We start from the raw sequence: 72,089 nt of genomic DNA on the forward strand, positions 1-72,089 counted from the left end.
ATCATCATCGCCTCCATTGAGACCATCATCAACACCAACCGCTCCAGCACCAGAGTTGACTGTGATAATGCACTCATTGGAAGCCTTATTGGAAACATTAAAAGGGTCAACAATGGCTAAGACCAAAGAAGAACCTCAACCCTTAGCAACCAATTCAGCGGAACCAACGAATTTTGAGTATAAAAAATCAAAGGAAGATATTTTTAGGGAGCTTCAGAAAATTAAACTCCCGGAATTTTCAGGAGGTCGAGTTGGAGAACGTGCTGAGGCATGGTTAGAAGGAATGAACAGACGTTTTAAATTAAAAGAGTACTCTTCTTCTGCAAAAACAAAAAATGTTGTATTTCAATTAAATGAAAGTGCCTTGATTTGGTGGAGAAATCTGGAAAAACAACTACACCTCACAACGGATAATGTTCCTTGGGAATTGTTCGAGGAAAGATTATGTGCTAAGTATTTACCTCCATATTTTCAAGAATAACAAGTCGGAGCCTTTCATACATTAATTCAAGGTAATAAATCAGTGGAAGAAAATGAAATAAGGTTTATGGAGCTTGTGACATACGTTCACTACTTAGATTCTGATGAACATCAAGTTGAACGCTTCATATTTGGGTTAAACCCTCGTATCGCGGCCTTGGTTAGGATGTGGAAACCATCATCAATAGTCGAGGTAGTAGAATGTGGCCACTATGCAGAGGATCATCTAGGAACCAAAAAGGATACCGAGCCAGCAGAACCTCTACAATTAGGGTTTCCAGGAAAGACTCCCCGAAATTTCTTCAAAGGAAGTAGCTCTAGACCACCTTATGGTAATAGATTTACCCCAAGAAATATAGGAGCAAGAGCTCCCATGGCAGTTAATACTATAGCCGTTGAATCATCAAACACAAGTCCATGGAAATCTCGTGGAACTGCTAATAGAGGAAGAAATTCGAGAGGAATCGGTATGAGAGGGTGAAACTCTTTATCTAGTAACTCACAATATGATTCAAGAGGACTGACCCAGGTTAATTGTTGGGGATGTGGAGGACCACATTTTCAACGTGATTGTCTAGAAGCTTCATCAAGTATATTACAAAGGGCAGAAAAAGGACCAATATCAAATACCCAAGGCAATCATAGAATCCACGCGGTAGTCAACAACAATCAAGCAGCAAACCAGTCCACTGTAGTGGAATCTTCAGGTATTATTAATGGTAGAAAATTCAAAATCTTATTTGATAGTGGTGCCACAGATAGTTTCATTTCGTCATATGTATTAAATAAATGTGGGTTGGCAGCTCGCAGGCAAAATGATTTCAGACAGGTAGAAATGGCCTTAGGAGAACTCCAATCCGTAGACTTAAGTGTGGATCAATGCAAAATTGATCCAAGAGTCTGTTCGACTAAATTGAAAGTTTATGTCACAACCCTAGGAAATTATGATCTTGTCATAGGTATATGGATTGGTTAGAAGTTCATCAAGCTTGGGTAGACTGTTATGGGAAAAGAATTCTCGGTATAAATGATGAAGGAGAGGTGATCCAAATTCAAGGTATCAAGAGAAAAGTATCTTTACGCTACATATCAGCAATGAAAATGAAGCGTTGCTTATGGAAAGGTTGTCAAGCATATGTAATTCAAGAAGTAAGTAAAGAAAAAGGACCATCCTTAGAACAATATCCAGTGTTAGCCGAATTTCCAAATGTATTTCCAAAGGAACTACCAGGAATACCTCCTGAACGAGAGCCAAACCCCACCATAGAATTGAAACCTGGTACTCAACCAATCTCTAAAACACCTTATAGAATGACAGCTCCGAAACTTCAAGAATTACAAATTCAATTGAAGGAACTATTCGATATAGGACATATTCGACCCAGTATATCACCTTGGGGTGCTCCTGTTATTTTTGTCAAGAAGAAAGATGGATCCTTAAGATTATGCATAGATTAGCGAGACTTGAATTGAGCAACAGTAAAGAATTGATATCCTATGCCTCGAATTGATGATCTCTTCGATCAAATGAAAGGAGTTGTTGTCTTTTGAAAAATTGATCTTCGATCAGGCTATCATCATCTAAGGATTTCCGAAAGCGATATTTCTAAGACTGCATTCCGAACACTCTTTGGGCATTATGGATTTACTATGGTACCATTTGGATTAATTAATGCACCAGCAATATTCATGAATCTTATGAACAGTGTTTTTCGCAAATATCTTGATCAATTTGTACAAGTATTTTTAGATGATATACTCATCTACTCCAAGAATGAGAAAGAGCATGAAGACCATTTACGGATAGTATTATCCTGCCTCAGAAAACACCAGTTGTATGGAAAGTTATCCAAGTGTTCGTTCTTTCAGGAAAAGATTCATTACTTAGGTCATATCATATCAGGTGAAGGGATCTCAGTAGACCCTGAGAAGGTAAAAGCAATCATGGAATGGCCAATACCGAAAAACTCACATGAAGTACGAAGCTTTATGGGTTTATTCGGTTACTACCGAAGATGTGTGGAAGGATTCTCCAAAATTGCAAAACTGATTACAACTCTTCAACGTAAAGGTGTTAAATATGAATGGACTGAGGCATGTAATAAAGTATTCTCTGAACTCAAAAGACTACTAACCAGTGCACTAATCTTAAGAGACCCGGATATGGACAAATATTTTACAGTATGTACTGATGCATCCAAACATGGGTTAGGTGCAGTATTAATGCAAAATAGAGTAATAGCGTATGTCTCAAGAAATTTAAAGCCTCATGAAGAACTCTACTTTACTCACGATTTAGAGTTAGCTGTTGTAGTACTAGATTTAAAGATGTGGAGACATCATCTAATGGGGCAAAGTTTTACAATTAAAAGCGACCATCAAAGTCTACAATATTTGTTCACCCAAAAAGACTTGAATGCTAGACAAAGACGATGGAGTGAATTCCTAAGTGAATATGACTTTGGAATATCATATATTAAAGGAAAAGAAAATGTATTGGTAGATGCTTTAAGCAGAAGACCCTGGATATTCTCCCTCATATCTATCAAAGTAGACTTAAGGCAACGAGTACTAAAACATCTCATAAAATATAGTTGGTATTTAAAAGTAAGATCTAGTCTTGAAAGTAAAAAGCCAAAAGAATCTAAATTTGAAGGATATGAACTAGAAGATGATGGAATCTTACGATTTCATGGAAGGATGTATATTCCTAATAATGGGGATCTTCGAGACACCATCCTTAAAGAAGCCCACAGAGCGGTATATTGTGCACATCCTGGAGTAAAGAAAATGTATACTGATACCAAGAAACTCTTCTTTTGGCCGAGCATGAAACGTGATATCATTCAATTCGTTGCAAGATGTTTGGAATGTCAACAAGTAAAAGTTGATCATTGTCATCCAACAGGTCTTTTACAATCTCACGACATTCCTATGACCAAATGGGTGATCATTTCTATGGATTTTATCACTGGGCTACCTCTTACTTCTCAAAGACACAATGCTATTCTAGTGGTAGTGGATAAATTAATGAAAAGTGCCCATTTCATTCCCGTAAGAGATACTTACGAAGTTGCTGACGTAGATCGAGTATTCATAAATGAAATTATCAGATTTCATGGAGTACCTAAGAAGATTATATCAGATAGAGATTCACGATTCACTTCAAGATTTTGGACTTACATGCAATCAGCCTTAGGAACTCAACTAAATTTTAGCACAGTTTATCATCCTGAAACTGATGGGCAAACAGAAGGGGTAAATCAAGTACTTGAAGATATGTTGATATGTTATGAATCAGCAATTGCACTGAGAAAAGTATTTATCCTTAGTCGAATTTGCATACAATAACAGTTACCACAACTCAATCAGAATGTCTCCATTTGAAGCATTATACGACAGACCTTGCAGAACACCGTTAAGTTGGGACAAGTTAGAAGATCGAGTGATAGTAGGGCCAGAATTAATCTAAGAAATGGAGGAGTAAGTAAAACAAATTAGACAGCGGATAAAAGAAGCACAGGATAGACAAAAGAGTTATGTTGATGCTCACAGAGCTGATAGGAAGTATGAGGTAGGGGATCAGGTTTTCATCCGCATCAAACCGAATAAAAGCACTATTCGATTCAGAAAAGGTACAAAGTTGTCACCCCAATTTATTGGACCATTTAAAGTCATGGAAAGAGTTGGCTTGTCGCCTATCGTCTTGCACTGCCACCTCACTTGCATAAAGTTCATAATATATTTCATGTATCTGTATTAAGGCATTACATAGCTAACCAATCTCATAACCTTCAATGGAAGGAATTGCAGGTATCGAACGAAGGAATCATATCAGTCGAACCATTACGTATACTGGAACGTAGGGTTCGACAGCTCAGGAATCGTCTAGTAGACCAAGTTAAGGTCCCGTGGGACAAGTATAGTCCTAGATCGGCTACTTGGGAAGATACGGAAATCATATGTCGAAATACCCCAACATGTGTCAATTTTGAAAAAAAAAAAAAAACTTTCAACCATGTTTTGTATATATTTACTTTACCTTAAATTAGAAACTCATAACCATTTTGGAATGATCACATATAAACGTGAATTCTTATGATATGCTATATGTTTAATTCCACTAGTACGTGGATACCAAGACGGAATATGTTATTGATCTTACTAAATTATAGTTATCAAAGTAAAGTTTAAATATTTGAGTAATTCTGCTTCTGATGGGAATTAAGATATTATAATTTTGTTTCATTTATGCATATTGACATGATTGATAAGAAAGAAATAAAAGAATGATTACATTTTAAATATGAAAGCTAATAACATGAGTAGAATATGGCCAAGTATGTTATATTGTAGTTAACATGTATGAATTATACATAAACTAATTGTTTTGAATATGTTGATGCATATTTTATAAATGTATGGACAAGCGTTTATGTTGCAGATAATATCGTTACCAAGATGACCACGTCATGACAAAAACTTCAGAACAATTAAGGCTCAAAGAGATTCCATGATAGGGTGTTAACCCTGGTCCCACTAGGAGGGGTGGAGGTATTGCCCACCATTTATCCTCCGAAACCTGGAGTCATGGGAGGACTATGTGAATCACGCTCCCCTAGATGTGTGATGATGACTGCCAGATGTCTATTGGGCAATCAGGTTGATATAATCGACGTTGATACCCTTAAAAGCCTATGAATGGTTAGTCAATATAGCTGATGCCATGGCATACTCTAGTAGAGGACGGATAGGATGGAATCGGAAGAGATTAGGAAGGATAGGGTGATTATAGAATAGCTGGAAAACCAACTGAAGCAGAACATGGATATTATAGTTGTAAAATTTTAAGAATATTAAAGAAAACAAATTCAATTTTGTAATTATAAAGACCAATATACTCATAATAATCATTAATATATTTTAGAAACCCTAACTTCTGGATGAACTTTTTGGAAGGAGGAATGTATGTAATGACCCACCTATAGTAAATTAAAATTTATGAAATTAAATAAAATTAATTAAATTATAAATTATAAATTAAATTAAATCATTAAAATAAATAAATAAACTTTATTAAATCAAATTGAGATATTCAAATAAAATAAAATCAGATTTTGTTTATAAAATCAACACGTATCATAATTTGGACATGGAGATGGAGGAAGTCGATGAACGGAGACTTATAAGAAGGAAGGGACGGTTGGTCGAAAAGGGGGGGTTGAAAGGAGGAGGAAAATTTGTAACACAGAGTTTTCAACAGAAAAGACTAAGCCTTGTTTGTTCTTAAGTTTTTGGGCACGAGGGAACAGATTGCAGCAATTGAGAAGCAATCTGGACTGAGTACCTAGGTTGTACTTAGCTTGGCTGGGTGGTTATGGTCTTTTGGTAACAGGAGCGAAAGTTGGAGCAAATCTGAAGCCTCTTCATCTGCAGGAAACCAAATAGGTACTCCTCATCAAATCAATCAATTTGATATATAAAATTTTGTTAAATTTTATCTATTTACAGGCTTTACATTAGCTGTTTAATTATTTACAGGCATTACACCCGATCACTGATTCTATCTCTCTTAGCAAACTCCGCTCTAGAGAATAGAATGATTGATCATCTGGTGTACTCTCCAAGTGACCCTCAAGCCTCCTCTTATACTTTTCATGTTGACATATCAACGGTCGAGATTAAGTCCGTAATCAACGGCCAAGATTAGATCTGGCTTGATCCATGTCTTTTGGACCACTTTAACACAGATTCATATTAATACACATTAATATTTTATTTTCCCTAAGTTTAGACTTAGGGACTCCATTAAAAATATTAATTATTTTAATATCTCCTGATCTGTTTAGAATCTGTCCAAACCCTTTTTGGGTATTGAATATCTCATGTGCCCCAACCTCTCCACCAAATTTCGTGGCTAGAGCACATCTGATGCTACCCCAAATCAATAGTAAATTTGTACTATCTCTCTCTGCTGAACTATTGAAGAATATAAGAAGAATTGATCAAGGGTTTTCCCACATTGGGGTTTGTCCCTAGCTGGTGCCACATCTTGTGTCCTCTTGTCTTGGCTTGTCTTCTACTATTTATGTTTATGTTCTATCTGCATTTTACTATCACGTTGATGTGATTGCTAAACTGGATATTGATATTGGGCTAATAAAGAAATTGAAGTAAATTGCTCTTAAGCATAGAACATACCAAAAATTAACATATAATTCTTCTGATCCAGGTGGATATTGGTGGCCACCTGCCAAGTCCACCTGGACCCCCACCATTGTCTTTCTCAGCATTTTCAGTTTCCTTAATTGTAGCACAACTTACTATTTTTAGCAGTTTTTCGGGTCCTGAACTTCCGGAGCCGTTTTGAGGCCCTAAACGACGTTTTTTGGGGAATCCGGAGGCAACATGGGTCCATGGAATGGATCGATGTTATCCGTTCCAACAATGATAGTGCTCGGATAGATCTTTCTAATGAGCTATTGTACGCGTCAAACGGAGATCATATGCCAAAGTTACGACCCCGGGAAGTTGATGTACCAACTTACCCCCAAACGGGGCCCACAGTTTGGCGTTTCATCTCCTAGGGTTAGGTTTTGGAATGTTAAGGGTTTTCCATTGTTTCTCAACAATAAATAGACCTTCGAGCCTCATTGTAACACAGTGCAGAGGCATGTATCCATCACATCTCTTCTCAGAGATAAGCTACCATCGCCCTAGCTGGTTTATTTCCATTTCTGGTTGTAAGCATATTTCAGTATTTTCCATTAATGAAATGAAGTATTATTTTGCTGCATCTTTGTGTATATGGTTATCTCTGTAATTTGTTGCGTTCCTGTTTAAATCCGGATCAGTGGTATCAGAGCGGTCTGCTTTTTCTCTGTTTTTCTTTGCATGTCCCCAACAAGGTCGGGATATAAGGAGTTAGGGCTTGAACTGGTTGAACCTTTGCAAGACCAGCCTCGCAAATCCCGACGGCCTCCCATGGCGGACGAGAAGAAAGACGAGGGGGCAGGAGATCCCATCAAAATCTTGCTCGAAGAAGCCCTCGAGCGACAACGGAACGCGATGATGGACAGCTTTGCCCAGATCCTTCAGCGGCTACCCAGAAGCAACGCATCGGCTTCCAGCAGCTACTCTGGAAACGCCACACCCTTTAAGGTACAAGTTAATTTTGAAATCCCCATATTCGAGGGTCAGATAGACGCAGATGCCGTAGATAAATGGTTAAATCTGCTAGAGGGTTATTTTTCTGTTCATGAATTTTCGAGTCGGGAAAAGATTGTTTTTGCTCTCCTCAAAGCAGCCCCCCACGTCAAGGACTGGTGGGAAACCTACTGCGAGCAGAAGGATGAAAGTACTGGCTCACTATTTTCAGCCGCACCCACCTGGGATTCGTTCCGGGATGCCATCAAGGAGCAGTACTACCCTGTCGGGAGCTATGAGGATGAATACATAAAGTGGACCACGCTGCGGCAGGGAAGGGACCAAGACGTGCCGGAGTTCACCAATCTTTTCCATACCCTTCGCACAAAGTTGGGTATCAAGGATTCGGAGCAACATTTGATACTCAAATACCGTGGCTGCCTGCACAAGTACATCCAGGAAGAAATACAATTCCTAAACATCCCCTCGTTCGGCGCAGCATACCGGTATGCCGTCAAGGTCGAGCAGAAGTTTAAACAAAAGAAGCGAGACTTTGGATCTGCGAATCCAAAGCAGGGGAAAGGTGCCCCTAAACCACAGAACAAAGGACAAAGCCAAGGCGGGACAGCCCAAGACAACCAGCCGAAGCTGCAAGCAAAGAACAGCGCCGCGAAGCCGAGAAAGGACACTGGAAAATGGTGCGAGTTCCATAAGAGCTCCACTCACAACACAAGTGAGTGTCGGGCCAAGCAGTCACTGGTGGCTGAGCTAAAGGTTTCAGAATCAGATGCATGTTCCGACTCTGAGTCAGAACCCGATAAGGGGTATGAAAAAGGGAAGCAGATCATTGATGCGGACCCCAGCGCCACTGTTGCTACCGCAAAGATCCAGAAAAATGAACCCGAAGATCCAGAGGAGGAGGAGCGTCTCTTCCACTCCCAGATGTGGGTAAAGGGCTCCCCGATACAGTTCATTGTTGATAGCGGGAGTCAAAAGAACCTCATTTCGGCAGAAGTCGTGAAGCGGTTGGGCTTACCGACCACAGCACATCCACAACCATACACCATTGGGTGGCTTCACCAAGGACGAGATCTTCGCGTGAGCCAGCAGTGTCGCCTTCCATACAACATCAAGCCCTTCACGGATGAGGTATTGTGTGACATTGCTCCCCTTGAAGTTTGTGATGTATTACTAGGACAACCATACTTGTGGAAGCGACATGCTGTGTATGAATCAAGGCCCCGTGCTGTTATTATTACATTGGGAAATAAGTTGTTCAGGATACCAGAGGTAGCACCACCTGCCGCCCTCTCTTTGATTACTGCAAAACAATGTAGTAAGATCATTTCCAAAACCAGGAAATTTGTTTTCCTGATGATACGCCCTCAAGGAAAGAAGAAGACAGTGGCCGCGGCCTCCAAACGGGGCCCCTCTGCACGACAACTACAGATGGACAAGATTGTGGAGGAGTACGAGGACATATTCACCTCCCCGGCAGGGGTTCCTCTGCACTGTCAAGTCAAGCACTCCATCGATCTGACCCCAGGTGCGCCGCTACCCAATGGACCAATTTATCGGCGCTCCGTTCTGGAGAACGATGAAATCAAGAGGCAGATTCAGGAGCTCCTGCAGAAAGGTCACATCCGTCCGAGTTCATCGCCCTGTGGGAGCCCGATCGTGTTGGTACAGAAGAAGGATGGGACGTGGAGACTCTGTATTGACTATCGGGCGCTGAACAAGATCACTGTCCGTAATAGGTACCCGATCCCGCGGATTGATGACCTCCTAGACCAACTAAAGGGAGCGAAATATTTCAGCAAGATCGATCTGAAGTCGGGATATCACCAGGTACCAATCGAACCCTCCGATGTGTGGAAGACTGCCTTCAAATCCAAGGAGGGCCTCTTCGAATGGTTGGTCATGCCTTTCGGATTGACGAATGCTCCTGCAACCTTTATGAGGCTAATGGATGACATCTTGCGGCCATTCACCAACTCCTTTGTAGTAGTATACTTGGATGACATTCTGATCTTCAGCCAGAGTTGGGAAGAGCACCTCCACCACATCCGACAGGTTCTCCAAACACTGCGGCAACACAAGCTATGTGCCAATTTGGAGAAATGCACTTTTGGCATGACCCAGGTTCAGTATCTGGGATACATCATTGATGAACAGGGGGTGCATGTCGATCCAGCCAAGATCCAAGTCATTCGGGATTGGCCCTCTCCAACCACTCTAACAGAGCTCCGCAGCTTTCTAGGTCTTGCCAACTTCTACCGCAGGTTTGTGTTGGGGTTTTCTCATATTTCTTGGCCCTTGAGTCAAGTCACCAAGGGCGGGGCGAAAGCGAAATTCTTTTGGTCTGAATCTCAACAGAAGGCATTCAGGGAGTTGAAGGATCGCCTCTGCACGGCACCAGTGCTCGCGTTACCAGATTTACAACAACCATTTGAGGTCGAGACAGATGCCTCTGACTATGCTATTGGGGCAGTCCTTACTCAACATGGACATCCAGTGGCATATCACAGTGAAACACTTTCAGACACAGTCCGGAAGTACCCCACTTATGATAAAGAGATGTATTCCATTGTACAGGCCTGCCGACAATGGAAGCATTACATTTTGGGGAAGGAAACGGTCATCCACACAGACCACCGACCTCTGCAGTTCATACAGACCCAAGGGAAATTGCAGAATGATCGCCATCAGAAGTGGTCTACATACCTGCAACAGTTTCAGTTGAATATCAAGTATAAAAAGGGCAGCACCAATAATGTTGCAGATTGCCTCAGTCGACCACCGATCATGGCGCTGACCACCGTGCTCAACTCTTGTGGGCACGAGACTTCTGATTGGCCACTTCTCTACAAAAGCGACCCAGAATTCGGCCACACATACCAGACACTCTTGGAGGGTCGGCAGGTTGCAGATTTTCACCTCCAGGATGCCCTATTATGCCACCTCGGTCACCTTTGTGTTCCTTCAAGCGAGCGTGCCAAGATGATTTGGGAAGCACACTACAGTCGGGCTGCTGGGCATTTCGGGGTCGAGAAAACAGTGGCAGTACTGCAAAATTATTTCTATTGGCCGAATCTTCGACAGGATGTTGGGAAGTACATCCGATCATGTACTGCCTGTGCCATTGCCAAACCGACCATTAAGAAGCACGGCCTCTATACCCCGTTGCCTACCCCTAGTCGACCTTGGGAATCCATCTCCATGGATTACATGTCAGGCCTTCCTTCCACTAAGCATGGAAATGACTGTGTTTTTGTGGTCGTCGACAGGTTCTCGAAGATGGCCATTATGGTGGCCTGCAAGAAGAATATCACAGCAGAAGCCACTGCTAAACTCTTCTTTGAACGAGTGTGGGTGCACTTTGGGATCCCACAGTCTATCATCTCAGATCGGGACAGTCGGTTTCTCAGCACATTTTGGTCCAGTCTCTGGTCAATGTTGGACACCAAACTCACGAAGTCCACAGCCTTCCATCCTCAAACTGATGGCCAGACAGAGGTTGTCAATAGGATGATTGTGCACATTCTGCGCATGTATAACTCAAAGCATCCACGCACATGGGACGAGAGCCTCCCCTATGTTCAGCACAGCTACAACCGAGCTCTTCACAGCTCCACTGGCCATAGCCCTTTTCAGGTGGGTTTGGGATTCCAGCCACTATGCCCCATTGATGTGGCCATGCCACTTGCAGCTACTCACATGAATTCAGCTCATGTCCAGTCCGAAACAGATAAGGCCACCAGCTTCATTGAGCGCATCCAACATATTCGCCAGCAGGTCCATGACATTCTTGAGAAATCAAATGCCAAGTACAAGCAGCGACATGATCAACATCGGGTGCCACACAAGTTTCAGGTGGGCGACAAAGTCTGGTTGCATTTGCAAAAGGAACGCCTTACTGGAGCCTATCGGAAATTGAGACCACTCCGATATGGTCCTTACACCATTACTAAGGCTATGGGAGACAATGCATTTGAGCTCAGCATTCCCCCATTCCTTGGCCTGCACCCAGTGTTCAATGTGGACCGCCTTCGGCCATACTTTCCACCATTGCTAGACACATCCGACATTGCAGAACAGCTCAAACCCACAGAATTAAATCCAGATTGCATGGAACAAGCTGCAACTGATCGGATCATGGACACACAGATCAAGAACACTCGCCAACAGAATATCCAACTGTATCGAGTTGTCAAAGCAGGCCAACTCCTTCAGCAAGGCAAGTGGCTCACCAGGGAACAAGTTCAGCAGAAGTTTCCTCATCTCATGGAGGAGCTCAACGCAATGGGGACCATTGCTTCCTAAGGGGGGAGGAATGATCCAGGTGGATATTGGTGGCCACCTGCCAAGTCCACCTGGACCCCCACCATTGTCTTTCTCAGCATTTTCAGTTTCCTTAATTGTAGCACAACTTACTATTTTTAGCAGTTTTTCGGGTCCTGAACTTCCGGAGCCATTTTGAGGCCCTAAACGACGTTTTTTGGGGAATCCGAGGGCAACATAACCAATTTTTCCCGTTCCAACAATGATAGTGCTCGGATAGATCTTTCTAATGAGCTATTGTACGCGTCAAACGGAGATCATATGCCAAAGTTACGACCCCGGGAAGTTGATGTACCAACTTACCCCCAAACGGGGCCCACAGTTTGGCGTTTCATCTCCTAGGGTTAGGTTTTGGAATGTTAAGGGTTTTCCATTGTTTCTCAACAATAAATAGGCCTTCGACCCTCATTGTAACACAGTGCAGAGGCATGTAGCCATCACATCTCTTCTCAGAGATAAGCTACCATCGCCCTAGCTGGTTTATTTCCATTTCTGGTTGTAAGCATATTTCAGTATTTTCCATTAATGAAATGAAGTATTATTTCCGCTGCATCTTTGTGTATATGGTTATCTCTGTAATTTGTTGCGTTCCTGTTTAAATCCGGATCATCTTCCTAAACAAAATTGATAACTCTTTCACATAATATTAGACGAGGTAACCATTAGAACACAAAATTTAACCTAAATGTTTTTGAAAATCAAATTTGTGATTGAAATAGATACTTACACCCAAGAAAATTGTAGTGCTCATTCCCCAAACTAAAGATTAAAGAAATACAAGCAAATATTCTTGCTAAGAATTTGATAAATCTGCTAAAAAATACACAGATCTGCTGAAAAATGCTCAAATCTGCTTGATCTAGGCAAAAAAACCTCTCAAGATTACTGAAAATGGTTAGATTTTCTTCAGATTTAACTAGCAAACTCTCTCGTCTGCTGAAAAGTATTGATATCTACTTTAGATTTGGCTAAAAAAACTCTTATGGTTATTAAAAAATGCTTAGATGTGCTTTAGATCTAGCTGGAAAACTCTCAGGGCTACTAAAAAATGCTTAGATTTCCTTCAGGTTTAGCGTAAAAACTCACAGATCTTTTGAAAAAAATAATAAAGAAATTTACCGTGTATTACCCCCCTTTTTTTAATTTTCAGAAAGCTAGACTTCTTTTAAATAAGGAAAAATAACTTAACCTGTCTTTTAAAACTAGAAATAGGACCCTAGTATTTCTCTTTTTGAAAAAATGAACTTGGTTTAAAACCCTCAAACAAAATATACTTAGCTTTCCTTCTTTATAATCCCTTTGGTTTCTTGGTTTATATCAAACAATGATACCTTGTCTGTCACAGGTCTATGCAGTCCCTAGCTCTTCCCTTGCTTCAACTTCTCCTCACTTTGGCTCTAGTACCATGTAACCAAAAGAAACCGAACACAAGAAAACTTGGAAGCGAGAAATATTTTTTAGATTATGAAATGAAGAGAGCACGTGTCCTTTTACAATAGAGGAATGACAAAATCCCTCTGTGCATGGTGGGTTTTAAAATGTATTAAATATCAGCCTAGATCCATCCTAACCCCGGATCTACCAAGTGCTGAGATGGATCAAATCTTCTTTCACTCTAAGTCAATAGTAAGATATATTTAATTTTTTAAATATAGTTTTAAGTCTTTCTTCAAAAAAAATTAGTTCATTTTCTTACAAGTGTGTAGAAAAAGAATAGGATAAAGGGATGACTCAGCATTTCAAGTTCAGTTGGTTTCAAACATTTATCAAACCTCTCTCAAAACTTAATTTGACCAACGACAAATTTGCAACCACATGTTTAGAGTTATCTACTTATATTCAATTTCAAGTCTAACATTTACAGATAATAACAATTAATGACTACCACAATCATATAAATTAAACAGCTAATAAATATTAATAGATATCAATTCATGATAAACATCCAAAAAACTTATTTCATAATACATCTCATATTGCCAAAATTAAATTTTAAAAAATGCAACATAAAAATTAATTAAATAATAATAATAATGACGAATATGCATTGTTTCCACATACTATAATTCTTCCTAAAAATAATTGATAACTCTTTGACATAATATTAGACAAGGTAACCATTAGAACGCAAAATTTGGCCTAAATGTTTCTGAAAATCAAATTTGTGATTGAAATAGATATTTACACCCAAGAAAATTGTAGTGTTCATTCCCCAAACTAAAGACTAAAGAAATACAAGCAAATATTCTTGCTAAGAAATTGATAAATCTGCTAAAAAATACACAGATCTGCTGAAAAATGCTCAAAAATGCTTGATCTAGGCAAAACAAACTCTCAAGATTACTGAAAATGGTTAGGTTTTCTTCAGATTTCACTGGCAAACTCTTTCGTCTGCTGAAAGGTATTGTTATCTACTTTAGATTTGGCTAAAAAACTCTTATGGTTATTGAAAAATGCTTAGATCTGCTTTAGATCTAGCTGCAAAACTCTCAGGGCTACTAAAAAATGCTTAGTTCTCCTTCAGGTTTAGCTTAGAAACTCACAGATCTTTTGAAAAAAATAGTAAAAAAATTTACTGTGTATTACCCCTCTTTTTTTAATTTTTAGAAAGCTAGACTTCCTTTTCATTAAGGAAAAATAACTTAAACTGTCTTTTAAAACCAGAAAGGGGACCCTAGTATTTCTTTTTGGAAAAAATGAACTTGGTTTAAAACCCTCAAACAAAATATACTTAGCTTTCTTTCTTTGAAATCATTTTGGTTTCTTGGTTTATATCAAACAATGATGCCTTGTCTGTCACGTGTCTTTGCAGTCCCTAGGTCTTCCCTTGCTTCAACTTCTCCTTACTTTGGCTCTAGTACCATCTAACAAAAGAAACTGAACACAAGAAAACTTGGAAGCGAGAAATATTTTTGAGATTATGAAATGAAGAGAGCACATATCCTTTTACAATAGAGGAATGACAAAATCTCTTTGTGCATGGTGGGTTTTAAAATGTATTAAATACCAGCCTAGATCCATCTTAACTCCGGATCTACCAAGCGCCGAGATGGACCAAAACTCCTTTCACTGTCAATAGTAAGATGTATTTAATTTTTTAAATATAATTTTAAGTCTTTCTTCAAAAATCTTTAATTCATTTTCTTATAAGTGGGTAGAAAAAAAATGTAATAAAGGGGTGACTCAGCATTTGAAGTTCACTTGGTTTCAAACATTTATACAAACTTCTCTCAAAATTTAGTTTGCTCAACGACAAATTTGCAACCACATGTTTAGAGTTATCTACTTATATTCAATTTCAAGTCTAACATTTATAGATAATAATAATTAATGACTACCACAATCATATAAATTAAACAGCTAATAAATACTAATAGATATCAATTCATGATAAACATCCAAAAAACTTAATTCATAATACATCTCATATTGCCAAAATTAAATTTTCAAAAATGCAATATAAAAATTAATTAAATGATAATAATAATAATGGCGAATATGCATTGTTTCCACATACTATAACTCTTCCTAAAAATAATTGATAACTCTTTGACATAATATTAGACAAGGTAACCATTAGAACGCAAAATTTGGCATAAATGTTTCTGAAAATCAAATTTGTGATTGAAATAGATATTTACACCCAAGAAAATTGTAGTGTTCATTCCCCCAACTAAAGGTTAAAGATATACAAGCAAATATTCTTGCTAAGAAATTGATAAATCTGCTAAAAAATACACAGATCTGCTGAAAAATGCTCAAAAATGCTTGATCTAGGCAAAGCAAACTCTCAAGATTACTGAAAATGGTTAAATTTTCTTCAGATTTCACTGGCAAACTCTTTCGTCTGCTGAAAAGTATTGTTATCTGCTTTAGATTTGGCTAAAAAACTCTTATGGTTATTGAAAAATGCTTAGATCTGCTTTAGATCTAGCTGCAAAACTCTCAGGGCTACTAAAAAATGCTTAGTTCTCCTTCAAGTTTAGCTTAGAAACTCACAGATCTTTTGAAAAAAATAGTAAAAAAATTTACTGTGTATTACCCCAATTTTTTTAATTTTCAGAAAGTTAGACTTCCTTTTCAATAAGGAAAAATAACTTAAACTGTCTTTTAAAACTAGAAAGAGGACCCTAGTATTTCTCTTTTTGAAAAAATGAACTTGTTTTAAAACCCTCAAACAATATATACTTAGCTTTCTTTCTTTGAAATCCCTTTGGTTTCTTGGTTTATATCAAACAATGATACCTTGTCTGTCACGGGTCTTTGCAGTCCCTAGGTCTTCCCTTGCTTCAACTTCGCCTCACTTTGGCTCTAGTACCATGTAACAAAAGAAACTGAACACAGAAAACTTGGAAGCGAGAAATATATTTAGATTATGAAATGAAGAGAGCACATATCCTTTTACAATAGAGGAATGACAAAATCTCTCTGTGCATGGTGGGTTTTAAAATGTATTAAATATCAGCCTAGATCCATCCTAACTCTGGATCTACCAAGCGCCGAGATGGACCAAAACTCCTTTCACTCTAAGTCAATAGTAAGATGTATTTAATTTTTTAAATATAATTTTAAGTCTTTCTTCAAAAATCTTTAATTCATTTTCTTATACGTGGGTAGAAAAAAAATGTAATAAAGGGATGACTCAGCATTTGAAGTTCACTTGGTTTCAAACATTTATACAAACTTCTCTCAAAACTTACTTTGCTCAACGACAAATTTGCAACCACATGTTTAGAGTTATCTACTTATATTCAATTTCAAGTCCAACATTTATAGATAATAATAATTAATGACTACCACAATCATATAAATTAAACAGCTAATAAATACTAATAGATATCAATTCATGATAAACATCCAAAAAACTTAATTCATAATACATGATAAACATCCAAAAAACCTAATTCATAATACATCTCATGATGATAATGATGTATATGCTTTGTTTTCACATACTATAATTCCTTCTAAAAAAATTTGATAACTCTTTGACATAATATTAGACAAGGTAACCATTAGAACACAAAATTTGGCCTAAATGTTTCTGAAATTCAAATTTGTGATTGAAATAGATACTTACACCCAAGAAAATTGTAGTGTCCACTCCCCAAACTAAAGATTAAAGAAATACATGCAAATATTCTTGCTAAGAAATTGATAAATCTGCTAAAAAAAATATACAGATCTGCTGAAAATTGCTCAAATCTGCTTGATCTAGGTTAAAAAACCCTCAAGATTACTGAAAATGATTAGATTTTCTTCAGATTTAATTAGCAAACTCTCTCGTCTGCTGAAAAGTATTGATATCTACTGTAGATTTCGCTGAAAAAACCTCTTATGGTTATTGGAAAATGCTTAGATCTTCTTTAGATCGAGCTGGAAAACTGTCGGGGCTACTAAAAAATGCGTAGATCTCCTTTGGGTTTAGCTTAAAAACTCAAAGATCTTTTGAAAAAAATAGTAAAGAAATTTACTGTGTATTACCCCTTTTTTTTAACTTTCGGAAAGCTAGACTTCCTTTTAAATAAGGAAAAATAACTTAACCTGTCTTTCAAACTAGAAATAGGACCCTAGTATTTCTCTTTTTGAAAAAACGAACTTGGGTTAAAACCCTTAAACAAAATATACTTAGCGTTCTTTCTTTGAAATCCCTTTGGTTTCATTGTCAAACAATGATACCTTGTCTGTCACGGGTCTATGCAGTACCTAGGCCTTCCCTTGCTTCAACTTCTCCTCACTTTGGCTCTAGTACCATGTAACAAAAAGAAACCGAACACAAGAAAACTTGGAAGCGAGAAATATTTTTTAGATTATGAAATGAAGAGAGCATATATTCTTTTACAATAGAGGAATGACAAAATCCCTCTGTGCATGGTGGATTTTAAAATGTATTAAATACCAGCCTAGATCCATCTTAACTTCGGACCTATCATGCGTCAAGAGGGATCAAATCTCCGTTCACTCTAAAAGAGGTCTGCATATTAAGAGATTTCATCCCTCTTGGCGTTTGGTAGACCCAGAGTTAAGATAAAATTAGTCTAGTTTAATTATCAATTATAGTTAATTGTAAATATAATTATTAATTTTATGTTTTTATTTTATTTTATTTTATATTTTTTAATTTTATTTTATTTTGACTAGGTCAAAATGTTAAACATTAAAGAATAATTTAGACTAAGTCAATAATTGACTTTATTAATAAGAGCGAGTTTATAAGTGGACAAAGTCAACCTTTTTTCTTGAGTCTATTTCTTTTTGGCCGGACAAATTTCCACCCTAATACACATTTTTGGATATATAGACAATCTGGATCTTTCTAAATTGTACTATAACCCTCGAGGACAAAATTCCGAAGTTATCATCAGTTAGAGGGAACTATAATTTCTGACAAAATTCATACCAGATTTGGGGAGAATTTCAACCAAAAAAAAAAAGAGATCAAGTTTGTCCACTTATTCACTTGTTAATGTGTTTAAGTCCGTAGTCTAGATGACCATTATTAACTGGATAACTACCATAATTTAAATTTTCTACATGGAGGTTAGAACATGAGTCCCTTTGATCTTTACATTTAACTGTTCTTGCGATGTATATTGCATAGCTCTTTGTTATTGCTAACTCATATCTATCAAACTGTTATGTCTTCCTATTTAGGGAGCTTTTTCATAATGTTTGGAATTGTCTTCTACATTAATCACTTGCACAAAACTACAAAAATCTTACAGGCACTTAGAGTAAAAAGGTTTCAGGTAGTCCTCTGACTGGAACACATGGATTTTCTAAGGTTGGAATAGTGCATTCAAAAAAGCTTCGTACATGGTAACCTTTCCCATAGGGCATTTGCGGCTTCTCCTAAATGAATGTCCTCTGATCAATTTTTGTGTATGACAGGCAGTGATTGGTGTGCCTGATGGGGATGAACCTCTTATGTTAGACCTGAGCAGTATGGGTAAAGGTCAAGCATGGATAAATGGAGAACATATTGGACGTTATTGGACTTCCTTTTTGGCGCCTGTAGGAGACTGTTCAAGGTGTGATTATCGAGGAAGTTACAGTTTACACAAATGTGCAACAAAATGTGGACAACCTTCCCAAACGCTGTAAGAACATTCAAATATATTTCTTCTTGCTTTGTTGGTATAATTGCAAGTAGTATCTATCCAGTAATATTCCTAACCGAATATAATTATCAATGTCAATGTACTTCGTAACATTGATTATTGTATAGGGCTCAGAGCATTAGATTGCCTGCTCATAGTTTGTTGTAGATTATCTCCGTACTTGCATCTTCATCTCTGCTTCCAATATAAAGATTCATGAACTCCAGTCCAATAACTGTAGAATTTTGAAATGGGCTATATATATCTACGATGCGTGATGCGTATTTTGTCAGGTATCATGTTCCTCGATCGTGGCTGCGGCCTACTGGGAATTTGTTGGTGTTATTTGAAGAGACAGGAGGTGACTCGTCAAAAGTATCTCTACTTACTGGATCCATTGATAGTGTCTAGAATCAAAAGAGGCTGTGGAAAAGGTATGGCTTAAATTTGCATGCACATATGAACATTTAGGTCTAGATCTCTCTCTCTACATGTATGTTTGCATTTATGTATGCATGCAATATTTAGCAAATATTGAAAATTTATTTAATGCATATGTATCTCTTCTGATTACTTCATGAAAATTGCAGGCTTGTTTAGGACAGCGTGGGTGTTCGATTACCATCTCACCAAAGGAATTTGGAGGAGATGCATGTGTTGGTACAGTTAAAAGTTTAGCAGTTGAAGCAACATGCAGTTGAACATAGCGAAAGGCAAAAGCCTTGTAAAATTATTTTTGGTTTGACATGGAGATTGTGACTTTTCAGTTGCCATTCTATGTCATTATGCATATATTATTGTACTGAATTCTGTCGGTGGAATCACTGGCTGTATATTCATTTCAAATGCTCAGTGCAAATTTTATTGAATGATTTAATTATTCTCTCACGTAAATTGATCAAAATATTTTGTTTTCCTTTATTAGTTGCTAGGAAACTATGATACAATAAGATAAAACAAGAAAATTTCCATGAATCCAGTAAACTAGCTTCTCTTCATCAAAATCATGGTTTATGGTTTGGTTTCTAGCTCGTTTTTCTGATGCTGAGAAGCTCTAGGCTTAAAATGTAACTCCAAGCATATTCAAGAACACATCACATTCTCTGAAGTTTGGGCCCTCCTCTCCAATCGCCATTCTTTTATCATCAAAACTCGAGTTTCTTATAAACAGAAGTATCTTGGTGACGTGCAGCACTGCAGTCAAACAATTGAAGAGAGGAGGTGAACAGTAAAACGAGCCATTGAAGAGAGGAGGTGAATAGTAAAAGCTCCTTAATCATGCCATAGAAAAGGAAATGGTCATTACTATACAAGCATTGGTACAGAGACAAAATCAATATATTTTCGAGAACTGAGACTTTACAGTTTGCATAGATATGTTGAAACTTATCTTCTTGTAGCCTATTTACAAATGTATCCTCTTGCTACAAGATGACAGATTGTGTTTTAGTCGTTTTAGTCTAATGCCAGATCAGTTGTATATCGTCACATTTTGTTTACTCAAGGATTAATCCGAGACTCCTTAGCATTGCTTAATAAGCGAGGCTTAAAGCTTAAAGATAAATAAGTTGGGTTTAAAGATATTTTTTCCATGTGGTTCATGGATCTCAGAGATTGGTGATTTCTGCATCCACAAAATATTTGTACCAAGCAAATCAATTTTTTGTTGGTTTAACCACAGAGCCTAACCCCGAGGGTTTAGAGAGAATTGAACTTGCAACTTTTTAATAAGAATGGTACTAATTGTTGGAAACACTGAGAGGGGGGTGAATCAGTATTTCTTTTTCCGACTAGTGTTTTATCAGTTAAAACATTTATATTTAGAACACAAGGTGAACAACAAGAATAAATGATTTTATTAATATAATCTTTGCAGTAAAATAGATACAATATATAGATGGTTGCAATCAGTTGCCAAGCACCAACTTGGACTTTGGTGAGGCTCCAACCTCCAAAGCTCCAACTCTATTTCGCCAAGGTACCAATCTTGACTTAGGAGCACCAACTCCCAAGGACTTCAATCCTTCCATTTCCTGAGACACCAGTCCCAAAGACACCTATCCTTCCTACTTCTGAGGCACCAATCCCAAAGGACTCCTATCCTTCTTACTTCTGAGACATCAGCCCCAAGGACCCCAATCCTTCCCACTTCTGAGGCACCAACCCCAAGGTTTCAACCCAATCTTGTCAAGGCATGTTTGATAGTAATTTTCTACTCTCAGAATTCTTCTCTACTGAGTTCTGTCTGTTTATAGCTTCCCTGTAGTCTCCATGCTACAGCATCAATGACACCTAGTCTTCTTGTGAAGGAGTCTTTACAACTCTTCATATTGCCCACACAGAGTCTCCAATAGCCTTCATGACCTCTGATGATGTCTCCACACAGCTTTAGTTAGTCCACTGTTAGTTGCACAAAACTCTACATAAGAACAACTTTCTATTCAAGCATCTGTTATAATGTCACAGTGAATGCTTCAGCATGACTGCTTCTCTGCTGGCTACTTCTCCCTTCAAAAAACTTTATTTACTACATCACAGAGTTATTCTTCACACTCCATTGTATACCTGATTTATTCATCATTGGTTTGAGTCTTTCACAGGGTGATATGATCAGCAGAGATGCTCATCCTTTGAGTGCCTCCTTTCCTGTTGGTCCTTCGGCCCTTTCTTGTTCTGTTGGACCCTCTCACTGCCTCTGTTTCCTCTAGCTTATTTCAACAACATTCAACACACCTCTGTATTTTTATGCATCCCTCATACCTTTGTCTATCGGTTTCCTCTTTTCTGTTGGCTCTTTGGCTTCCTCCCCGGTCTCTGTAGTTTCCTCTGCATTGCTTGACCATTGGCTTCCCTCTTCTACATTGATTTTTTCTTTTCAGTTTCATCTGCGTTGGCTTTCCATTCAGCTTCTTCGCTTTTCGGTTTTTGTATGTTAAAATTGTGACAGAGCCTCGTTTTTTTCAATGATAACAGGCATACACAGAGACAACATTGTTTAACGGACATGTCTGTACCAATCAGGACGGCCCCTGCTTGCCACATCACCATCGCAATCAGAATCAGCTTTAGTTCAGCCTCCTGAACTATCGGGAGCATTTCTTAAAGCATTTTTTCCTTCAAACCGCGCGCAAGGCCAATATTCAAATACACAGGAAATATGAGAAAAACCACAAGCGAAGCGCTAAGGGCAGACTTCAAAAGTATTATTCTCGAATCTATAACCGCTTCGGGTCCGCCTTGTAATCGTAATCGGCAGTGGCTAATGGCCGATGGACGCGATATATATATTAACTGTGTTGATAACTCCATCGGATTTGTGGTCAGGCCTTACACACTTGCGATATGGCGGATGCGATATCGTATTAAGCCCATCTATAATGTCGCATCGAGTCTGGTCTTGCAATCGCAATCGGTGATTCAGGGGTGACAGCCCTTTATACATTGTGATATGAGAGTCCCAATGGGCGGACACGATGTTATATAGGGTTGTTGCTATAACTCGTTCGGGTCCATGTATATACTCCTTTGCTCTTTGACTTAACCCATAACTTGATTTACGCCAATATTATGTTATATCACATTGTAATGGTTCGTGGGTCCACATATATATATATATATATATATATATATATATATATATATATATATATATATATATATTGCAATCGGGGGTTTTGGGTAGTGGAACATAACTGAACCCGTTGATTATCATTGTCGCCGATATATATGTATATGCCACTGTCGGGGGTTTGGGGTGATGGCACATAGCTGAACCACTGATTTACACTGTTGCTGATATATATATATATTCCGCTCCGATAGTGTATTCCACTATAACTCAATCTTCCGCCTCCGATAGTGTATTTGCCTATATATATCTTTTGGCCTCCGTTTGCACCTCCAATAGTGTAAAGCATATATATATGATATATGCTCCCGATAGTGTATTCCTTTGGAATTCTTGCTTCGATAGCTCTGTTCGCTTCTCTGTTTGCTCTGTTTTAGAATATATATATATATATATGGCTCCTCTTGTAGCTCCTCCTGGTTCTTCTTGGGCATGTATTACATGCAATGCTCCTCCGATATCAGCACCATAACTTGATTTCCACCAATATTATGTTATATCACATTGTAATGGTTTGTGGGTCCATATATATATATATATATATATATATATCAATTGGGGGTTTTGGGTAGTGGCACATAACTGAACCCACCGATTATCATTGTCGTTGATATATATGTTTATGCAACTGTCAGGGGTTTGGGGTGATGGCACATAGCTGAACAGCGGATTTACACAGTCACCGATATATATATATATGTCGCTCCGATAGTGTATTCCACTATAACTCAGTCTTTTGCCTTCGATAGTGTATTTGCCTATATATATGTTTTGGCCTCTGTTTGCACCTCCAATAGTGTAAATGCATATATATATATATATATATATATATATATGCTCCCGATAGTGCATTCCTTTGGCATTCTTGCTCCGATAGCTTTGTTTGCTTCTCTGTTTTTGGCATATATATGATATACATATATGGCTCCTCCTGTAGCTCCTCCTGGTTCTTCTTGGGCATGTATTATATGCAATGCTCCCGATAGTGCATTCCTTTGGCATTCTTGCTTCGATAGCTTTGTTTGCTTCTCTGTTTTTGGCATATATATGACATACATATATGGCTCCTCCTGTAGCTCCTCCTGGTTCTTCTTGGGCATGTATTATATGCAATGCTCCTCCGATATGGCTCCTCTTGCTCCAATGTGGCTCCTCTGGCTTGGCAGTGTCTTTCGAAGACCTCCTCTTATACCTTCATACCTTGATGGCTTCTGAATTTTCCGATATGCCTCTCTTGCTCTGATATTCTATAATATGCTTTGATATGCCTCCTTTGTTAACTCCTCTAGCTTATGGCTTAGCTATCCTAATGGCCTTGCTCCGGTCTCTTCATGGATCTGTTTTGCTTCCCCTTGGCTCCATATCATCATCTAATATCTAGAATATTTCCATATTGACATCAATGACAACCTAGGTCAACAATCTCCCCCTTTGTTTTTGATGGTAATATTCTTCTTCTCTCCCCCTTTGACATCAATGGCAAAGGAGTGCTCTGGGACTCCCCCTATTAAACTGCTTCTGGTCTTCATGAATGGTAGATCTTCATGGGTCTGTGACTCCCCCTGTCATAGTGCTCTTCTTTTTACTCAAGATAAAAGGATTGATGCTTTATCATCAATTAGCACATTATTCCCTCTTCATGTCTCAGAACTACTTTATCATGGCTTCAACAATGCTTAAAAAATGCTCTACCGCAATGCTTTCAATCCGATTGCAAATAGCCATACACCAAGTGTCCAAGTCAAGGTTTTTATGCTTCAATCCATATTGTTGTCTCCACATGCAGAACTGAGAGAACTTCATAGTCCAAATCAAGAGAAAATGCCACTGAGATTGTCTTTCTTTCTATCTTTCTTCAGATTTGAGTTCCTTTGTATCTTTGTGCTTCTCCTTGAGCCATTGCCATCAAGTATTCAACATCACTACATTTGGATGAAATGGTGAGAGGTTGTGCCTTATTGTTGCTATATTTTTCAGTGACCAGTCTTAGCATAAGTTATATTTGACTGCACAACATTCTCCTTTCTATGAACCATATTTTCCATGTGTTCTTGTACATATCTGAGTAAGTTATTTCACTAGCAAATTTAGGTATCCAGTGACTGTCTTTTAAAAAATCATTCCGCTGATTTGCATCTTTTTGCAATGCTTCAGTTTTGTTGTATGCTGCCAGCTGCTCTTACTTCAAAATCCATTCCAGATGTATCTGTTTGTTTGAAGATTGCCTCTATTAGTGTCCATAATTTTTGTTCTCACGTCAAATCCCTAAGTCAAGACATTTAGCATCTGTAATATCAGCACCATAGTTATTTGCCCTATTTCTCTAGCATTAGATGATTTTCTTTGTTGCTCCAAATACTACTTAGTGATTAAGTGGAAAGCATCTTTAACAACAGTCCAAAGAATGATTACAGGATCATATTCTTCAATGGAGTACCCTTGAGAAATGATCTTTGTCAAAGAATGACTGTTAACATAGCTCAACAAGGATTTCATAAGGACCCTTTCACTAATAGCTTCTGCAATAATGATCACGGATCACAGGCTCCCCCTAACTGTATGCGTCATCTCCTTTTGGCAGAGTCTTCCCATCAAATTTAGATTGTCAAAATTCAGGCCAATGACATATGTTGTTGGCTGGAGAGCTTAAGGGGCTTTCGGATTGTATTTGCTTCCTTCTCCATACATGTGTAACTTTCTTCTTTTGCATGGTTCTAGCTTGTGTAAGAGCCCAAGTTAAGTTACAATCACGTGCCATATGACCAATGTTATGACACTTGAAGTATTCTACATTGTTCATGAATAGGAATTCATGATTTCTTCCTGCAAAATTGTTTCTTGGAGATTGTTGGAAACCATAATATCTATCTCTATGATATGGTTGTGGACCATAACATCTATCTTTATGATATGCTTTACAGTCTTTTGCCATGTGACCAAAGTTTGTACAAGAATAACAATAACCAAAAAATGAACTTTGGTACTTGGGAGATGGAGATTTCCTTAATGTACTTCTGAAGTCTTTCTGCCTTGAGATCCTTTAATGATAACCATTGCCTCTCGCATCTTTGACATCATCTACATTTCTTCTTGGAGCAGGATTTCTTCTATTGTAGCCTTGATTTTTCTCCTTGCCTTTGCTGGAACTGGGAGCATCACCATTTCTTTTTGGCTTCTTCACATCCCTTTTGTTTAAAGCATTTTCATTCTTGTTTGAGGATTCACCTGCATACCCGAGACCTGATTTATCAAATGGACATCTGTGATAGCTGAGCATGTCATTTGAGGCTTGAGAGCTCTTCAAGATTTTGTTCATCCCTTCAACCTTTATTCTAAGGAAGACAATCTCTTCTTCCAATCTTTCACTCATTATTCTTCTTAGCAAGTTGTTTCTCAATTTCTTCCTTGATACGAGTAGCTTCATCTACTTCTATTTTAAGAGAGATGATATCTGACTTCATTTTGAAGATTTCTTCATTCTTTGCTTGATTGCTCTCCATTGCTTCCTTGATCCTTGTAGCTTTATATGTTTCAGCCTTGAGCAACTTGATGTTAGATTTTAATTTGAAGATTTCTTCATCCTTTGCTTTCAGTTGACAGATCATGGTGTTTCTTTCCTTTCCTGCTTCATCAACCTGCCCTTCTATGACTTCCAATGCTTCCATGGTCTTTTCAGCTCCTTGTGCATGTTTCCTTGCTTCTTGTAGTTGAGACTTGAGAAAGGAGACCTCTACCTTGTATTGACCAATCTCTTCTTCAAGTTTGTTCAAGCTCTTGTGCCTTTGTTCAAGTTGACTTGACAAGGTAGCTTCCTTATTCTTTCCTTTATTCAATTGATTTGTCATGGATATGACTTCTTCATGATGCTTTCTTTTGCTTTGATGAAATTCCTTCTTAAGCTTGGTAAGCTCTTCATCCCTTTCTTGTACTTGAAGCTTGATGAAATCAACTTTCTTCCTTGTTTGATCTTGGTCACCAACCAATGCTATCTTCGTAAGGTCCTCATTTTCCTTTTTCAAATTGTTAATCTCTTCCATGACAGTCATAAGTTGAGCGAGGAGTTCTTCTACAAAATCTTTTTCATTCTCTTCATCTTCTAGGTCTGCTTTATCCTTGATGTCATCATTCTCATTTTTAGCTTCTATGATGGATTCTGGATTTCCTTATTGATTTCCATCATCTTTTTGACTAATGGTCATGGTCAATGCCCCTCTTGAGTGAAGGTCATGAAGTTTGTCCCATATACCTTTTGTTGATGAATATTTTCCTAGATTGTTCTTTATAGAATCAGGTAACCCATTCAAAATTGCTTTTGCATTGTACTCCTTGGATTCTTCATCCATCCTGCTATCAACAATCACTGATTTCTAGATTTCAATGCCTTGAGTCTGTAAGAAATTATTCATTCTTGCTTCCCATATATTAAAGTTCCCATTGAGCCTTGGAGCCTCCTTAAATTGATTGTCTTCTATTTTCGTAGTAGAGGGAGACATATCCTTAAGAGGATTGGAGACTTTCTGCCTTGACTTCGCCATTTGTGTTCTAAAGATCAACCTTATGTTAGGTTTTGAGTGAAGGTATTGGCTTTGATACCAATTGTTGGAAACACTGAGATGGGGGGTGAATCAGTGTTTCTTTTTCCGACTAGTGTTTTACCAATTAAAACATTTTTATTCAAAACACAAAGTGAACAACAAGAATAAATGCTTTTATTAATATAATCTTTGCAGTAAAATAGATACAATATATAGATGGTTGCAATCAATTGCCAAGCACCAACTTGGACTTTGGTGAGGCTCCAACCTCCAGAGCTCCAACTCTATTTCGCCAAGGTACCAATCTTGGACTTAGGAGCACCAACTCCCAAGGACTTCAATGCTTCCATTTCCTAAGACACCAATCCCAAGGACACCTATCCTTCTTACTTCTGAGGCACCAATCCCAAAGGACTCCTATCCTTCTTACTTCTGAGGCATCAGCCCCAAGGACTCCAATCCCTTTCACTTCTGAGGCACCAACCCAATCTTGTCAAGGCATGTTTGATAGTAATTTTTTGCTCTCAGAACTCATCTCTACTGAGTCATTTCTGTTGATAGCTTCCTTGTAGTCTCCGGGCTACAACATCAATGACAACCAGTTTTCTTGTGAAGGAGTCTTTACAACTCTTCATACTACCTACATAGAGTTTCCAATAGCCTTCATGACCTTTGATGATGTCTCCACACAGCTTTAGTTAGTCCACTGTTAGTTGTACTAAACTCTGCATAAGAACAACTTTCTGTTCAAGCATCTGTTCTAATGTCACAGTGAATGCTTCAGCGTGACTGCTTCTCTACTGGCTACTTCTCCCTTCAAAAAACTTTATTCACTACATCACAGAGTTATTCTTCACACTCCATTGTATACTTGATTTATTCACCATTGGTTTGAGTCTTTCACAGGGTGATATGATCAGCAGAGATCATCCTTTGAGTGCCTCCTTTCCCATTGGTCCTTCGACCCTTTCTTGTTCTGTTGGACCCTCTCACTGCCTTTGTTTCCTCCAGCTTATTTCAACAACATTCAACACACCTCTGTTGTTCCTGTTTTTATGCATTCCTCATATCTCTGTCTATCGGTTTCCTCTTTTCCACTAGCTCTTTGGCTTCCTCCTTGGTCTTTGTAGTTTCCTCTGCATCACTTGACCATTGGCTTCCCTCTTCTCCATTGATTTTTGCTTTTCGGTTTCCTATGCACTGGCTTTCCATTCAGCTTCCTGGCTTTTCGGTCGTTGTATGTTAAAACTGTGACAGAGCCCCATTTTTTCAATGATAATAGGCATACACAAAGACAACATTGTTTAACAGACATGCCTGTACCAATCAAGATGGCCCCTGCCTGCCACATCACCATCGCAATCGCAATCGGCTTTAGTTCAGCCTCCTGAACTATCGAGAGCATTTCTTAAAGCATTTTTTGCCTTCAAACCGCGTGCAAGGCCAATATTCAAATACACAGGAAATATGAGAAAAACCATGAGCGAAGCGCTAAGGGCGAACTTCAAAAGTATTATTCTCACATCTATAACTGCTTTGGGTCCGCCTTGTAATTGCAATCAGCAGCCACCAATGGCCGATGGACGTGATAGATATATTAACTGTGTTGATAAATCCATCGGATCTGCGGCAAGGCCTTACACACTTGCGATATAGCAGATGTGATATCGTATTAAGCCCATCTATAATGTTGCATCGGGTTCGGTCTTGCAATTGCAATCGGCAATTCGAGGGTGACAGCCCTTTATACATTGTGATATGAGAGTCCCAATCTGCGGACACGATGTTATATAGGGTTGTTGCTATAACCCGTTCGGGTCCGTGTATATACTCCTCCGCTCTTTGACTTAACCCATAACTTGATTTCCGCCAATATTATGTTATATCACATTGTAATGGTTTGTGGGTCAACATATATATATATATATATATATATATATATATAGATATTGCAATCGGGGGTTTTGGGTAGTGGCACATAATCAAACCCGCCGATTATCAATGTTGCCGATATATATGTATATGTCACTGTCGGGGGTTTGGGGTGGTGGCACATAGCCAAACCGCCAATTTACATTATCGTCGATATATATATATGTCGCTCCGATAGTGTATTCCACTATAACTCAGTGTTCTACCTCCAATAGTGTATTCCTTTGGCATTCTTGCTTCAATAGCTCTGTTTGCTTCTCTGTTTGCTCTGTTTTGGCATATATATATATATATATATATATATGTGGCTCCTCTTGTAGCTCCTCTTGGTTCTTCTTGGGCATGTATTACATGCAATGCTCCTTTGATATGGCTCCTTTGGCTTGGCAGTGTCTTTCAAAGACCTCTTCTTATACCTTCATACCTTGATGGCTTCTGCGTTTTCCAATATGCCTCTCTTGCTCTGATATTCTGTGATATGTTTTGATATGCCTCCTTTGTTAACTCCTCTAGCTTATGGCTTGGCTATCTTGATGGCCTTGCTCTTGTCTCTTCATAGATTTATTCTACTTCCTCTTAGCTCCATATCATTATCTAGTATCTAAAATATTGCCATATTGATATCAATGACAACCTAGGTCAACATTAATGGTACTTTAATGATAAGAACTCAACCAATTGAAACTTAAGACTTTTCAATAAAAATAATAAGAATAATATTTTCATAATAAAAATTCAACTAATTAAACTAACGCTTAGCCAAACTTTTAAAAATATACCCCTGAGCTAATTCAATCCAAAATACAAATGGCACCATGTGAAAAATAAATAATGTTTCTAAAAGCTTTGCAATGAAGCAATGTTGAAAGTATGCATAGATATTATTTTCAATACATTTCTTACAAAATCTACATTATAATAGGAAATACAGTTTAGAATTATATGAGTATAAATCGGAAAAGGTATGCGAAATGGATAATTATTATTATTAAACAGGATTCTCATGGTTGAGTAGTAAAATAAATTGATATTCATGATTAACAAGTAAAAATTTCATGGAATATTACGATGTTTACAATATTGCAATGTGGAGAAAGATTAAGAAATTTATTGTATGAAAACATGGGATTATTCTATACAGTTTAGAAATATATGAGTATAAATCGCAAAAAGTATGAGAAATGGATAATTATTATTATTAAACAGGATTCTCATGGTTGAGTAGTAAAATAAATTGATATTCATGATTAACAAGTAAAAATTTCATGGAATATTACGATGTTTACAATATTGCAATGTGGAGAAAGATTAAGAAATTTATTGTATGAAAAAATGGGATTATTCTAATTTGATGAAAGTGTAATAATTAAAAATTGTTAAAATTTTAAAAATTAAATATATTATTTTTAATTTGTATAAAATGTTTATAATATATGGTAGATTTAACATAAAAGCGTAAAAATGTAAAAATAAATGTTTAACATTTAACATTTTTAATTTAATGTTTTCATTATTTAAAAATTAATCTAATTATTATTATGTACAAACACAATATAAATTTAAAAATTTCACAGAAACATGTAAACATAAACATAATGTTTAAGTTTAACTTTATATAATGTCTCCACTATTTAAAAATCAATCTGATTAATGTTTAACTTCTAACATTTTTAATATAATGTCCTCACTATTTAAAATCAATTTAACTTTTAATATTTTTAATATAATGTCCCTACTATTTAAAAATCAATCTAATTGAAAAACGTAAACATGTAAAAGAAAATGTTCAATATTTAACATTTTTAACTAATGTCCTCACTATTTAAAAATCAATCTAATTATTATTATGTATAAACACAATATAAATTTAAAGAGTAAACATAATGTTTAACATTTAACATTTTTAATGTAATGTCTCCACTATTTAAAAGTCAATCTAATTTAAAAACAAACATCTAAAAGTAAATGTTTAACATTTAACATTTTTAATCTAATGTCCCCACTATTTAGAAATCAATTTAATTATTATTATATATAAACACAACATAAATTTAAAGAGTAAACATAATGTTTAACATTTAACTTTTTAATATAATGTTTCCACTATTTAAAAATCAATCTAATTTTAAAATGTAAACATATAAAAGTAAATGTTTAATATTTAACATTTTTAATCTAATGTCTTTACTATTTAAAAATCAATCTAATTATTATTATATATAAACACAATATAAATTTAAAGTTAAATGTTTAACATTTAACATTTTTAATCTTATGTCCCCACAATTTAAAAATCAATCTAATTATTATTATGTATAAACACAATATAAGTTTAAAGGTATTCGAATTTAAGCTTCTATGATTTATAGACACATTTATGGAAGAAATCACATTAGAAAAATTTGGTCGACACATTTGGAAACAACTAGTGTGGTTCATCATCAATACAAGATGAAGACTCAGATCATAGCTGTAAGTTAAATAGAGAGATGGGCCTTCTAACGACAGGGAGATGGGCCTTCTAACAATTAAAAGGAAATGGCGGCTATATTGACTAGGTTAGAAGCCATTTTTAATTAAAAAATATTTAAATTAGTCTTATTATATATATATATATATATATATATAATTATAATTATAAATAAACTAAATAAATATTTTTTTTTTGTAAACTAAGGTAGTATTCTATTAATAAAAGTAGAAGAAATTACATACAACAACAAGTCTCCACCCGCCCATAAGGGAAACCGGGTGACCATCGAAGGTTCTTTACAGCCATCCAAAAGAAATAGATAACCAGTCTATCTAACCAAGCAAAAAAACCATCTATTCTTTCTACTAACAAACTGATTTTTCTATGTAACCGTAACATCAAATATAACAGAGTCCAAAAAGAAGATGACAAACACCTTGCACCGTTTCCATAATCTACTGGTTCGCTGTCTTTGGCTGGGGCTCGCTCTCCATCTTGACCTCCATCCCACTTGCTTTAAACAACTGTAGAATTTTGTCCATCTTTCTATCTTGCATCAGAAGAGTAATCTGGATGTTCTTCAATTCCCTTTTGAGGGTGGGAAGCCCTTGAGCTAATTCCACCATTTCTAGGGCCACTTGCTCCATCGCTTTGGCCATTAGTCTCTTCATACCCCAATATACATGTAGTGACTGTTTATATAAAGACATCCTCCCTCTTGTATGACCCGGGTCAGGGATTAAGCACTCCCAATCATCCATTTCAGGCTCAGAGCTTTCCTGCATGGCCTCTTCCTCTAAGTGGTCTATAATTCTTCTAATTTTTGGGTTGGTATCATGAAGGTATGCTTCCTCAGCCTCCTTCAATTTCTTTCTCATATCCCTCTTTCTTCTTGTGCTGCCTCTGATCTCAGTAGCGGATCCCTCCTCCACTCCATGTCCTTTATTCCGACGACCCGCAGGCCTCCCTCTACCTCTCTGCATACGACGACCTCGCACTCCCCGGCTTCTTCCACGTCTTCCACCCACATCCTCTGTATCGTCCTCCGACTCCTCATTTCTATCATCACCCATTGCACTGCTCTGCTGCTTCCCCTTACCCCCTTTACCCACTTTCCCTCCGCGTGACCAACATTGCTCCTCCTCTAGAATATAATCCCGTATGTCGAAATCCTCCTCCGACTCATCCGGGAGGTCCACATAAATCCGCTGAAAAGTGTCCTCAACCGGGCATTTTCCTTTCTTATCCTCAGCAATTCCTTTGCTGCGCGTCCACCTACCTTCACCCTTCTCATGACTTGCTGCCATACTGGTTGCCTGTTCTTGTATCACCTCCGTAGCTCTCCTCCTCCCTTTACTGTAATGACCTCCTAAGTTACTCCTTTTCTCCGCTCGATTATATAGAACCACAATCAGATCCTTGCGCGGCCACCTTTCCTTCTGAAATTGGTATTGCTGTCCGCCCTCTTCATTAATACACCGAGCACTTGCTGTATTATAATATGAAACGTACCCTACCTGTCTGACATTTCCATCACTGCTCCTCGATCCTTTACCCATTGTCGTCCCTGGTAAGATCAATTGTTCTATGATATCATCTCGCTCACCTTCGATAACCATTAGTTGATATGCTCGACTCTTTATACTCCTTACTGTCGCATTAATTGTCCTGTCATTTCCCCCTCTCTCCTTAATAAGGAGGCGTCTAATCTTCCCTTGCATGCGCTGTAGCCTCATCATTATCATGCCTTAGAATGGTGTTTAATTCATTCCACCTTACCTCAGCCGAAAGTGATGTCCAGCTTCCGTCCATCACCCTGTCCGGCGCACCGCTACCCCAATTGGCCAGGAGATCGGCTGCTTTATTCCCGCTCCTCATAACATGCATAATTATGATATATTCTATCCTCCCTAACAGCCCTTCTATATCTTGGAGAATCCCTGCTGTCTGCCAGCTCTTTGCCACGTGATCCCAACGCTTGCCATTCCTTAATTTTTTGAGCATATCTATGGTGAGCTGGGAATCCCCTTCAATTTCGAGATTCCTATAACCATTACGAACTACAATTCGGAGTCCATTGTATACTGCCCATAGCTCCGCTTCATTGTTTGTCATATCCCCTCCCCACTCCGCATACACCCACCGTGTACTACCTCTGCTGTCTCTAAATATACCTCCCCATCCTGCTTGTCCTGGATTACCCTTCGATGCCCCGTCGAAGTTCAATTTGAGCCGATCATCCCCTGGAAATCTGAAATAAGTTGGACTTTGATAATAAATATTAGATTCAATATTAGATTAAATCTGAAATAAATATTAGATTCAAACTAAAAAATAATTAATAGCTATATTATCAATCAAACAACTAACTTAGTTGCCAAATGAACATTTTTTATTATTATTTATATTCTCCTGTTATTTAATTTGGGAGGAATGGAGATTAAAAAAAAAACTGAATTAAAGGAATAGATAAATATATATTTAACGAATAATAAAATAGGGATACCTAACTAAAACAACATAAAATAATAAATTTAAATAAATACTAAGAGACCATAAGAACAAGAAGGGAATGAAAAGATAGAAAAAAGGATAACAAAGGATACACATCAGGGAAAAAGAAAAAGAAACTAGGAGGAGAGGGTAGGAATCCAACAACTACTAATTTTCCAGCCATCCCTATTAAGATTGTTAGGCCTCTTCTCAATTTCTATGGCTTCCCTAAATTTAGGGTGATGGAAAGAGAAATTTTCGCAATGACCTTAGCCTCCTCAATAAAAATATGGTGTTTTGTCTTTGCTAAGGCTGAAGAGTGAGTCCTATTGTGCTTCATATCAGCTCTTATTGTGCTTAATATCAGTTGCATGTTCTTTAATCCTTTGATTAATGGACCTCCATGTGTCACCAATGTAAATATAAACACCTTTCATATCCTTTGGGTCCACCAGGTCTTTTACGGTGACGGAAATCATCCAAATTTTTCTGATGTGATTTCTTCGAAAATGTTTCTATTACTCAAATTTAAAGATCTTAAAAGTAAATGCAAAATTAAACATAATGTTTAACATTTAACATTTTTAATCTAACATCCCCACTATTTAAAAATCAATTTAATTATTATTATGTATAAACACAACAAAAATTTAAAATATAAAGAGATTTAAGAAAACTCAAAAAAGAGGTATGATAAATAAATATAAATATAAATAATCCAAAAGCATGGTAAATAAATAAAACCTTCTTTTTTATATTTATTTTAGAAGTATGGTAAATAAATAAAAATATAAATAAACTAGAGGTATGGTAAATAAATAAAACATTTTTTTATATTTACTCCATAAACCTCTTTATATTTACGGAAACTCAAAAAAAAGGTTTTATTTAGGTGAAGCCTAGGGATAAATACCATGGGACAAATAATTATTAATACCATGGGCCAAATATCATATTTATAAAAGAGGTATGGTAAATAAATAAATATAAAAGAAGTATAAAAAGGTCTGGTAGATAAATAAAAATATATCAAATAGGATTAGAAATCAACATCTAATTATATACCAAGCTTATGGGCCAAATAAGGATAATATCTATACATTGTGACCTTTATTATTATTATTATTATTATTATTATTATTATTATTAAGGATCGTAAAATTGAAGAAAAAGTCCTCTAATGTTAACTTCATCAAATCTTTCTTTTCAATTTATCATTTGTTAATTATAAATTACAATATGTGAACATTTAATTCTTATTCATATATTTTATTTAAAATATATATATATCTACACAATATTTATTTTTTCTAAATGAATATATCAAAATTTGTAAACTTGATATAATAGAATAACATAGTAAAAGTAAAATAATGTGGTAAAGGGTTTATATTTTATATTTTAATGGCTCTATTAATATCTATAAACTCTTTGAAAATACTACTATTTTAAAATAATATTATAAAATTTTATTAAAAAAAAACATAATTGAGTCAATTAGAAAAACATATAAAATTATAAAAAATGTTTAACCTTAAATTTTATTTACATATTGGTAACATTCTTTATATATCGATAACACTACAGAATTAATCATTATCACTTTGAATGAAAACATGGTAACCATTGATTCAAAACTTGATTATTAGTCGTCCACGAGGTCTTGGATAAAAGGTGAGCACGTACTCTGATAAGGCACTCCTTGATGTGAAGTCATGTTCAATTCCCCGCCCCGATTGGGTTGATATATTAGACATGATGAAGATGATGTCCTGCCAAACTTACATACAAAAATAATAATAATAAAATAGTAAAATTAGTCTAGATGTTGTTGAATAGTGTTGTCATTGATGCTAAAGTCAGTGTTTGAAATATTAGTTGTCATTTGAAAGCTTCATTGGTCAAAGCTCATGGAAGAACCTAGAAGCCCTTGAAGCTCCAAATAGTCTTGTTCTTATTGATGATTTTTTAGAACAAAGATCATGAATTTGCCTTCCTAACCATTGAATCTCCTCGTCAAATTAATTCAAATTAATTTTGATGGTATGTAACACACCACAAGAGCATTCACTATTTGTGAGATATCCTTGTTTGAAGATAAAGCCCCCAACTCATAAACAAAAACCCCAAAAGATAATGATGTGGCATGGCATTAGAGGTTGGCCTAACACATGTTAAATGAAGAAATCGAACTTTAATATAGTTTCTCCATGGTCAAAGGTCAAAAGGAAATTTACATTAATTATTAGGGGGGGAATTTAAGTTCAAAAGTGTGCCTTCCGCTGCCATGCAATTCGACCTCATGTATGGTCTTGATATTCAAATTTAATATTATTTGATTGCCTCCCTCAATGTCTAATCTGAAACCACGAACTAGAGGTTCCAAATGACGGGCCCGCTTGGAAAGGCGACAGGGTACATGCATTTCTATCCGTTGTTGGAATGGCGATGGATCTTTCTGGTCATTGTCGGGACTCTGGTATGATGCTCTCTAATCAACTGACATCCTCTTCATGACGGAGACTCATGCGAGCCCTGTTCGACCCCTCCTAGATATTGCAGGTTGCCATTGGATCTTAGTTCGCAGGCAGGAGATGAGGAGCTCAGGAGGGGTCAGAGGATCAAGTGGAGTTGCTTGTTTGGCTAGTGACTCACTCCGGAACAGGGTATCTTTGGTAGCCGAAGATGAGTTTGTCAGGTTTATGTGGATTCAGATTAGCGTCGGAGTCTCTCTTCCAAGCAATATCTACATTGCAGTTTGTTACTTCCCCCCAGCCTCTTCACCATTTGCTGTCCATAATGGCTCAAATGGGGATCCCTTTATAGGCTTGTACATTGACATCACCTGGCATTGTGATGTTGGGGAAGTCATCTTCCTAGGTGACTTCAATGCTCGCACTAGAGATCTCTAGATCCCTCTCCACGGCTGATCAGAGGATGTATTTTGTACCTAGGGGCTAGAACCAAATTCTGTAGGGCTTCACCGAATGTCAGATGATACTTTATGGCCCATTACAGTTTATGGTAAACATCTATTGTAGTTGGGGGAATCTCAGGAGTTGTTGATTCTAAACGGTCTCCCCTGTTTCCCAAACTCTCGCTTTTTCACTTGCCGACCATATGGCGGGGGTGTGAGTGTAGTTGATTATGTACTCGCTAGCCATAACTTGCTCCCTTTTATTCGCCATCTCTCATTCTCCCCCATCCCCCTTGCTGATCATGCACTTCTTTCCTTATCTCCCCAGTTTGACCCTCCCCTTCCACCCCATCCCTCCCCTCAGGGCCCACCCCGAACTACCTTCTGATTTGACGAAGGAGACCCTGACATGTTCTCCTCTACCCTACGCAAGATACTCCCATCGAAAACCCAATTCTCCTTGCTTGGTTCTGATTCCACTAAATACACCTGTCTTTTAGCTGTCATTTGGGAAGCAGCACTCAAATCCTTCCCCCACTCCACTCATTCCACTTCCATCTCCCCTAAAGTTGGATCTTGCCCCATTAACAAATGGTACGATGATGAATGCAAGACTCTACATCAAGAACTTCGATATGCTTTCACCCACTCTCAACCCTTCTACTCTGACCTCAAAGCTTTTTATCATCGTCTCCTTCGTCATAAGAAACGACTCTTTGTCTCCCATAGAAGACAAGAACTTTCTACTCTCCTTGCCCACTCCCCTAAACAATTCTGGCATACCATCCTTCCCCGACGCTCCCCCCTTCCGCTTAACCTCGACCCTACATCCATGTTCTCTCACACTTCCAACCTTTATGATATTCCGGGGCAGCCCCAAATTCATGTTACCTCCCCACCCTCTTCCTGTTATCTATTCTCAGACAGGGATATTAGAGAGGCCATTTGGGTGATGAATAACAGTAAAGCAGCCGATGAGGAAGGCTACCAAGCAGAGTTCTTTAAGCACGGTTTCTGTGCTTTGGTTAGCTACTTGGCTGATCTCTTCAACCATGTAGTCCGTGAAGGTTTTCCACCGACATGGGCACACCACATCATCCATCTGATCCACAAATCAGGTTCCAACTCAAATCCCAATAACTATAGAACGATCATGGTGGGTCACATGTCCTCGAAGTTGTATGCTATTGTTTTACATAGGAAGCTCTCCAGTGACCTTGAGTAGAGACAACTCAAAGCTAGGGGACAGGCAAGTTTTCGATCGGATCATCAGACCATTGACCACATCTTCACCCTTCGCGTCGTGATTGAGGAGGCATGACACCGCTCTTCGAAAGTCTACTGTTGTTTCATAGATTTTCAAAAGCCTTTGACTCTATTCCGAGGGAGGCCTTGCTCCAGAGACTCAGAGATATTGGCATCTCTACAACCCTATTGACTGTTATTATGCGCCTATATGAGTTTGTTCTTTGTCGTCTTCGCGCAACCCATGGGATGTTTGATTTCATTCGAAGCACTATTTGAGTTAAACAGGGTTGTCCACTGTCCACTACCCTATTTGGGATCTATATTGATGAGTTGGAAGCATTTCTACACGAGCATATCCAAGACACTAATGGATGCCTTCTTCACCGGGTTTTGATATCTATTCTACTCTTTACTGACGACGTGGTCCTCCTCTCCTCATCCCCAGAAGGATTACAGAGGTAGTTGGATGCCTTAGCTCTATTTTGTGACCATCGAAAGTTGATGGTCAACCTAGGTAAAACCAAGGTTATGATCTTCAATGGGGTGAAGAAAACATCAGACCTTCACTTTCTATTCAAAGGGGAGGAGATTGAGATCACCAACATATATACTTACTTGGTGGCGCAATTCTCATGTCCCCACTTCAGTTTGGGACCAGCGCTTCAGCCTCGAATCAACAAAGGATATGGATCTGTAGCCCTTCTCGAGAGAGTGCTTTCAACATCACTTCCATGACAGCTCATCCAAGATGAGCCTCATGGACACCTTGATTCATCCCACTATTCTATATGGCTCAGAGATTTGGGGACTGCCTTTACTTGAGTCAGACTGGGCTTCAGCTGAGAGAATCTAGATTCTTCTTCTTCGTTGCATCATTAGGTGCAAACTGACAGTGTCGCAGCACATAATCCTTGCAAAGTTTAGAGCTCAGCCCTTTCAGCTTGAGACGTTCTTCAGATTGGTTTCATTCTTGCATCATGTCCAGGGTTTGACAGGCTCAATAAAGAGTAGGGACCGTTATCCTTACTTGGCATATTGCTCTTCTGAGACTATTGCTCGTTCTACTCCCTCAGGCCAGCCAGATGTTGGTTTACAAGAGTTTCAAACCTCTTAGAGTTAGTGGGAATTCAGTTGAATCGTCTCCCTCCTTTCTGATATTCCTTAGATGCTCCTGGTCACCTTTTACCTACTAGACAAGAGCTAAATAAGATCATCAGAGAGGACATCTACACGCAGTTTGTCTAGGTCACCTGGGTCAATCCTCTAGGTGGGTTGTTCCCAAAGATGGCCTTCTAGGCTGAGCACTTCTTGGAGTTGAGAGACGGCCTCATTGTTCGACCCCAATATACGTTTCACCACTGAATGCATGCTCTTCACATTCCTCTAGGCCAGTTCAAAGTAGGTTCTCATAGACTTCGTGTAGAGACAGACCACCAGGTGGATAGACTAGATAGACTCTATCAGGTATGTCATTTACAAGGAGTGGAGACTGAGGTGCACTTCATCCTTGGTTGCCCTATCTACTATGAGATCAAGGGAAGGTTTCATTGCTTGTTCAGAGATTCTCGGACCCTTGTCGACTTTTTCAGGTACCCCGATCAGAGATGTTTGGCTCTATATATGCAGGAGGCTCTTAGGTTCCGAGCGCAGATTCTTCAACCTCCCATCAGACTAGACCCCACACAGGATCACGACATTTTTCAGGGTACTACCTTCAGACAAGGGCGCCAAGAGATCGATTGATACCAGTACGTATCCAGACTCCAGATCATTGAGGATCCGTGGGACCTCACCCTGCCACATGAGATCTCAGCAGCGGTTCCATCTCAGATCCATTCCTGGGAGACAGACTTTGTTGAGTTTCTTCAGCGTTATTCATTTAGCCTCAGATGCTAGGGGAGATGGGTCTGATCCTCAGACCTATTAGCCCCTGGATCTTCTCCGTTGGGGCCAGATGTTGACTTACTTCATGCATTGTATTTTTTATAGGAGACCATTTGGTTTTCCCGCTTTGTATATACGTAAGTATACTCAACATTCCCTTTGACCTACTTTGTGGTCATTAGTTGGACATAAATATAATTATTTTTATCTTTATCTTATCTGCGGCTAGGTCTAATCTTCTACAAGGCAAGTAAAATATTACAGATTTGATTAAGTGGACGCACATCTGAGTAAAATCTTAAGTGGACGCACATCTGAACGAGCTCTGTGGCTAATTTTGATTTTGTTTGGATGATATTCACGAGGGTTCAAATACATTTTGTCTTAGGTTTTGGAACTTGTTTACAACCCTCCGTTAGAGCACTTGCATTATGAAAACAAGCCTCCTCTTGGGCTTCAATAGACCACAAAATCTTGCACAAGTAGTACGATTTGATCATCCAAAAACCTTGATCAGAGATCTCCTGAAAGCATATCTGACTTAAGTATAATTACCATCATCTGTGACTAATCCGTGACTTATCTGAAACTCGGATCTGAAGCTCTGCGGCATTGAGTAGGAGGTCGAAGATCTGAAGATCAGTAACCTTTCAGCCCTAATTCTGAGACAGACAAATTCACCCTGATTGAGGGTTTACCGTGACAGATACGTGCTACTACGTGGGTTCAAAAGGAATGTGGTATTTCGGCCCATCTAACCTAAGACCAAGCCCTAAACTGACATCTCTACGGTTGAACAATTTTGAAGGTCGAATTTACTGTTCTATCTGAAGGCTCTTTTTGCAGAAGTCGAAACCCTTTCTGAGGTCATACGGCCCTAAATCCGCAGTGACTGATATGATGCATGAATAAGACTTGTTTTTGCGGATCTCTTGAGAAGCTATTGCATGAATATCCAGTCCTGCATAGGCATTTACAACTACAATTCATGATACACAGTGCTGAGCATTGTTGGACGATACCTGTAGGCTTCTACAGGAAGTTTCGAGCTCTAGCAGAGACCATTTTCTTAAAATAAATTTGAGTTTAGTATGGTGACATTTCAGGACCCGAGTCTAAGGCTAATCTTTAGATCCCTGCTCTTGATCTAGGTTTTCTGGACACAAAACACAGACGTAGTTTTTTGGCATTTATATCTGGCTTCTGGAGCAGAACATTAACAAAGAAAGTTGTGCAAAGTAGCATTTGATATGGTCGACCTACAATAACCAGCGAATGAAGAAATCACAGGTCTGTCCCCTCTCATTGTCATAGTAAGGTTATCACCTGGATCCCTTTGGAAGCTAATTTGGCAGAGAAAATGTAGAGAGATTTTTCTAAGAGTCGACTTTGTGCCTTGAACATTCCGCATAAAAAAAAATGGAAACGATCTGAACCTGAATACAGAGGTCGATGTCGCGTATTAAGTAACACAGTGAGGTGGCAGATTCATGTTTGGTCGTTCGCTACACTACACGTTGAATCAATAGGAGGATATGTCTTTGAAGGTTATTGTATGGTGGAGGACATGGTAAATTGATTCACGGAGAGAAATTTTAGCATGGGACTTGGACCCAACTCAATACATTAATAATAATTTTATTCAAGATAAAAGATATTACCAGCTTTGTAATTTATATGGCCCTTTGGTTGCATGTTTAAAAACTAACAGGGACTAGTACTGAAATCCCTAGTGTTTTTTAAAGAAAGTTCCCTGTACAATCCAATGTGCTTATCTTGAGTTTCTAAAGTCATTATTTGTCCAAATCAAGATTTTGAAAAAGCTAAGCCCTCAGAGATGGATGCATGCATAAGGGTGGGACAAAGTTAATGTTGCTATAACACTTTATATATTGACAATGTTTTAAACTTTGTATTATTGTTGGTGGAAGTATTTGTATAGTTGAATGAGACTGTCATCTTGGTCATGTTTAAGTGATGATTGATGTTTATGATCATGTTTATATTGAGTTAAGGTTTTGCAGTTCATATTTAGTGTGAGTAGAAGAGTAATATTAGGGTTTCACAGTTGTGCAGAAATCAGATTGACTACTTGTTAAGTAGTGAATTGTTTGATGAAGCAGATTGATTGATGTTAGGGTTTCATGTGCAGATTAAGTAGAGGCAGAATTGTGTATGACAGTGGATATTGACAGTTAGGGCTTGATGTACAGATTGGGCAGAGACAGAATCATTTATCACAATTGATATTGACAATTAGGGTTTAATGTGTAGATTGATTTTATTAACATGAAGATTTTTCTTTTACAGTTTCCTATTGATATTGAGCACAGGCGGATCTAGTCTGAAAATTGTGAAACGTGGTCCATCGACTGATCAGGGTGGTAGGGTGGTGCAATGCAGGAGAGAGGAGTCTCCTTAAGGTCGGAGCCTGAAAACACTTCAAGGTGGCAGGGTGGTGTTAGGGCAGGTTGGAGCTTGTGCAGGGTGTTGTAGCAACATGTGAATCAGATAGTTGGAGCTTCCTTCAGGTCGGAGCCTGTAAACTCATGCGTTGGAGCATCCATTCAGTTGCAGCAGGTAAACAGGTTGTTGGAGCATCTGTAAGGTTGTAGCCTGTAGACCAGGGGATTGGAGCCTCCCTCAATTGTAGCTTAAAATGATGAAGTTGGAGCTTCCTATTGATGTACTTATTGAAAACAAATATTATTAAGTGTTCGGTGGTTTTTCTCCTTGAAGGGTTTCCAACTAAATATCTCTAGTGTCTATTGTCTTTATTGTGTGCATTTTTGAATGGTGTTAATGATTGTTTATGTTTAACTAATGCTAATAATGTTTAATGCTCTAAAAAGTTAAAAATATTAATTGAAGTAAGAAAATAGATGTGTGGTCCAAAAAAAATAGGCATATTGTTGAAGTCAATCTTCTTATTTTTGGGTAAAGTGAAACAACGCACAAACTAAACTCAAAAACCATTACACAAATATGCTTGAAACTAAACCCTAATTCTTGTTCCAAATATGCCCAAAAATATGGGAGAAGTTTACAAGGACAATAAAAAAACATGGCGAAAAAGTGAACGATTTTGTTCGCACTATACCTTCCATCATCTCCCATTTCGATGTGAATTTGGAGGTTCTTCTCCTCCAAGTCACTGAAAACAACATAAACTTTGAAATGGATCTGATACTGTTACTCATTTTGTAGAGATAGCAAAAAAGTGACCCAATTTTGAAAGGGGGCGATGCAGAACACACATATTTTTTTAAAGCATAGTTTTTGGCACTTTAAATAACCGATACAATTACCTGTTTCGTAGGGGTGGTAAAAACGTGACCCGATTTTGAAAAGTGGTGATGTAGAATACACTTTTTTACTTTTTTTCCTTTTTCTTTTTTCTTTCTTTTTTTTTCCTTTTTTTTTTTTTTTGGAGCATATTTTTGACACTTTAAATTTTCTTATGTATCAAATATAAATATTTGTTTTTGAATATTAGTGATTTTCATGCTGATTTTGAAACGTGTTGATGCAACATACCTTTTTTAGAGGACTTATTTTTCACATTTTAAAATTTATTATATCCAATTTTTTTTGAAATTATGATTACTTAATGAATTTTCAAATTGTTTTATTTTTCTTTTTTTAAATGTTGATTACTTAAAAAAACAAATATGAAAATATATTGTTGAATTGAGGCTTCTGTGATCCATAATAGTTATAAGTTGAATTTCGGCGTAAATCACATAAAGAGAGACATTTGTCAACGCGTTTCGAACCAACCAGTGTGGCTCATTGTCAGGACAAGTTGAAGAAACAAATCCAGCGTTGCATGCGAAATAGTCTGAGCAAAGCCTCCAACGACTATCTTGATCAACGGCTAATTTTGACTTAGGGACTGTAGTCAAAAAGTCAAAATGATAAATTAATGGGAGTTAGTTATCATACCATAGATTATATAAAAGAAATAATTATAGATGTTGATTACGTTATTAATTTATTAAAAATTGTGACTTATATGGAAATTAGTTAGATCAAGGACCTGACACTTATATATATATATATATGTGTGTGTGTGTGTGTGTGTGTGTAAGGTAATTTTAGGATGATAGTTAGTTATAATAACTATATATTACTAGAAAGTTAAAATTATATATATATATATATATATATAAATAATAGAAGTTATTTGAAAGGTATAATTTAAAAAAAAAAAAAAAATGGGAATTAGTTATATTAAAGACTAATATATATATATATAAAAATATATATAAGGTAGGTTAGTTAGTTATAATTACTATAAACTTAAAAATATGAAATAATTTTATATGGTGATTAGGTTAAAAGGTATAATAAAAATTATAAATTCAATATATTAAAAAAGACAAAAATTTAAAAAAAAAAAATATATATATATATATATATATATATATATATATTTCTTTTTTTTTCGTAAACCATAAATGAATTTGGAAAAAAAAACAAATTAAAAAAATTATATATATATATATATATAAGTAAGTAAAAAAAAAAAAAAAAACTAGATTAAAAAAAAAAACAGAAAATTAACAAAAATAAAAAACTAGTAAAATTAATATTAAAAACATTAAAAAAAACTAGAAAAACAAAAATAAATTCAATATATATATATGAAAATGTTAAAAATATATTTATCTTTTCAAAAAAATTTAAAGTTAAAAAAAATATTTATTTTTGATTTAAAAAAAAAAAAAAAACTATTAAGCCCTAGTGTTTTTGTTTAAAAACAAAAAAAATTAAATTTAAAAATTTTAAATGTTTTTTTAAACAAATTTTTATTTATTTATTTATTTTTAATTAAAAAAAATTGTTTTTTAAACTTTTTTAATTAAAAAAATGTTAAACTATTTTTTTCAAACAATTTTTTTTGTTTGTTTGTTAAACCATTAACAATTCTATTTTTTATTTTTAATTTAAAATACATATATATTTTAAACATTTTTTATTAAAAAAAAAAAGAAAGTTTTAGCCTCGCCCATGGTGGCGTGGCGCAAAGGGTAATTTTTTTTAAATAAAAAAATGTTTAAAAAAATATTTTTGTTTTAAATAAAAAAAGATGTTTAAAAATTTAATTTAATTTTCTTCTGTTTAAATTATTATTATTATTATTATTTTAATAAAGAGAATTGTATAAATAAAAAATTTAATAATTTTTTTTTAAATAAAAAAAGTTGTTTAAAAGACAATTTTTATTTCTATTAAAAAAAACGTTAAAAAAAAAACGTTTAAAATTTTAAAATTTATTTATTTATTTTTATAAAAGAACTAGCGCTTAATAAAAATAAAAATCAAATATATTTATTTATTTTTAAACTTTAAATGTTTTTAATTTTTTTATTTGAAAAGATATATGTATATTTTTAAAATTTTCATATTTTTTTTTGCCTTTTGTTTTTATAATTTGAGTTTATTTTTGTTTTTGTTTAAATGTTTTTAATATTAATTTTACTAAGTTTTTTTTTTTTTTTTGGGTTAATTTTCTATATTTTTTAATCTATTTTGTTTTTATTTTTATTTTTTTCTAGTTTTTGTTAATGTTTTATATATATATATATATATATATATATTTATTTATTTATTTATTTATTTATTCCAATTTCTTTTATTATATATAGAGAGAGATAGATAACATTATTATTATTATTATTTTATTTTAAATAATCAACATTTGAAAAAAGAAAAATAAAACAACTTGAATATATATATATATATATATATATATATATATATTATTTATTTTATTTTTTTTTTTTTATGGTTTACAAGATATTTTTTTTAATATGTTTTTCTTACAATTTATTTGTTTATAATTTGTAAGTTTTTTTTGTATGTTAATTTTGTTTTTTTTTTTTTTACATTTTATTATTATTATTATTAACTTTTTTTGTGTTTTTTTTATTGTTTTAATTTTTAATTTAATTTAATTTTTTTTATTATTCTTTTGAAATTTTAATGTTTTTTGGTGTCATGATAAAATCTTTTGTGTCATTATTTCGAAATATTGAAATTTTACTCTTGAAAAAAAAAAAAAATGTTATCTCAGCGTCAACACTTTTCATTTTGAGGGTGTTTTTTGCACAAAATTTACCATTGAAAAAAAAAATGTTATTCGAACACCAACACTTTTCATTTTGAGGGTGTATTTGGACAATTTTTGCATAAAAAATTGGTTTTCATTGCCATTTTTAAAACATGTTGAAAATTTACCCTAGAAAAAAAAGGGTGTTATTCCAGCGTCAACGCTTTTCATTTTTAGCACTGTTTTTATGTTTTTACGAGGTTTTTTTGGCTAGAGTTCCCGTTTTGAGTTTATAGTTCCTGTTTCAAAGTTTACATTGGTTGAAGAATTATTTGTTTTCGGTGATATGGAATGATGCTCCACTATTCAGATACCATACACTACCCATCATCGATGTCACCATGAAACAATGAGAGTGAAATCCAACTTGAATTGTGAATTAAGAGCTTCACCTGTTGTTCCTCCTGAGGACTTCTTGTCGGCCTTCTTATGCGGACACTTCGTGGCATAATGTCCCATCTCATGACAGTGAAAACATTTAATCTTCGATAAGTCCTTCTTCTTGCCACACTGAATGGAATCTGATTTGGAATGGAATGACTTCCTTTTCCCTTTCTTCGCATTTCCAGCTAAGGCATAGTTCTCCTCATCATCAATCTTGGATGAGGATCCATCTCTAGTGTTCCGCTGAATCTCTTCTTACACCAAGTCAGACCACAAACACTCCCACTTTGGTAGCTTCTCCCTCTAATCCAGATCTCTTCAGCTACCAGAATTAATCAATATCTTTTACTTTTGTGATGTTAGCAGAATTGCATATGAAAGAATATGAAAAGACACACGTGCATACTATAAAGAAAATGAAACACAACGACAGTCATCAAATCAAAGTACATAAACACATTGATAACAAGGTTCACCTAGTGTGGATTACATCTCTGGACCCCTGTGTCAAAAGTGGGGAGGCCACTTCATTAAATATTGCAAGATAATGATGAGTACATAGTACATTCTTTGTCATTACAAGGATAAATTCCCTCAACCATAGTGGCATGTATCTCCACGAGACATTCTCCCTATAGGAACTCTCACTCAAATGTGCCTTCCTTCAACATGACAAGCTAATAAATTATCACATGACATGGCATACAAACATCTCTTTAACATAATAGTAACAAGGATCTTAACAACAAAACATCATCTCAACAAATCAGAAGAAAAACATGACATAACTGCATCTTATACCTCCACTTTCGGGGGTGGACGAAAAATTCAAAACTCAACTATTGAAACAGACATCACCGTTGAATTCGTGGCGCGAAATTATGCCAAACGACTATAAACTTTTCCCCTTTTTGACACCGTAAAATTCTAAACCCTTGAGAATCTTGAAGATTCCTACCGGAAGATGGCTGAAAAATCTGTTGCTCAGATGAAGATTCTTAGCACAACACTGCACTCCTTGTGAAATTCTGTGAAAATTACTATAAAGTCGGCATCATTCCGACTCGGCCAAAAATCAGCCTCAAAGAGAATCTTTTAGATTCCACAAGATTCTTTGTAGTTGGACGCCTGAATTTCTACTACTCAGATGGGGAAACAGACCATGCGGTGGGACTCTTGACGAGAAAATGTGCAAAAATGACTATTAACTAGTCAAATTCTGACACTAACACCTCTGGCCCTCTAAGGGAATCTCTTTGGCATCTCTAAGATACCCTTGCTCATGGTTCCACTGCCCAAGCCGCTCCTCCACCGTTGGTACCCCGTTTGAGTGGCGTATGAGTGTTTTTATATAACATAGAGGGAAAACTCTCCAAAGAGGGGTCGTTGGCCCATTGGTAAAAGTGTTAAGTTTGGAGTAGGGTGGTTGACGGTTCCAACCCTACCGACCCCCCATATGGCACGTTTAGTTTTTTTTTTTGTTATATCCGCATCGTAACATATTTTTGGCATGACGAGTTACATAACCATTTGAACAATGATCAATGGTGTTTATAGTGTAGCAGTTACGGTGTTCTGTTGGATGTGTTTTGCTGGCAGCATGTGATGTGCTTTAGCACATATAATTGGGGCCACCTGTGGAGCGGGCCGGCCACAGGCCAGGAAAGTTCGATCCCCGCCAACCCTAGTTTAAATGGCGTGCTGAATGTTTTGAATCGGTCATGGTCTGTTGGGTGGGGTCCTCAATTAGCCAGGCTTCGACCCATTTTAAATATAACATATATTCGTTGGTGGGTGGCAAGGTTTGACCGCTTGCCACCCCATTTTTAACATGTTGCTTAAAATATAACGATGTTGATGGAGGGGTGACGGATTTGGTGGCCCGCCACCCAAAAAAATGATTTTTATTTATATATAGACCATTTTAGTAAAAAATCATCGTCCAAAAATTAAAGATTAAAAAAAAATCACCCTTTTTGGTGGTCGAGATTCTACCAATTTGTTGCCTTGTTAAGACTACCACTTGGCCAAGTTTGACCAGAATTTTGACTGTGAATATCTTGAGCATACGAACTCGGATGCACTGGGAGCTTGTCCTGGTTTCACTTTAATCCAAGGAATTTGATTTTTGAGCTTTTTCAAGGCCACTTTTGAATTTTGAGCGTGTCTAGAGCCACCTAGATCATTTCTCCCCATTGAGGAGATTTTGGTCTCCAAAAGCATGAACATAATCTGTAATTGTTGTGTTACATTATCTACACCACAAGTGTCATGATAAGTCACCCTTGTTCTTCGGAGCCATAAGTGGTGAACTGACACATGCATCTTTTGCAAACCTGTAGTACAATATTTGCAAACTACATGTTCATTTACACGATCAATCATGAACCAAGCATCTCCCATACTTGCCAAGAGTTTATAAGACACACTCTTTGGTCAAGTTTACATCAGAATATAAACAAATACCCCAATTATCAATACAAGGTAAAAACATCATTGTTGCTTTAATCAACGATGGAAAATGCATTATCACTTTTACAATTATATTACAACACACGATTTACAAAATGTTGCCATGACAAGCTACCATGTTTAGTAAAACCATCTCTTACTCAAAAAATTGGACCACCATAAATGTGACGGTTACGCTTGTCGAACATTTTCACCAGTTGGTTCCTGCACTGGCACTTTGTACTTGCTACATTGCTTTGGATGGAGCCTCCAACACGTGGCTTTTTGATGTCCACCTCTATTGCAATGATTTCAAAAAGTCTTCTTCCTCCAGACCTACTAACCTTCTTCCTTCCCTGATGTGGAGAAGGCCTTTAATGCCTCATCCTCTTTCTTACTGCCATTCTCTTCCAGCACTCAACAACCACATGTTTATGTAAACCACAAAACTACACGGTTTTCTACACCATGATTTTTGTTCATCATTAACATGCTTGTAATCAATTAAACTTTAGTATATTGAGACTTGTTATACCTCGCTTGATTGTCTCTAGTACTATCTTAGCGATGAGAGCTTGCCTTAGCTCTTCCTTTGTAATTTGCAATGTCATGGGAGGATTGTGATGCATTCCAATCATCCTCTTTCTCTGATGGCTTCGACAATTCCTTAGAAGATCCTGATACCCTTGAGTGCACTCCTTTAGTGTATCCCAAACCTACAAATCGAGGTCTTTGGACAACCTCCAATGTTTGAGTCATTCCTTGGCCATTAACATGAAGTCCTCCTTTATACTCCATCTTGGTAAGGAATCTCATGCCAGTTCCTGAAATGGGTACCTCCATGTTTCCAAAAAAAATAGTGTCACGTGAAATGAAATTGAAGAATGATCAACATTTTTTACCTCAGCTTTCGATCCTGGAACAAGTGATGATGGCTTCACCAAGCCTTTGTTGCACTTCAATTTTTCCAAGGCATCCTCTATGGTGGCTCGTAACTAAAGCTACAATCCTTGCTTCTCCTCTTTTTCTTCTCGTAGAAGCCTCCTCAATTCAACATTTTCTGCTTGAAGGATTTGATTGATCTCCTCATGTGAATGATGAGAAGATGGTGAAGAAGATGAACAATCACTAGAATATGGAGATGGAGCATCATCCTCTACTCTTTCCTTCTCCCATTCCTCTCTTGTGATCTTCTCCTCATAATCTGCATACACTATGTCCACCATGTGTGCCATCTTGACGAGGTCCTCATAGATATCTATGTCGTTCTCCATTCCCCTTCTTGTTGCACGTTCAATCATTCATGCTCGCAATTCACATTAGCGAGAAGACCATTCTAATACCAAACTTGATCTGGATCTCTTTAGATATCATAATTAATCAAGATCTTTTACTTCTATGATGTTAGCAAAATTGCATATGAAAGAGTATGAAAATACACATGTGAATATTGTAAAGAAGATGAAACACAACGACAACCATCAAATCAAAAGTACACAAACACATTGATAATGGAGTTCACCTAGTGTGGGTTATGTCTCCGAGCCCTGGTGTTAAGAGCGGGGAGGTCACTTCATTAAATGTTGCAAGATGATGATGAGTACATAATACATTCTTTGTCATTACAAGGGTAAATTCCCTCAACCAAAGTGGCATCTTTGCATGAGACGTTCTCCCTATAGGAAATCTCACTCAAATGGGTCTTCCTCCAGCATGACAAGCTAATAAATTCTCACATGGCGTGGCATACAAGCATACCTTCAACATAATAGTAACAAGGATCTCGAAACCAGAACATCATCTCAGCAAATCAAAATAAAAGCATGACATAATTGCATCATATACCTCCACTTTTCGGGGATGGATGAAAAATGCAAAGATTAGCTGCAGAAACGAATATCACTATTGAATTCCAAGAGTGCCCGGTATGTGCTGCCAAATTCTAGATTGCGCTCATAAAGATGTGGCCACCCCGAAGTCTCGTGCCCACATGAGTTAAACACAGTGATCAACACCATGAATGGTGGTTGGTTGAGGCAATCTGCAACATTATTGTTGTTGCCCTTCTTGTACTTAAAGTTCAAATGAAATTGTTGCAGGTATGTAGACCATTTATGAGGGAAATTGTGCTACAACTTCCCTTGTGTCTGTATGAACTGTAGGGGTCGATGGTCTGTGTGGATGACCATTTCCTTCCCTAGAATGTAATAATTCCATTCACGACAACCCTTCACAATGGAATACTTTTCTTTGTCATAGGTGGGATACTTTCAGATTGTGTGTGAAAGTGTCTCACTATGGTAAGCCACTATATGACCCTCCTGAGTAAGAACTGCACCAATAGCATAGTCGGAGGCATGTGTCTCAATATGAAATGGTTGTTGTAGGTATGGTAATGTGAGCACGGGTGCAGAGCAGAGGCGTTGCTTCAACTCGACAAATGCCTTTTATTTCGTTTCAGACCAAAAGAAAATTGCTTTCGCTCCACCCTTAGTGACTTGACTTAAAGGCCAAGTGATATGAGAGAACGCCCAACATGAACCTGTAGTAGAAATTGGCAAGGCCCAAAAAGATGTGGAGCTCTATTAAAGTGGTTGGGGTTGGCCAATCCCGAATGAATTGTATCTTGGTTGGGTCCACATGCACACCTTTCTCATCAATGATGTACCCCGTATATTGAACCTGGGTCATGCCAAAAGTGCATTTCTCCATATTGGTACACAACTTGTGTTGTTACAAGGTTTGGAAGACCTGTCAATATGGTGGAGGTGCTCTTCCGAACTCTAGCTGAAGATCAAGATGTCATCCAAATACACCACCACAAATGCATTGGTGAAGGGTCGCAAGTTGTTGTTCATCAATATCATGAAGGTTGTGGGGTGCATTCGTTAATCCAAAAGGCATGACCAACCATTCAAAAAGGCCTTCCTTGGATTGAAGGCAGTATTCCACACATCAAAGGGTTCGATAGGCACCTGATGATAACTCGACTTCAAGTCAACCTTGCCGAAATATTTGGCCCCCTTGAGCTAGTCTAAAAGGTCATCAATCTGTGGGATTGGGTAGCTATTCTAGATAATGATCTTGTTCAGCGCCCGATAGTCAATACAGAGTCTCTAGGTCCCATCCTTCTTCTGCACTAATATAATCGGGCTCCCGCAGGGTGATGAGCTTGGCTTGACGTTTCCTTTCTGCAACAGCTCCTGAATTTGCCTCTCGATCTCATCATTCTCCATAATAGAGCATCGATATATCGGTCCTTTGGGTAGCGGCATGCTCTGGGTCATATTCATGGAGTGCTTGACCTAACAGTGTGGAGGTATCCCCATAGGGTGAGGTGAAAATGTCCATGTACTCCTCCATGACCATATCCATTTGTTGTTGTCGTGCGGAGGAACCCTGTTTGGAAGCCATGGCCACAATCTTCTTCTTTCCCTCAGGGCGAATGTTAAGGAAAACAAATTTCCTGTTTTGTGAAATGATCTTACTGCATTGCTTTGCAGATATCAAAGAGATGGCAGTAGGCAGGGCTACCTGTGGTATCCTGTACAACTTATTGCCCAAAGTAATAATCACAGAGCGAGGTCTAGACTCATATACAACATGTCGCTTCCATAAGTATGATTGTCCTAATAATACATCACAAACTTCAAGAGGAGCAACATCACACAATACCTCATTCGTGAAGGGCTTGATGTTGTAGGGAAGACGACATTGTTAGCTGACGTGGAGATCTCGTCCTTGGTGAAGCCACTTGATGGTGTGCGATTGTGGATGTGTTGTAGTTGGTAGACCCAGTCGCTTCACGACCTCTACTAAAATGAGGTTCTTTTGGCTCCCATTGTCGACAATGAATTGAAGCGGAGAACCCTTCACTCACATTTATGAGTGGAAGAGGTGTTCCCCCTCCTCTGGTTCTCCAGGATCATTCTTCTGGATCTTGGAGGTGGCCATGGTGGCACTAGGTTCCACATCAATGATTTTCTTCCCTTTTTCATTCCCCTTGTCAGGTGCTAAGTCAGAGTCAGAACATGCATTTGACTCAGAAGCCTTCAATTTGGCCACCAGTGACTGCTTGGCTCGACACTCACTTGTGTTATGAGTGGAGCTATTATGGAACTCACACCATTTTCCTGTGTCCTTCTTTGTCTTTGGGGTGTCATTCTTTGCTTGCAATTCCGACGAGTTGTCTTCGGTCGCCTCGCCTTGGCTTTGTCCTTTGCTCTGTGGTTTGGGGACGCCTTTCTCCTTATTTGGATTTGAATATCCAAAGTCTCGCTTCTTTTGTTGAAACTTTTGCTCAAGCTTGACAACATATTGGTACGCCGAGACGAGCGAGGAGATGTCCAAGAACTCCATCTCGTCCTGGATGTATCTATGTAGACAACTGCGATACTTAAGTAACAAATTTCCCTCAGAATCCTTAATACCTAACTTCATGCGAAGAGTATGAAAAGCGTTGGTAAACTTTGGCACGTCCCTTCCCTACTGCAGTGTGTTGCACTTTATGTATTTATCCTTGTAGCTCCTGACAGGGTAGTATTGATCCTTGATGGCGTCCCATAATGAATTCCAAGTGGGTGCAGCTGAAAATAGTGAGGTTGTACTTTCTTCCTTCTCACAGTAGGTTTCCCACTAATCCTTGATATTGGGGATGACTTTGAGAAGTGAAAAATTAATATTTTCCTTGTTAGAAAAATCATGAGCAAAAAAATATCCTTCTAGTAGATTTACCCATTTATCTATGGCGTCTGCATCTATAAAACCTTCAAATACGGGGATGTCAAATTTAACTTGTACCTTAAAGGGTGTGGCGCTTCCAGAGTAGTTACTAGAAGAAGATGCGTCGCCTTTGGGTAGCCACTAAAGGATCTGGGCAAAGTTGTCCATCATCGCGTTCCTCTATCGCTCGAGGGCTTATTCGAGCAATATTTTAAAAGGATATCTTGCTCCCTCGCCTTTCTTCTCTTTCTCCATGAGAGACCGTTGAGATTTGTGAGGCTAGTCTTGCAAAGGTTCGACTTGTTCAAGCCCTAACTCCTTATATCCCGACCTCGTTGGGGAAATGCAAAGAAAAACAGAGAAAGAGCAAACCGATTTGATACCACTAATCCAAACTGAAACAAGAACACAACAAATCACAGATGTAACCATAAATACACAGATGCAATAGAAATAACACTTCATTTCATTAATATAAAATATTGAAATATGCTTACAAGAGAATGGAAATAAACTAGCTTGGGTGATAGTAGCTTATCTCTGAGAAGAGATGTGGTGGCTACAAGCCTCTGAACTGTGTTACAATGAGGCTTGGAGGCCTATTTATTATTGAGAAACATTGGAAAACCCTAAACATCCAAAAACATTGTAACAACCCTGAAATAACAACAGATAATTAATTAGATTTAATCAAGCGATTTATAATCAACAAGCAATTTATCAACTAGTTAACATCAATTTTAAAAATATATGGGTAGAGAGACAACTTACCTGTGGAATGCTAGTTGAATTTTGCGACCTGCAACAAAGTCTTGGGGACGACTCTCCACCCAACCGTAGGCTCAGTTGCACAAAATCTTGCTGCAACTCGCCACCCCTGAGCCCTCAATCAACGTACTATTGCCAGGGTATCCTTTGTCTCACAACACTATTCTCCCAAGAGAATGGATAATGGAATCATGGAATGATGGAATGCCTCTCATCTTCCTCCCCATCTATTGAATAGAGCAAATATTGGAAGGGGAACCACATGCACACACTCCATGTGTCAACATGCAACTTTACTGCTTTCTTGTTTTATTATTTTGTTTTTACTTTTTGATAGCTTTACTGATTTTTACTGCTTTCTTGTTTTATTTCTTATTTATATTTATTTAGAGCATGTAATTAAATTATTTTATTATTATTCATTATTTATTTACTATTACTATTTTTTTATTTTTTTATTGTTTATTATTTATTTAATATTATATTATATTATTTATTATTACTTATTATTACTTATTTATTATCTATTATTAAGGGAAATTACATATTCCCCCACTTTAAGGAACTTCGTCCCGAAGTTAAATTTTTTTATTTATTATTTTTGTTATTTATTATTTTTATTATTTATTATTTATTATTAAGGGACATTACATTTATTTTGTTATTTATTACTTCAAGTAACATTCCTGACACCCTCTGCTGAACTAGTATAACCAGCAGGCATCGAGAGTTTCACAACACCCGGGAAATCCCAAGGAATCTATGTCCTTTTTCCCACTTTCGAAATCAGGCATAAGCCTCCCACTTTCAAAATCAGGCATAGGCCTCCTCGGTCTGTATCCTAGTCTAAGACTAGCCCCAAGGCTTGCGCCTGACTCAGACCTCAATTGCCCCCAACGCCCCAAGGCAAGCATCTGGTATAGTGCTCAATGTCACCGGACATCTCGCAAGGCTGGCCCACTCCCTCCACAACTCACTAAGGCGCACAACCCCAGGCATCGAAGTCCTTACACCCCTACCAGAATTCGACATCCCAATACAATACTAGGCACCTAGCCTAGAACATCAGGAACTTGGCCTCCTTAAGATAGTCCCATAGCTCTTCAAGAGCTATCCATCAAGAGCTATACAAGACAAAGGAAGCACTGGCATATGCAGTGTTGATTGAGTTTGTCCCCAACCCATATGGTGTTACTTATTCTCCCTCGTGCGTGTAGGCTCGCACGAGATCATCAAATAAATTGGCCCTCTAGGCCCATTTGTGGAGTCCTGTCAATCATCACACCTCAACATGCAACCAATGCATTAGCTATACCATCATAGTATCATAGAAAATAATCCCCATGCCAAGTCTTGCATGTCATCATGAGAACATTCATCATTGTTAATCCAACATTTTGATTCATGCCTAATAACGAACTACATGCTCATGCATGTCATAAATTTGTATGCAACTATCACATGCTTCAGCTCATGAATTGCCATTATAAGTTATAACATCAACATATTTGCATCAAAGGCGTATCATGATTTCACATAATAAATGAACCACATGTCGATAAACCTCCTATTATAGCATCATAATTCCTATGCCACGTTATGCATATCATATCCATCATGAGTATTCAACATTAAATACCTATCATCACGTAGTAAATGAAAATGTTAATATACCTCGACATATCATCATAATGCCTATGCATATCATCATCATCATAAGGATACATCATCACTATAAGAACCACATGTGCATCATTATCCTCATACCATTATATCATGAAATAACATCAATATAAGAATCATCTCAATACTTATCAAATATAAACATTCTTATCGTGATTCATCAGAAAAATCAATTTCAATTGTTTGTATAAACATTGAATAGAAACTATGAACTAATATTATTCAACATCCATCTAGGATCTATGTTATCTCATTAGTATTATGCGTGTCATGTTTTCATCAAGATACCAATCACTTTTCAACAATAATTTCCTATGCTTTCTATTAGGAAGTTGACCATTTACATCGTAGGTATACTCATCTAAGTACACTGTTAAATTTCAATGAGCCTCCTCATCTTGATCCTTAATCTTTTGTAAGATATTCTTCCTTCCCCAAAGAAATTTGAGTGAAATTCATCGTTAAGATATTATTGTTTGTACCATCATTTAAATCATCCATATCGTGTTAAAATTCCATGGTCACTATACATATTTTTCTTATCCAAATGGCACACATACACGAGGTCATCCTTATTGTCTTATGTTATGCTTAATCCATGAGGGATTTTTGTCCCCGTGTGATTTAGCCATCACCCGCATAATTGCCATTGTTTATCTTAAAAATATTTTCTTATCTCATCAAGTTCGTTGGACTAGGATTCTTCCACCTTACTCATTAAATATTTTTGTTTAGAATTTGAAATGCTTGGAACCATTATAACCATTATCATCCATGAATGATTTGGGATGCCCAATGTTTTTGGAAATAACTTCTTTCAATACTAATGACACACTAGTAAGTTGTTTTAATTGAAGTAACACTGGATCATCAATCCACTCGTGAGTAATATTTATTCAAGTACACCCTTTATTAGTTCATTCTTATTTCTTCTCCAATTCATGTGTAAACATTTGCAAACTATTCTTATAAAATTTCCAATAATATATATTCTTACGCTTCGTGCTCAGTGTTTTCTCATAGTGTCTTTTTTTTCGAAAAGTTAAACAATCATTATCCTTGAAATAATTTCCTAGTTTATCTTTTACCAATTACAAGTGCTCAAAAATTTGTACTTTGACACTTTTGAATTTATAGGTCATCACTTTGACCCTTACCAATTATTTTGATCAATTCAGTCATCATATCTTTAATCAAATTTTCTTCTCGATGGAATCACCCCTTCACTTCCTCATAATGAATATTCATAGATATAATTTTTTTATTTTTTTACCCTAGTCTCAATTACCTAATACTCCATGTCTACTAGTTTCAACAATGGAAACTTCTTCACTTGGTTCAATTTTAAAACATATTATTAAATTGTTACTAGTTCCGAATTAAGAGCATTGTTCCTTTTCATTGTCATTCTATAGGAATTCGGTTTCTTTGAGATGACTTTTATCAATATCGTGATCAGTGAACTTCATCCATGGATTGGAAATAATTTCTTCTTGGTAGGAATCATCCTCATTTAGACTTCATAGTGATCCTTATCACATTTTTATATGAAATACGTTTTTTTTATTAAATTCCATGTCCATTTTCCACCATGTGACACAAAATCTTTCTATTATGCTCCTAGATAGCCTAGTTTCTCTTGTTGATTACTTACATTCATTTGTGAAACTTCTACCCACTCATTTTTTAGTGTTTATCTATTACTCGTTTCCATTCATCTCCCCATTCTACATTGGTCACAGTTCTGAAGGTTACCATTTGTTGGCTTCATTATAAAACCTACAAGTTCCTACTTTTCCTTTATTCCATAGGGTAACCTTATTAAATCTACATTGCTAATATTGGGAATCAACTTAGAAAGTTTGCTTTACTTCTTAATTTTTTTTTTATTTTGATTTTCTCTTTATACTTAATATTCCATCATTTCATTCTTGTTGCATACTATCTTAAATTATTTTTCCTTCTAGTTTTAACTTCCTTTGACATGTATCTTTAGTGAATTGTACCATTGTTCTCTAAATTTGACCTCTTATAATATCTTCACATCTTGCATTAATAGCTAATGTCTTCAACTAGTTGAGCATATTATATGATTATACATCACTTCATATCGAATGACCTTGTCTTAATGTCCATAGTTAAGAATTCATTACCATTTTTCCATCTTTAGATGCAACATCATGAAAGCAAAGACATCCAAATAATCTTTTAGTATGCATGAATAAGCTCCATAAATATGTTTGACTTTATTCTTTCATCATTATCCTAAAATTATATAAGACTAAACATAATTTTATGTCAACTACAATATCAATTACAAAAGAATCTCACTATGTCAACATAAATCTATGTTGGAATCAAGTAAGCATCACTAAACTAAATATATGTAGTGAGTCTCATCACTCTTAATACTTATATTGCAACACTTCATCATGAATTTTCTCTTTGATATGCAATTTCAAAAACAAATTTTGTGAACGACACCATTTTTATTTTATAGACCTAAAATATTTAATTAAACTTAAGAAAACAAATAATATTTGATTCTAATATCATATATTTATGTTATGAATATAATAAAAGATGTGAAAGCGAACTAGAAAGAATTTTACCAACAAACTTTTTGTAGATTGTTACCCTGTTGTGAAAACCAACAAACTTTTTGTAGATTGTTACCTGTTGTGAATTGTTTTGGTTGTAATGAACACACATTTTAGCTCATAATGAACAACTTTGTATAAACAACCATATTATTATTATTTTTTAATTCTCTTTTTTTTTCACTAAAATTCAAATAAATTCTTAATACTAAATTATTATTAAACACATTATCAAAGATTAAACTACATGAAATACATGTAAATTCTCAAGATAATAAAACTCATATTTTACTAACAAAACAGTATTATTAGTCCCTGCCTGGGACTCTTAGCGATCGATTGAGCATTGACGGCGTATTAATCCTCTGTTTGACCAAAAATATTGATGTGCATCGCAACTTTAACCAAAGTTTTCATATTAGAAAATAATATAAAATTTATCATGTAATTTCTGATTGGACAACAAAGTTGAGGGTCTTATTGCCGGCTTCGCAGCTTTCAAGACATTCATGTTCGGGTAAAAGTAAGATATCCAAAGTTTTAAGATATGGAAAGTTTTTGGTATCGAAAATTTGGTCATATTGCTGACTTGAACATTTTATCGAAAGGTTTATGCAAACGTTTGGTCTACTTTTTATCCAAAGTATTTTAGTTGACAGCACATTGCTTCGTGGTGGCAAGCTAACAGCCCATCGCTTCGTGGCAAGATGCATGCACCTGCGTTCGCTGAGCCTGTGCCTCTTTTAAAATACAGATCTCTCCTCTCCCTGCGCCTCGGCTCCATTACCTTCGGGAAAAGCTCTTCTAATTTTTTGGTGGAGTTAGAGGCATGAACTAACCTGCATCGAGGTTCTGAAGATGCACTCGTAATCTTTAGCAGACTGGATGAATTCATGCAATGGTAGGAGTGGCAGCAATGGAGGAGTAGCAGAAATGGAGACTCCTTTCTTCTGCACCTGCACCACAAAAGACAAGGCAAGCGAGGTAAGCAACACGAGAACCAGTACAAATATGAAAAATTTTTGATACAACATTTCTTGTTTCAGTGAATAAGATAGAATCTCTATCAATATACATAATTTGGATAAGAGTCCTATACCAAACTTCCAAACTGACCTGCCCAGGAGTTGCTCTTTCCATCTTGGCAAGCTCTCGTCCTCCTAACAAGTCATATCATATCAGTTTTTCGTCGGTTAAGATTTATTTGTAATTTCAAATGCTAAAGAAAAGAACGCATGAAACAACATTTTCGGATGCAGAGTGTAATCATAAGTTCAGTAAGGGTTTTCTGGAATGTTAAAATGTACAATTGGGATAATTAGAGCGTTTTATAAATTTTTGAGGACGATTGAATCTATTTATGTATTTTCAAAACAAAAATCTACAATCTTTTTAAAAAAATTCATAAATTTTGTTTCGAAAATCCTAACATTCGAAAATCCACAATCTTTGAACAATTTTCAGATATTAAATAATAAAAATCCACAATCTCAGAACAATTTTCATTGCCGCAATGTTCGGAAAAAAGGAGAAAAGAAAATTATTATACCTGGTCTTTCTCGAGATGTTTCTTGAGGGGCAAAAGTTGTCCGACCTGTTCTTTATGGGGAAGATGCGGTCCGAGGTGAAAATATTCTCCAACTTTAGCATCATACTTCTCTTCATCCGTCTCATAATGCAAAGACTCGCCGAACTGTCTCAACAGTGTTTCATCACTGTGATCATCTTCCGACAGACCGGCCTCGCCCACTTCCTCCACTATTTTTTTTAATCGGACAAACTCTGCAAAATCAGAACCCTAATTGAGGATAAAGATGCAACCTCCACGGGGTGATCACCTCTTTTTTTGGGGGGGAATAGAGCAGTAGCAATATTTTCACGTTGTAACTCAGCTAATTTTCAGAACGGCCGAATCAGGGGTTATCTCATACCGTAGGTGCTCTTTCATGCCTCCTTTATCTTTGGCTGAAATAACACAGAGCTCATTGCATGCACAAAATTGGGTCAACGTGGCTTTTCCCCTACACGTGGGATTAAACTAATCTCACGTCCATGAGCCGAATGATTTTGCAGTCGAATGATTTTGCAGCCAACACCAGAGAGAAATCGAAACGTAGCAACAATGGAGTCTGAACCCCCACTGTAACCAGATACATTATACCCGCTAACGTGGGTGCCTATCGAACCCAACAAGTGCCGAAGTTTCAAAACAAAACAGAAAACGAAGATTCTCGGCACTCCCTCCCAAATGGACTCATATTCCACTTATCAATTTTCTTGGCTTTCCTGAGTTTGCAAGTGTAATCCATGCAGACTGGTGGGTTCTGTTCACTTTTGTGGGCGTGCACGTGTAATGTCGTGGTTATCATATTGGCACATTCCAGGGCATGATTTGGCTTTATGGTATTTTAATAAATGGCTTTGAGTTTTACAACGCATGCATGTGGCATCGTCAGGCAAAGGAACATATAATGCACTAAATCGAATGGCATTATTGTTTTCTCCGCTAAATATTTCTTATGGCCACACAACATAATTTAATATAAATTTTGATCCAAGGAAAAAGCGGCCCCACAAAAAGCTTTAAATTAATTTAAATGTGTGGAGTTAGTAAACCCATATTTAGCGAACTTTACATCCTCTTAGTGCAACAATTTAAATTTAATCTTGAACAACTAAATTTAAACTTGGTAAAAATTTGTGAATCGTGACATAAATGTTTTCTCTGCTAAATAACAACATAATTTACTAAAAATTTTAATCTTGATTTCAGCAAGGAAAAATGCGGCCCCACAAAAAGATTTAGATTAATTTAAATGTGTGGAGTTAGTGACAGTTGGAAATTGAGCTTATTTAAAGCCCTTCCCAAAAGCAAACAAGCACTGCAGCGATTTCATCTCAGCTTCTTTAACATTGTGGTTTTGGCTTGGCTTGGCTTGTTTGACGTTCTTCATTTAGCAGCATGGCCATGTTGATTCCCTTTTGTTTATGGGTTTTTTATGGTATGGGGTGTTTTGGTTTGATTGCATTTTCTCTTTTATTTTTTATTTACTGTGTGTGAATTGTTTTGCAAACCGATTTTATTTTGTTGTCGAATGGAAAGAAATAAATAAAGTAGGGATGAAATCTAAGGCGGTGGCAGACCAGCGATTTTGATCTTAGTTGTTTCTCTTTTCTAAAGACAAGCTGAAGGGTCCGCAGCACGCTCAATGTGCTTTTTATTTGCTATTTTCGCTTGAGTAAGTGATGGCCGGGTTGCAGCCTGCAGGTACGTGGTTTGCCATAAAGCCCGTGGGTGATGTGCTTAATTTAAGCGGCGTTTGTTTTTCTATCAATCTTTGATAAGGGTTTTTTTTAATCTTCGTAAATTTTTCCATTTGGCTGGTTTGCAGTCAATTATTTCAGGTGGCGTCGTACATTCTTACAGGACATCACATTCATTACGGAGTCGTACAATTAATTTTGGTTATATATATTTATATTGCATTGTTGTATGGACAATCTTTTCTAATTTAGGGGTTTCTTACTTGCACTGGGATTGGGATTTAATCAGGTAGTTGAATATTTTGCTAGAATTTTGCAGGTATATGATTAATCGGAGGTGGTTTTATTCGGTAGGAGGACGTAGATCAAAGTCTATTCTTCTAATCACATAGTGGAAATTGTTTTGTGCAATATTTTAACCCGGCATCCGAAACGGAGAGACACTTTGTCTTGCCTTCAAAACTCAAATCAGTGGCGGTTTCTCAAGCATTGTTTGATCCATGCATTTTGGCTCGGTATTTTTTTGTTCTTTGAATCTTTCTATTCAAGAGTCTGTTAATTTTTTTAAATGAACACAAAATTTTAATAATTTCAGAATGAAAAATAAACATGCAATTGGAATTTTTCATGGTAAAATTGAGAGGGATTTTTGTGGTAATATTGAGAGGGTTTTTATGGTTCATTAGTAATGTAACGCAGAGAGGAGTTGAGGAATCAACCCACGAATGCTCCTCTCAAAACGAATTTGAAATTAAAACTCACTGTGATATATATGCTTCACCTTTCTAAATCAATAAAGGACTAAAAACCTCCCATGTTCTCCTAGTGCTATGAAAAACAAATGTTCCTTTAAGGAATACCGAAGTAATGAAATCTCTATCGTATATAATAAGGATTGAGAAAAGCTCGCCTTTCAGCTCTAAAACAGAAACAATTATATATGATTATCATATAGATCGAGACAAATAGTTGTCTCGAACACTGGAACTAATACAAATAGTTGTCTCGAACACTCGGACTAATAGATAGTTGTTTGAAAGGCTGCAAATGGACCGTGAATAGCACACTCATAGGCACTGATGGGCCTCTTCAGTTCATTAAATCACTCTTTACAGAGTCATTGCAAACTCTTACAAATGTATAATGAGAGGGTATCTAATGTTGTTGGGTGTTCTGAATTTTATTTGTACCAGAGAAGATTAATTACTTGGTCCAAAAATTTTACCAAATAAAGATTGATCAAGCCTTTGAAGTGCAAACTACTAATGACATGCTTAGTCCTACAGGGTGGTTCATTCTGTGCCACCAACAGTTGATCGTCCTATGGATGAAGCAAAGAGAGCCTCTGTTTTCTCGCCGGATTTAAAGGACCTTAAAGGAAAAGCTATGTTTTCTCTCTGGATTTAAAGGACCTTAAAGGCGTACTGCACAGCACCCACATGAATTGATGTCAGCTAGCTTCTTTGCCGAAAGCACGAGAAATAGTGCACAAATCAAAAAAGGGCTTCATTTGTGCTTGAGGGAGGCCATTCGCTTACGGCAGGGACTACGGGCTACATGCACCACTTGTTTGAACATCAAAGCAATATATTAAAATTATAAAAATCTTTAATATCACCCCAAAATGTATATAAAGGAAAAAGTACATTGAGAATACTCTTTTGCTATTTTTCTATTATGGATATTTATTATATTGACATATTCCTTGCCTCCTGGTCCTATACGTGTCATGACTTATAAAAACCATGGTTTGGATTAATTTTTATTGTCTTGCTTGAGATTCTGTTCCAACCTGCATAGGAGGGAGAAGTGAGGAACTTGATGCCCCACAATTTATGTTCTCAAATGGGAAGAATGAACGAACATCACTCCGATTGGATTGAATGTGCATTTAGTTGGAACAAGTGCAAGAAGAAATGGGAATAGCTCTGCAACAGCTACGTGAGAGCAGCTTTTTGAATGCGGAGTCCTTAATGGATTCCATGCCCGAAAGCAAGTGAGGCAATTGATTTCTAAGATATTTTAATGACTGGCTGTAGTTAATTTCATTCTAGCTTCTGTAGCATGATTTAAACGGTAGTTATGCGATTGAATTGCATGCAGTCGATGATTTTCTCGATTTAGAAGCAAGCTGCAGAGGTCTAAGGCGCCATATTTAGGCTCTGGTCCGAAAGGTTCTCGAGTTTCTGAGAAATTACAGTGCGGAGCAATAGAATGTTCAGATTTCAATTTTTTTATTCGCCAGATATCAGAAAACGGCGGCTTTTTAGGGAAATTAGAGGAGCTTAAAAGCTCGAATATGGAGAAGATTGGGGTTGAAACTGAGGGAAGCTTTCTAGACAAGAGAGGATTCGGCTCTGAATTAATGTCCGAGGATGAGGTTAAAGTGAAGCCTGATAGTGGGATCGCGACTTCTTCTCGGCCTGATGCCGCTGAAAAGATTCCGGTGCCACCAACATCGGTGGTGGGAGATGTCAGAGATAATGCTGTTATAGGGGTGGTGGCAAAGTCTTTGCTTTCGTCACGGGATAAGGAATCAACCAGGTTGCACGATAGTGACGATGAGAGTGCACAATTTGAATTAGAGAAAAAGAAGAGGAGGAGGTTGAATGATAATCTAGCTCAAAGCAAAAAGGGTGTTAATGCAGTTTGGATAAAGCGTGCAGCTGATAGTAAAATCGACAGGCAATCGGCCCTCTCATTAGATAGGAAGCATGTTCATAAGATGTCCAGAGATTCAGCTATGAGTCATCAAAGAGGGACGAGGTCTATAGCCGTAAAACAGCTGGTAATTCGGCAAAGATTTATACTATGAGCAAATTTGACAGGGACACAGCGAAGAGCAATGCGGATGGTGTATTGCCATCTGCTCCGGTGGTAGAGAAATCTGAGCCGAGGATGGCCAACGGTGCTGCTATTGAAAAATTGAAACAGGGCATCGTATTAAAGCACAACGAGAGAGGCTATTTTAAAAAAAAATGGTAGTCCTCTCAGGTATGAGAGAAAGAAATCACTTCAGAGGGCTGCAGCTTCAGTATTGGAAGACAACCTTGAGATCAGAAGTTTACCACATGAAAAGAAAAACAGTGGTGGTGCCCTAGCGGTTGAATCAGGGAGGAAATCACTGGGTCAAAACGGCTTTGGCAAGAGTGAGTCACATGGCCGTCAAAAGAAGAATGCCGCTTTGTGAGCCAGAAAAAGATAGTTTTTCTTCACTGTAGTTTTTTTTCAACGCTCAAGCGAAAGAAGATGGCTAAGAATTTGCCAAGCACAGCCATAAAATAGCCCAATTGTAAAGAAACTTCTAGAAAACAAAACAAAAAACTTTGATAATGCTTACAAGAATATTCGATAATATCATTTGCAAGAATATTCGATAATATCATTTGATTATCAATGTAATAAACTATTTGAGAGTGCATGATTTAAACTCAACTATTTGAGAGTGCATGATTTAAACTCGCTCTTTTGTGTGTGTTTTTTCTAAATCATTTAGATCGAAGTTTTCTACATTAAAATGTTTATAAGTTTTAAGAGTTGAATTTAAGCTCTGATACTAGATGTAACAACCCTGAAATAACAACACATAATTAATTAGATTTAATCAAGTGATTTATAATCAACAAGCAATTTATCAACTACTTAACATTAATTTCAAAAATATATGGGTAGAGAGACAACTTATCTGTGGAACGCTAATTGAATTCTACAACCTGCAACAAAGTCTTGGGGACGACTCTCCACCCAACCTTAGGCTCAGTTGCACAAAATCTTGCTACAACTTGCCACCAAGTCTTGGGGACAACTCTCCACCCAACCTTAGGCTCAGTTGCACAAAATCTTGCTACAACTCGCCACCCTTGAGCCCTCAATCAACATAACGTACTACTGCTAGGGTACTATTCTCCCAAGAGAATGGATGATGGAATGTCTCTCATCTTTCTCCCCATCTATTAAATAGAGCAAATATTGGAAGGGGAACCACATGCACACACTCCATATGTCAACATGCAACTTTACTGCTTTCTTGTTTTATTATTTTGTTTTTACTTTTTGATAGCTTTACTATTTTTGTCGCTTTCTTGTTTTATTTCTTATTTATATTTATTTAAAGCATGTAATTAAATTATTTTATTATTATTCATTATTTATTTACTATTACTATTTTTTAATTTATTGTTTATTATTTATTTAATATTATATTATATTATTTATTATTTATTATTAAAGGACATTACAAACATAACTCTAAGAGATGAAGCGACAAAACTATGGGTCTCGTTTGGGTAAATTGGTACATCAACTTCCAAGGGTCGTAACTTTGGCATACGATCTTCGTTTGAAACACACAATACCTCGTTTGAAATATCTATTTGAGGACTACAGCTTTTGAGTGGAAAAAATTTCATAAACACATGTTTTCATTGGTTTTCCTAACAAAAAATTGTTTAGGACCTGAAAAACTGCCAAAAATAGTAAACTGTCTACAATTAAAGAAACTGAAAAAATGAAAGAGATAGTGGTGGGGGTCCAAGTGGAATAGGTGGGTGGCCACCAACATCTATATGGATCATTCCTCCTCCCTTAGGAAGGAATGGTCCCCATTCGACCCCATGAGATGGAGAAACTTTTGTTGAACTTGGTCCATGGTGAGCCACTTGCCTTGGTGTAGGAGTTGGCCAACTTTGACAACCTAATATAGTTGGATCTTCTGCTGGGGAGTGTTCTTGATTCGTGTGTCCATTATCTAATCATTTGTGGCCTATTCCATGCAGTCTGGGTTTATCTCTATTGGTGTGATTTGTTCTACAATGTTAGATGTGTCCAACAATGGTGGAAGGTATGGCCAAAGGCAATTTACATTGAACACTGGGTGCATATCAAGGAACGGTGGAAAGCTGAGATCGAAGGCATTGTCCCCTACAGCCTTGGTGATGGTGTACGACCCATATCGGAGTGGGAGAAGCTTGCGATGGGGTCCAGCGAGGTGCTCCTTCTGCAAATGTAGCCAAATTTTGTCGCCTACCCGGAACTTGTGCAACACTCGAAGCTCATCATGGCGCTGCTTGTACTTAGCATTGGCTTTGTCCACTATATCATGAATATGTTGGTAGATTTTTTGAATGTGCTCAATGAATCTTTTAGCCCTGTCAGCTTTGGACTGGAAATGAGTCGAATCTACCTAAGTAGCTGCAAATGGTATGGCCACATCTATAGGACATAACGCTGAAATCCCAGCCCTACCTGAAAGGGGTTGTGGCCCATTGAGATGTGGAGAGCTCGCTTGTAGTTGTGTTGGACATAGGAGGCTTTCATCCCATGTGCATGGATTCTTCGAGTTGTACATGTGCAGAATGTGTATGATCATTCTGTTTACGACTTTTGTTTGGCGATCAGTTTTGGGATGGAAAGTCATGGACTTAGTGAGTTTGGTATCTAGCATCGACTAAAGACTTGCTAAAAATGCACTTAATAATATGTTTTCCTGACCTGATACAATGGACTATGGAATCCCAAAGTGTACCCACACTCACTCAAAGAAGAGCTTAGCAGTGGCCTCTGTTATGATACTCTTCTTGCAGGTCGCCATAATAGCCATCTTAGAGAATATGTCGACGACCACAAAAATGCAATCGTTGTTGTGATTAGTAGAAGGAAGGCCCGACATGTAATCCATGGAGATGGATTCCCAAGGTCGACTAGGAGTAGGCAGAGGAGTATATAAGCCTTGCTTCTTAGCGCAGACAGTGCAGGATTTAATGTACCTTCCAACATCTTGACGAAGGTTATACCAATAAAAATACTTCTGCAATACCGCCACTATTTTCTCTACTACGAAATGTCCAATGATTCGACTATAGTGTGCCTCCCAAATCATCTTGGCACGCTCACTTGAAGGAACACATATGTGTCCCAAGTGGCATAACAGTGCATCTTGAAGGTGAAAATTTTGAACTTGCTTACCTTCTAGGAGTGTCTGGTATGTTCTGCCAAATTTTGGATCGCTCTCATAAAGATGTGGCCACCCTGAAGTCTCATGCCCACAGAAGTCGAGCACAATGATCAACGCCAAGAATGGTGGTCGGTTGAGGCAGTCTGCAACATTATTGTTGTTTCCCTTCTTGTACTTAATGTTCAAAGTAAATTGTTGCAAGTATGTCGACCATTTCTTATGGTGATCGTTCTGCAACTTCCTTGCATCTGTATGAAGTGCAAAGGCTGGCGGTTTGTGTGGATGACCGTTTCCTTCCCCAGAATGTAATGCTTCCATTGATGACAAGCTTGCACAATGGAATACATTTATTTTTCATAGGTGGGATATTTTCAGACTGTGTCTGAAAGTGTATCACTATGGTAAGCCACTGGATAGCCCTGCTGAGTAAGAACTGTACCAATAGCATAGTCGGAGGCATATGTCTCAATCTCAAATGGTAGTTTCAAGTATGGTAATGTGAGCATTGGTGTAGAGCAGAAGTGTTACTTCAGCTTGGAAAATGCCTTCTATTGGTTTCAAACCAAGAGAACTTTACTTTCGCTATGCTCTTGGTGACTTGACTTAAAGGCCAAGTGATATGAGAGAACCCCAAGACGAACTTGCGGTAGAAATTAGTAAAGACTAGAAAATTGCGAAGCTCTGTTAGATTGGTTGGAGTTGGCCAATACCAAAAGACTTGTACCTTCACTAGGTCCACATGCACACCCTGTTCATCAATGATGTACCCTAGATATTGAACTTGGATCATGCGAAAAGTGCATTTCTCCATATTGACACACAACTTGTGTTGTTGCAAGGCTTGGAGGACCTGTCGAATATGGTGGAGGTGTTCTTCCCAACTCTGGCTGAAGATCAAGATGCCATCCAAATCCACCACCACAAATGCATTGGTGAAGGGTCGAAATATATCATTCATCAATCCCATGAAGGTTACGGGGGCATTTGTCAACCTAAAAGGCATCACCAACCATTCAAAAAGGCCCTCCTTGGATTTAAAGGCAGCCTTCCACACATCGAAGGGTTCGATAGGCACCTGGTGATAACCAAACTTCAAGTCAACCTTGATGAAATATTCCCCCCCTCAAGCTGGTCCAAAAGGTCATCAATCTGCGGGATTAGGTACCTATTCTAGACAGTGATCTTGTTTAGCGCCTGATAGTCAATACAGAGTCTCCAGGTCCCGTCCTTCTTCTGTACCAATACAATCAGGCTCCCATAGGGTGATGAGATTGGCCTGATGTGCCCTTTCTACAACAACTCCTGAATCTGCCTCTTCGTCTCATCTTTCTCCAAAACAAAGCGTTGATAGATCAGTCCATTAGGTGGTGGCACGCCTGGGGTCAGATCGATGGAGTGTTTGCCCTGACAGTGCAGAGGTACCCCTGTAGGTGAGGTGAAAATTTATCTGTACTCCTCCACGACCATATCCATCTACAGTTGTTGTGTGGAGGAGTCCTGTTCGGAAGTCGTGGCCACAATATTATTCTTTCCCTGAGGGCAAATCACAAGGAAAACAAATTTCCTGGTTTGTGAAATTATCTTACTGCATTGCTTTGCAAAGATCAAAGAGATGACATAAGGGAGGCTACCTTAGGTATCCTGTACAACTTATTGTCCAAAGTAATAATAATAGAGCTAGGTCTAGACTCATATACAACATGTCACTTCCACAAATATGGTTTTCCTAATAATACATCACAAAATTCAAGAGGAACAACATCACACAGTACCTCATCCGTGAAGGGATTGATGTTGTAGGGAAGGTGATAGCACTAGATGACACAAAGATCTCGTCCTTTGTGAAGCCACTTGATGGTGTACGATGCAGATGTGTTATAGTCGGTAGACCCAATCACTTCACGTCCTCTAATGAAATGAGGTTCTTTTGGCTCCCGCTATCGATAATGAACTGCAACGGAGAACCCTTCACCCACATCTGTGAGTGGAAGAGGCATTCCCCCTCCTCCGTATCTTCAGGATCATTCTTCTGGATCTTGGCGGTGGCTATGGTGGCACTGAGCTCTGCGTCAATGATTTGCTTCCCTTTTTCATTCCCCTTGTTAGGTTCTGACTCAGAGTCAGAACATGTGTCTGACTTAGGAGCCTTCAGCTCGGCCACTAGTGGTTGCTTGGCTCAACACTAAATTTTGTTGTGAGTGGATTTCTTATGGAACTCACACCATTTTCCCATGTCCTTCTTTATCTTCGGGGTGTCGTTCTTTGCTTGCAGCTTCAATGGGTTGTCTTGGGTCGCCTCGCCTTGACTTTGTCCTTTTCTCTACGGTTTGGGGGCACCTTTCCTTTGCTTTGTATTTGCATATCCAAAGTCTCGTTTCTTCTGTTTAAACTTATTTTCAATCTTGACAGTGTATCGGTACATCGTGCCGAGATAGGAAGTGTCCAGGAACTCCATCTCGTCTTGGATGTAATTGTATAGATATTCGCGGTAATTGAGTACCAATTGTCACTGATAATCATTAATACCCAACTTCGTGAGAAGGGCACGAAAATAATTGGTAAACTCTGGTATGTCTTGGTCCCTTCACTGCCGCACCGTGGTCCACTCTATGTATTTACCTTGATAGCTCCCGACAAGGTACTACTGCTCCTTGATGGCATCCCAGAACGAATTCCAAGTGGTTGTGGCTGAAAATAGTGAGCGTGTATTTTCGTCCATTTTCTCATAGTAGGTTTCCCATAAGTCCTTGACATGGGCGACAACTTTGAGAAGTGCAAAAGCAAAAGTAATATTTTCTCAGCTGGAAAAATCATGAATAGAAAAAATATCCTTCTATCATATTTAACCATTTATCTATGGCGTCTGCATCTATTTGACCTTCAAATATGGGGATGTCAAAGTTAACTTGTACCTTAAAGGGCATGGCACTTATAGAGTAGCTGCTGGAAGAAGATGCATTACTTTTGGGTAGTCGCTGAAGGATCTGGGTAAAGTTGTCCATCATCGTGTTCCTCTGTCACTCGAGGGCTTCTTTGAGCAAGATTTTGAAGGTCTAGAAGCGTTAGGCTGACAAGATCATCTTCAACAACTCTAACACCAACACTTCCAATCCCATCCAAACATTGAGTGAACTTGGTCAAGTACTTTTGTATTGTGTCACCCTTCTCCGTCTTGATTTTCCTAAACTTGTCCTTCAGTGCGAACTTTCTGCAGTCACTGTTGTTTTGAAACATGCCTGTTAAGGCCTTCCACATTGCATATGGAATCACCTTACCACGGAATCATCATGCTCAATTTAACATAGGAATCCAAAAATATTCCATATACATGCACTTAAAACAACAATGTTCATCCTTATAGAAATGCTTCATTCCTTAACATTAGAAGCCATGTTAAATCAACACATTAAACAAGCATAAAGCATTCATAACACAAGAGTCATAAGCAAACATACATATATTAGCCCGCCACGAGTGAATCATTTGTCGTACATAAAATAGAATTGGGCATTATACAAGAATTCATTTCCCCCAATATATTACAGGTATTAAACTAATGCATTAACCTATATCAACGTAGTCATTAATACCTCAATTAGATATGAACTTAATTATTCCTCATTAGCTACACAGAGGATTAGCAATACATCTTTATTGATCGAAATTTGGATTAGGGGCAAAAATTTGTTCAAATATAAAGTGCTCGGAATCGATCAAAACCTGAAAGACCGCGTTCGTCTCAGCGATACGATCCCAACGCAATTCATTTCACTCAAAACGGAGTTCGTATGAGAAAGATATAGCGTTTTGATCATTTGGTCAAACAGGTGAATTTAGTTACACGCTGAATGGGATGCTGACTAGGCATTCGTACAGCCCAGTCAACAAAAATAATACTCTAGGAAATATTCCTTGGAATATTCTTGAAATATTCCCACAGGTGAATCAGTGGAGTGTTGACATTTGGCAACA

General features: G+C 37.2%; 1 long non-coding RNA gene across 1 annotated transcript; it reads left to right on the forward strand.

Moving 5' to 3' along the window:
* The first annotated feature begins 18,837 nt into the window (after positions 1–18,837).
* LOC149215031 (uncharacterized) lies at positions 18,838–20,625 on the forward strand. The gene is made up of 3 exons (XR_016250449.1): positions 18,838–19,067; positions 19,361–19,501; positions 19,658–20,625. It is a non-coding gene; the product is annotated as an uncharacterized LOC149215031 (long non-coding RNA).
* The last annotated feature ends 51,464 nt before the right edge of the window (positions 20,626–72,089 follow it).

The sequence above is a fragment of the Pinus tabuliformis genome, chromosome 1_1, assembly GCF_031772625.1.
Source record: "Pinus tabuliformis cultivar Carrire ecotype Pingquan chromosome 1_1, CPIR1, whole genome shotgun sequence".
Taxonomy (NCBI): Eukaryota; Viridiplantae; Streptophyta; class Pinopsida; order Pinales; family Pinaceae; genus Pinus; species Pinus tabuliformis.